Consider the following 70,597-nt stretch of genomic DNA (forward strand, 5'->3'; position numbering starts at 1 on the left):
CACAGCTGGGTAACTGGGTGAACACATCTGATAATCTCGAAACAAATGCTTAAGCAAAGTTTCCGCCTGAGGGAAAGCTTAGACTGTGGTCTATTTCAGGCAGGTTTGCTTAAATGATTATCCATCTGCGGCTGTCCACTAAAAGTTCAGGGCACATCTTCTTTTCCCCGTTGAATAAAGGAGATTATGTTGTGGGTTTATCGTTAGAGTGATTCACAATTGATAGCAGAATGCCTTTCATTAAATAAAAGTCAAGACCCACAAAACGGGTTGAGAAAACGCGTAGAGTAATTAGGCATTAGCAGAACCTGATCCGCATCGAAATGAGGTTCCATAAATCGTGTAATCGTCCACTTTATTACAATTCTTAAGTCTAGAGGTAGAAGAGTTCTATTTTTAAAATTTCTATGTATAAACTCAGATGCTTTTATTAGCAATGAATTGGGGTAATGATACACAATGCAGAACCTGCAGGGCTTTGCGACTGTCCAAGGCCCAGAGATGTTAAAGCATCCCCTGACGAGACAACTGCTCCTTCTCATAAGGGAAGTTGTCTTGTTCCTGTAGGGAGCGCCGAATTGGGGTACAAAAGACTTAAGCTTTTGGCTCACATCTTTGCAGTGATCTGCGCGCTCAGCTGGAGGTGGACATCCAGGAGGTAGCCGCACTGGCAGCTACGCTCAGCTGCGATCGCGAAAAGCTGGCCAACATCAAACGAGCTCTGCGTCAGCACCAAGCTTCCAATGCCACCGACAGTTCGGGCACGATAACTGCCCAGAATGGAGCTCTGACTACAGTGCCGCCTCGTTGTCGTCGTGCCGGCTCTGGCTCCGGCGCTGGCCACGAGCTGACGCCCTATGCCACCGCTCAGTCGTCGGACGAGTCCGATGAGGACGCCTATGAGCGCTACGACTGGGATAAATCGTTGGGTCGTCGCATTGTGCACATGCGTGGCGACTCAATAGCCACCATCAGTCGAGAGCTAACCACAGTGGTGCGCAAGAATTTTGCGCGCACCCTGCAGCAGCTGATACAGCACGGTCTGCGCATACCCGCCGAGTCGGCCACATCCAGTCTAATGGTGCCCTTCCTGCGCTGCCTAAATCCGGGCATGATCGGGGCACAGCGCATGGCGGCACACGACGAGCTGCAGGAAACCGACGGCAGATTTGGCAGCGGAGATGGTGGCCTGCGCGCTCAACTCTTTGGCAGCGGACGGGCGATGCACGCCTGGGAACTAGTCCTGGAGTACTACTATCTGAAGCATGGCGAGGAGTACAACAATACGCCAGCCCGCAAATTGTCTCAGAGCTTTCAGCTGGACATTGTGGACGCCCAGGTGGTGACGGCCAAGCAAAGCCTGCTCACTTCCGTCGGCATGATTGTGGCCATGCACAGACCTTACAAGCGCAGCTACAATGCACACTTCAAGGCCTTCGTCTGTGCCGGTCTCAAGTACGTAGTCCCGTAGTCCCGTAGTCCGGTACTCGCTCTCTATACCCGACATCATTTAACCTCAATCTTCTCTTGCAGTGCCCACTTACTGGTGGAATGGCTTAATCTGATACTTAGCTGCAATGAGCTCATCGACACCTACTATGCGACCAACAGCTACGTGGCACGAACAGGATTTCGGGACTCGCTGCGATCCATTGATGCGCTATCGAAATTTGATTTCGATCTGCCCATAGATCTGGCCGTAAGGCACTTCCGAAACATATAGAGGGATACGCCTCTCCTACTAGCGAGGGGGAAGTTCGCAAACCAAACGAGTTAACGATATCGGTGGCCTCATCAATTATAGAAAAATTCGCCATTGCCTTCGTCCCGTGGCCAACCCCAGCACATCCTTGTTCGTATGCATTATGAATGTTTGTATGTATGTATGTACTATATGCGTGTAAATTTCCAGTTATTAATCGTATTCGAATATCAGGCAGAGCAAAGGGCTCTGCTCAACCTCCAGGTAGACATGAACATTAGACCGAACGCATTGTTTCCAAATTCGAAAACCTATTGGAATTTCAATGTCTTCTTATACCCTGTCCCCGAGTTTGTTAGCCCATTTGATGAGATCCGAAACTTTTGAACCATAGCAGCTGGGAATAACAAACTTTTTCAAACTTAGAATCAAGCTTATTTCTAACCACAAATAGCCAATTTTTTTGTGTGTAGCTGCCATAATACCGATCAAATGGAAGATAGTGGTTTGTGGAATCACTTTTTTATTAAAACCTGTTTTATAATACACCGCCACAAGCTAAAGTTGAATCAAAATCGGTTAATTTTAGCATAAAGATAGTTGCAGGACTGTGTTGAAGGGAGTTGCGGGTGTTGGGTATCCTTTTCTTGTCATCATAATATTCTCAATATTAGAAGAATCAATATCAAAACCTTTCCTAATAGGTCTGTAGTGGGTGGGATGTCCAATTGGGGTTACTAAACAACACAGCTAGTATATAACTTTTATATTTCCTTATGAATATCAATCGGTGGTTCAATAGATTTTGTAGCTATTGAAATGTTGGAATCCTAATGTTGCTCTGGCTGTGGGTCTGTCAGAATTTCGGAGAGTATTAGAGCACTACTGTAAATAACAATTGTCTGATTGTATCTTACAATGTCTTTATTAGATATTGTACTTGTTAGGATTATTCCAAACATTTATGCCACACAATGCGTCAGCTTCAGGCTAATGGTCATGTTTTCCAAAAAATGTTTTCCCTATTACTAGTCCAATATATGTACAATATATAGCTTATGTATAATCGATGAATATATTCAATTTAAGCTGAATTTAAGCTCTTTATGTATAATTACATGTATATAATATTACAAGTAGATATGTCCTATTAACTGATACTTAAATAAAATTGCTAACACAAATTGAAAGCCACTCCACCAATAAGAAACTAGTAATACATCTAGTTGAACTCATTGGTGTAGAACTCGTAGATGCACTGACTCAGTTGTTCGCCCAAGGGACGTTGCAGAGGTCCGCAGGGAATGGATGCAAGCAAGCGCCGCCCTTCAGCCGCAGTCTCGCAGACGGCATAGGCATCGAGGAGGAGGCGGGGCGTGGGATAGCGCTCCACAATGGCCAGAGCACGCTCCAACGAAAGCGAATGAATCTGCAGCAGCTGCTGGACAAAAACCTCGCGCACTGTGAGTTGCGCATTGCGGGCCGAATCCTCGTAGAGGGCACGAAACTTGAGCAGCCCGACGCGTGCGTCGCTGGGGCAGATGGGATGCAGCGACTGCTTATCTACACTGTGCAGGAATTTGGCGCCGTAGAGCAGCACCAATGTACGCGTAACACCAGCCAGATAGCTCATAGAGCGGTAGTGGTTGTCAGTGCGCACCACATGGAAGCCGCAGTGGATACGCGTATTGACCAGCGCCTGCTCCAGTGAGTCCAGCGGCAGGCCCACATGCTGATTGTCGCCATAGTCCTCGATCAGGTAGATGACATGCGGGATACCGCATTGGCGGAGTCGGTGCTTCTGCTCGTGAAAACGGCCGTCGCGTATGCTGGAGGCGAGATCGTCCATGCGCTTGCGCTCGACAATGTAGGGCAGGACCAGCTCGTTGCCAGCCGCGTCGCGTGCTATCCATAGGAAATCGCCCACGGTTAGGCGACGCACCTCGTGCTGCACCACAAGCGACTGCAGATAGCTGCGGGTTTGGTCCAGCACGCGTTTGTTCTTGCCGCTCGTCTCCTGCGTGTCCACCAGCAGAAAAATCTCAAAGCTGCCGGCGTCCATGTGAACAAAGCGTTCCCGTTCCTCGGCAGCCGCCATTTCCTGCTGTGCCTTTTTGGTTAGCTTTTTGGGTTTTTTATTGATGCTGGCCGCTTCCGTTGCTTGTTGTTGCTGCACCGCCTCGACCACTTGTTGCACTTGCTGCTGATACCGCTCGGTAGTGTCACTGGCCATGACATGGCTGGCCATCATTTTGTGCTGACGCAGCTCATCGTCGATCAGTTGGCACAGCGTGCTGCCAAAGCCGCGCAGCACGGCGCATTCGCGGCCAGAGTACAGCGGCAACGGATAACTGTGCAGAGCTTGCAGAGCCTGCTTAAGCTTGTGCTGTGATTTGTGATTGCGCTGCTCGGCCTCCCGCAGCCAACGCTCCAGCCAGCGCGTAAACAACGGATTGGGCTCCTGCAGCTGAATTTTTAGACGTGTAACGGAGTTGTTCGGCATTTTGAACTTCTGGGCCAATCTGCGCGCTACAGCTGTCTCAGCTGACCATACTCTCAAAAGACTGCTGTTTTGCAGCACTGGCCAGCAAACAGTAATTGGTGGTGGACTGTGACTGCTTTTCACTGTGACTGGCAAACTCAGCTGTAAAACAAATTGAAAATTTGCACGCAATTTGCGCGTTTCTTAAACGCAGAGTAATTATAGTGTTTTAGGATTAAAATGGCCAGCGCTGCTCCAGAAGGTGGTGCTCAAAGCATCGATAACATTAAATTGGAGTCGCTGTCGCTAAGCGAGGGCATCCGCGATGCACCGGTCTGTATTATTGTGCTCGGCATGGCCGGCTCCGGCAAAACTACATTCACGCGCAGCCTCATCGAGCACGCGCAAACACAATTCAATCCGTATGTGGTTAATCTGGATCCGGCCTGTCGTGAGGTGCCGTATGCGGCGCACATTGACATCCGCGACACGGTCAACTACAAGGAGGTGATGAAGCAATACCAGCTTGGACCAAATGGGGGCATTGTGACAGCCCTGAATATGTTCACCACGAAGATGCCAAAATTTGTGGAGCTGATCAGACGCGCCGGCGAGCGTGGGCACAAATGGTGCATCATCGATACACCCGGCCAAATTGAGGTCTTCACTTGGTCGGCGTCGGGCAACATCATCACCGAGGGCTTGGCCACCATGTTTCCCACCATAATTGTCTATGTGATGGATGTGGTGCGCTCTGCTTGCCCCACAACCTTCATGTCGAACATGCTCTATGCCTGCTCCATATTGTACAAGACACGCTTACCCTTTCTGGTGGCGCTCAACAAGGTTGGCCATCTGCTATTATTTTCAAGAAGCTTAATGTCTCTATTTTCTTGGTGTGCTAGATTGATTTGAAGGACTGCAGCTTTGTGCAGGAGTGGATGACTGATTTCGAGGCGTATCAGGAAGCCTTGGAGAGTGAGACCAGTTTCGTAAACAACTTGACGCGCACCATGTCCCTCACTCTGGACACGTTCTATGAGAACCTCACCACTTGCGGCGTTTCGTCCACAACTGGCGTGGGTTTCTCCCAGCTGCTGAAGCACTTGCTCGATTCTGTGAATGAATATGAGCGGTAAGTCCCCACTGCATTGTCACATATATCTAATGATTTTAATATGCAATTGATTCGTATTTTATATTAGCGACTACAAGCCCGTATACGAGAAAATGCGTCTGCAACGTCTGGCTCAGGAGCAGGAAGCAGCTCCAGCCTTGGACCCGAAAATCCAATCTGAGGGTGTGGCATTGCCTCTAGGTCTGGACCTTAGTGTACGTACATAGAAGTACAAACATAGCTAGCTCCCCAATATTAATAAGTATTGTCTAATTTAACGTAGGACGCGCCTCATAATACTGGTAGTAACGTTTTTCTTGTGGGAGCTGACATGAAGCCCGAGCCAATGGAGCCGGATGAGCAGGAGAGTGATGTGAAACGTGATACGGAGGATCAAAATTTTCATCGTTTTGTTCAAAATCATGTGACGGCTACGCAAACGAAACATGTGAAGCTGCAACAGGAGGCGGAAAAGGCAGCCCAGACCTAGTATTAAAGTCTATTAAATTTTATATATACATATGTTATTTAGATGCCAGAATCTATTAATACTAATAATAATATAGTTTTATATGAAGAGAAACGCGTTTCAGTGATTGTAGTTAGTTTTAGGTTTTTCTTTATTATTCACTTTAACAAGCAAAAACATTCAATATAGTGTGTGTTTTTTGTGGGTGTATATTTATAATTATATTAATATATATGTACGTTTATATATGTAAATGTATTTATTTGTGTCTGTACGCTTGTAATTTGTTTCCTGGCATTGTATACGGACTTATTTGTTTTAGCTTTTTGCAAATCAGTTTTAACATATCAATACATACACATATATAGAGTTATATCTTTACCGAGCCCTAACCTTACATAATACATACATACATACAAACGTACAAGGTATACGGCCTTAAATTCAGACCGACTTCAATAGAGCTTTTGATTTTCTTGAATTCTCCCTGTCGATGTATGCAGTGTGTGGCTTATGTTGTTGTTGTTTTGAGCAAATCAATTCTGAGTACATATGTATATAATTATGCATACACGCTTACTTATTAGTACATACATACAAACGTTTAATGAGCATTGATTACATTGTATGGCCTACTTAACTAATCCGCTTCCTCCTGTCTGTCTGTCTTTCGTCCATACACCTCCCTTTCTAAGTATTCTAAGCCTAGCCCTAAGTTCATGAATTCAGACATGTTTGCATTGGAAATGAGATTCAGAATACTATACTCATAATCAATATATAACCAAAATACGCAAACTCCTCAACAAACTCTAGAACTGAAGCGCCTTGGGGGGTTCGTTTTCAACTGATCCAAATAATTAAATACTCTCGAACTTTTCAAATGAGGGCCTTCTGAATGGTATTTTTAAGTTTTGAATTAATTTTTTAATTCTTCTATCTAATCATGATTCATAACGTAATGCAGAAATGTGGTAAAAATCCAATCCAAAACAAATATAGATCTAAGAGTGTTATAAAGTATGTTGTATGTATATTATTTTTGATTTTTTTTTTTTTCAATTAAATTAGAATTTTCAGAAACTGAACAAAATACTTCCACTCATATTTATTTCACGTTTGAATCAGAGATTCCACGTTTACAATCTATAAAGTAACTCCAAAACGACCCAAAAACTGTTTCAAATCGGTCCAAAGGACATACATAATCGTTTATAGTTGGTCTTCAATTTCTTTAAATTGAAAAGAGTGTGAGTTTCAGAAACTAGTTTGAAACAAAGTTGAATATCGTTCATGTAGACATTTCTTGGACAAGGGCATCAAAAAAAGGAAGATCTAAAAAATTCGTTATTTAAAGATCTACTAAAACATAAGAATCGAACTAATATTATCTGACGAGCTTGGAGATCAACTGGTTTTTATTTTGAAGTATATATGAATGTTAAAGAAAGTGGTCACAAAATATCAAAACGGTGGTTCCCTTATATTCGAATTTCAGAAAACTTATATAAAATTTGTTATCATAACGGCAACGGAAATAACGGCGGTAAGTACATCTGAAGCCATTGTATTTCGTCGCTATCTAAAAATCATGAACTTTAAGCTCTGCGTAGGATTCCTATGTGTAGTTGTTGTAGTTCCCATTTAGTATTTAAATACTACGCTTACAAAAATACAGATCATCTCACATTCAATACGATACGAGTACCTCGACACCCACACATATACAGTTAGATATACATTTATAGTGTACTTAAAAGTATTTCCTTCGCTAAACATCCAACCAACTACGTGCCTAAGGCTCTCACTTTCCCTCAATCCCCAGAAATATTCCAGACCCATTACCCCCACATACATACATACATATTTATAATACACATTCGCACAAAACAGCTGCAAAACCGTCGTCTGCCTCTCAACCGCCCGACTCGATTTGTTCCGTTTGTGCTATATATTTAGAGTTCCGTAAACGACTTCATAAATACTATATGCTGGCAAAAAGCTGTGCAAATACGAGTATGGTTCAAATGGCACGAATTTTATGCGTGGCTGGCGCCGATCAAATCACAAATTTCTGGCCCACAAAATTTCAATTCATTTCCCTAAACTGATTATTCTGATAAAATAGAACTTAGCGCCAGATGTAGGGAGTATATTCATAAAAACAGATTGTGTGCAGACATCACAAAAGATGTGGAAGGTGCTATATGCATAGCCACCCCCCAATATTTAAAAACAAGTTCTCTGAGAGAGGATTTAAAATACCTTTTCTTTCTAAATTGGGGCTAAATTTAAAAACCAAAACCTACAATTCACAAACGGTATCAAAGAATATTTAAAGCTGGTATCAAAAATGTATGCAGAGCTTAAAAAGAAATTCTAAATAAAAAGAAGTATCGAACTAATATTGAAAATACATAAGGTATTAAGATAGAATAGGATTGAAAATCAAATTTCATTATATTTATGGAAAAGGTGTCGCAAACATATTTTGCTAACAACCTGTTTTCAACAATTAGACTTTAACTTTTAGTAAAATCAAAAAGATCCCGATCCTATCAATTTAGAAGTCAGAAAAAAACCGATCATTGGAGGATTGCTTAAAGGCAAATAATAAACATTTTCAAATATAGAACTGGATGAAATTCGGTGGACTACTCGTATATCCTGCAGAACAAATACTTGTTCACAAAACTAAAATTCAGAAATAAGTACAAGAAGTACTCGAAATCATGAAATTTTGGTTGAACTGTTTTAGGAGTTTTAGGAGTCGATGGAAACATGGGATGAAGTTTGGGACCACTAATTTAGAGGACAGAATCGGTGGCATATGGCGAATACTTTCAAATTTCCTGATACTTTGCATCCCAAGGTTTTCTGTGACTCTATAAACGCGTTCCACGCATAAGCCCTTCGAGACTGCAATGATCGCCATGATAAATGCATTTTAAGCCTAATATTTTGCTATAAATAGGTTTACGACATACATACAGACGTACCTCTGAAGACATTCCCGCACTTACACACACACAGACACATACACATACACACGCATACGCAAAGTAAGAGTTTGGCCTGAAAAGTACACTGGAAAAAACCAATAGCCATTGCGGCTATGCAATGCAATTTAACGCAAACCAATTACTTTTTTGTTTTTTAATTTAAATTTTTAATTACATTGCATTTAATATTTGTTGTTGTTTTTGTTTTGTTTGTTTGCGTGCGTCAAGAAACAGTCTTTTAAAGGCTTTTTTGTTTGCTTTTAAACATAACAGAGAAATTGCTTTGCTGGTATTTGATTTCAAAATAGGCAATAGCTTTGTTTTCGTTTTGGATTCTTGAAAACATTTCCTGGAATAACACATTTCTGAAATACGTGTTCTCCGAGTTCACAAATGATCGCTTCACGTACTGACAATAAACATCAATTTCTGAATTTAAGAATCTATATGTGAGTATCGAACGCTATATCTTAATTGTAAATACAAGTACATACATGGGTTTCTTTTCCACAGAAGAAACGAAAACTTATATTCGATTCGAGTTATAAGTTGCGCTTTTTGATCAAAAACCGAGGATATAAAATATAGTTTTCAGTTAATTTATTTTGTTTTATTTTTTTATTTTTGACACAGAAGCTGGCTGCAATAATACCATGCAAAGGAATTTTAGAAGCAATTCTGGCCCTTTTTTTTAAAAAAAATATCGCTTTTGATTGAACAGACAAGTTATTTCAATTTCAGATTTTTATTCAAATTTAAAATTTTAAATAAATATGCCTTTAACACTGCTTTAGAAAGGTATTGACTTTGGAAAAATAAAGAGCAAGGGAGCAGCTGTATAATAAAGCAGTATAATAAAGAAATTATCCATCAAGATTTTATCATTGGAAGTACGTAGCAATGTCTTAATACAGGAAGGGCTACAAGTTTCGGGTCTGACAGGCGTGCCACATTGAAATTATTTTATTTTAGGGAGAAAGACTATGGGCAGGATTTCAGCGCTTGATTTAAAGGTTATTCATAATTTGAAGAAGCAGGTGGTAGTATTTTTCAGTTCCTGAAGTTATGTAGCGTATAGACTTGAACAATTTGGTAAGATAATTACCAACTTAAGCGGACATGATTCAGACTCTTGAATTCGTTCAACCATAGTTCGAAACTAGTCGACTGAGAAATTTGTTCTACCGATCTAACAAGCTGTTTAGACGAAGCTGGAATTCCGTATTGTTCTCGATTGCTGCAGCCAGTTTCTTTGTTTAGGTGTCTCTTAAGAATACGTCTATAAGTGTATATATAATTTGTAAACTATGGCAACAACAAAAAAAATTCGAGCATATACATACATACATACATACATTCATTCGAGATTCATCAAAAAGCACGCGCGATAAAAAAAGAAAGAAAGAAGGAAAACAACAGACATGTATATAAACATTTTATAATAAAGTTTAATCATCATCGGACAGATTTGTAGTGGTCAGCAGTGTGGCATTATCCTCGGCGCCTTGCTCCTCAATGTCCTGCGGAAGTGCGAAGAGAGAAAGAGAGAGCGTTATATGTTAGATAGTTAGTTGTATTGTGTTATCTATGATGGTACCACCCGTTCAATGAAGGACTCCAGTTTGCAAATACGATTTTATACAAAATATATATTTTGCGATTCTTTTGTTACAGTTTTTGCACATTTTTCATTTTTCTTTGTATAAAAAATAGTTTTACATGCAAATAGGACGTAAAAATGTTCTTAAGTGTTATGCAAAATGTTCTGAGAGAGTTGACGACTAAGAAAAAAATTAAAAATAATAATAACACATGCTATTAAATTATGTGTATGTGTAAACAAACATTAAGCTTAAACAAATTTCTTGCCACGCACATGGAAAACGGAGAACAAACGACGCTTTCAGTTAAGTTTTTCTCTTTTTGTATTTATGTATAAAAATAAAAAATGTTCTTTATCAAAACAAAAATGATAAAATTAATAATAAAAAAAAAACTTAAAAAGAAACAAACACTTTTTAACTCGCAGTGTGTACTAAAAATTCTTTCTAAAATGATATTGGAATGCGGCGCATTTTTTGATTGCACTCAGAGAAAAAGTGGTTTAAATGCAGCGACGTTTTTCGTTCGATTTCGTGTTTTGTTTCTGTTTCTTCCAGCTTCATGTTTTCTGTTGTGCAGTATAGCGTCTGTTCCTGTTGTTGCTGTTTTTTTCTTTTCTTTGTAATGTTTTGCTGCTACCGGAGCTCGAGAGATAATGTCAATTGTGCGGCTCGTCGCATGTGGAAGTGTGCGGAAAATGTGGTCTTGTGTCTGCCACTTGAATTAGTGAACGGCTGGCTCACTTCACCTTCTGCTTAACGGGACTGGGCGTCGTCTGGTCGGCCTCGGGCAGGTCGCTCTCCTTCTTGCGCTTCACCTTGTCCTTGGGTGCTTTCACCTTTTTGGATTGCGACGCCTGCAGCTTGGCCTCGCGTTTGGCCTCGCGTTTAGCGCGCAGCTCCTCGGTGATGAAAGAGAAGACCAGATAGCCCTGCAGCGCAACCAGTCCAGCGAGGGCGAGGAGGGCGCGCAGTTTGTAGGAGCCACCAGCACCACCGATGCCATAGTAGAGCGTCAGCACGCCAATCACCGAGGTGGCGAAGCGCACCAGCACGAAACTCACGCTGTTGACGATGCGGGCGCGCGCCAAACGCTCCTCACGATCAAACACGCCGATCAGCTGGAAGACATGAGCGAGCAGCTCGCTAAAGTAGTGCAGGGTGAGCAGCACCAGCGCCAAACGTTGGAAGCTGAACGTGTAGGCAAGCACGATGAGTGTGAAGCCGCTAATGGAATGAATAATCTTGGGCTGTTGCTCCTCCTTGGCGCGCACCTTCTGGAAGTATAGCTCCGGCAACATGTGCAGGTAATAGGCCAACTGGATGATGAAGTAGAACTTGTGCAGGAAGGTCATCGGATGATCTGGGAAGCCCTCCCACAGGAGCGCCACCTGACCCAGATAGCCCTCGCGCAAGGCCACATGAGCGCCCCACAGAAAAGAGAACAGATAGAAGGCCACCAGCTGGCCGGACTCATTGAAGCGGGTGAGTTTGAATTTGGAGAGATGTAGCTTCTTGCTGATCTTGTCCAGCACAAACTCCTGGATTATCGCATGCATAATGATGCAGGTCAGCGTATAGAAGAAGATCGCGCAGTAATCCTTAATGCCGGCCACGTAGGTATAAGGCTTGCCAGCAGGAAGCTCGCGACTGGGATTCTCGCCACTCACATTGTGATGAAGCGATATAAAGGCGCTCGCAAACGATGCCGTCGACTCGTTCATCAGGCCCACCACAAATACCATCGCAATGCAGGAGATGATGTCCGCATGATTCTGTATAACGAACTCATGGCTGAGTATGGGTGGATTCTTGTTGCTTGTCTTGCGACCCAGACCGGGTTTGATGGCCATGTTACTTTTTGTTGTTGTTGTTGCTGTTGCTAAAAGTTAATCTTCTGATTAGTTGTGGTATTTTTAGCAAAGGGTATAGCGGCACTTTATATACGCGTGGGAATGCGTGCCTGTATATAAATTTATGTATGTATATGTATACACACATATGCATATTTAATATATACACATGTGTGTGTGTGTGTGTGTGATAGCTTGTTGCAACGTCAGCAGCTGGCAACAATAACAACACGCGTGCTGCGCTACCAGCACTGGTCCAGAGCAGCCACCAACATGTGCATGATTTGTTTCGCAGCCTCGCACTATAATTTGCCTTGTTGGCACAAACTCACACACACATTTACATACATACACAACAACTGCACGCACACACACACACTCATATACACATACATACATGTATATATAAAAAGACAGTGCCGCAATATGAAAGCAATTTCTTTTTGGCTTTTCTCTAGACGAATTTCATTGTCGTCAACAGTTATGTTGTTGTAGTTAATGTGTTTAATGCTTACAGGATTTGAATGCGTTTTGATGACGTATTTCCTCAGCGAACGCTTTTCACTGAATGCTCCACAGTTACAGTTTTTATGTTTTTATGTGTTATAGATACGCGATTTTGATGGTTTCTGATTTTCTCAGCCTGCCTTTTCCTAGCCAATAAAACCCGCTGCCAACAACACCACGTAGCGTTGCGCTCTGCTCCAGCCGCCTGCTGCTGCTGCCTTTTACTTTTACTGCTCACCTGTGAGTGACTGACTGGCCAACTAACGGACTGACTGACACAGCGCGTACAAGTGAGTGAACGAGTAACTGTATGTGTGTTCGTATGTATGGAAGTGTGTATGTAAATGTTTTGTGTTTCTTCAACAAGAAGAACAACAAAAAACACGTTAATATGGTCTGCGTATGAATGCCAAGGCAGCTCAGCTCAGCTTAGCCAGCGGCCAACAGCAACAGCACACATACATAGCAATAACAACAACAAAAAATTGCCACGCAACAACTCTCTACGATGTTGGAATACTCTCGGCTCCAACCACAACAACAACATAGCTAAACAACAGAAATAGTGGCATGTATTAATGTTGTTGTTGTTGCGGTAATGCTCACTACCACTTGTTCACTTTGTTGTTTATATTGTCTTCTCGCTTACACTTGCACACATAGCCCCCAACTTACAGCCGGCGTAAGTCATGCGCGTTCGCTCCAACACACACACACGCAGACGTATTCGAGCGCCACAATATTATGTTGATTGTAGGCGCCTACTCGTCGTCGTTGCCTTCGTCGTGTCGTTCACGATGCTTCGTATGACGTGTAATGTGTTGGTGGTGGCGTTTCGTTATTCGCGGCAACCGCCTGTCACACTCACACTATCTGCAAATACATATATTAACCAACAACGGTACCCATACACAAAACACATATACATTAAAAAACGGTGGTTAGAACAGCTGCATTGTAGATAACACGCAGGTTTTACAGAAAATTATGCTTCTTCTTCAACATCGTTAATATTCACAGTATTCACAATGCCAGCAACATTACACTTTTGTTCACAGCACTGCTCTATCGATAGCATGTGGGTCGATAGCAATCGCGATAGATAGATGTTACGATAGCGTAAATACCGTTACTTCACTTAAAAGAGGTTTATTAGGGGTATTCCTGATTACTGATTTTATGTAAACTAAAACTTAAATTGTAGACAGTTGACTTGTGCATAAGTCCGATTTTGACTGGTGGTAGCTGGCCTAATTTTAAATTTTATAAAAATGAGCTGCAAAAATACATACATATGCATACATACACATGTAAAAAGCCCAGAAAGCGATTTATGATACTATATATGACCTAAATATGTATTGCATATAAAAAATTGCAATTCAGCAATTCAGACAAAATAAATTTCATAGTACTATATGTACATACATATGTGTGTGCGGTTGCAGGTTTTATATGGAATAGCTGTGAAGTGCTGATCAAAACTTAAACAGTAATCAGGAATACATGCTCTTTTAATATAAAAGCAATTGGAGCAAGGTCCATTTACATGCATGCATACATAAGTACAAGTAGATACACACATACATACACGTTTGGATGTATGTATGTACAAGTATATGCAATTCAATTAAAATGCACTTCTTACTCACATTACGATTTCGCTTGCGCACAGAGGACACAATTGTGCGCTTGTTGCGTGCCACCAGGCAAACCGTTATAATTAAAATCATGCCAATCAGCGCAAAGCCGAGCAGTGCGGGCAACAGCACGCTATCCTCAGCCTTGTAGCCCTGCAAGGAAGCAAAATAGCAAAAGAATGTGTTTCTTTAATTGGCGTTACGACATGCGAGCTATGCACGCAGACGATTGGTTGGGCAATAGTACTTACGGTCCATTGGATGTATGTCGACGGATCAATGTAGGGCCAATGCGTATTGATCCAATCGTTGCTCTTGTTCTGAGCAGCCACCACTGTCTCCGGCGGTTGTGCGGGCACGCTAGCCGAGTTCGGCTGCATCTGGGTGCTTTGCGTCTTGGCCAGAACGGGCGGCATTATAGGCTTCTTGGCGGCCGATTTCAGCAGCGGCACTTGTATAATGCGTGTGGTAATTGTCGAAGTGGGCGGCAAGCGATTTAGCGAGTTTAACGGTGGGGCAGCTGGTGCCACCGGCTGTGGTGGCTTTGTGGGCGGCAGAGCGGTGCTGGCCAAATATATAGGCAAGGGCAGGATAGTTGGCTGCATTTTGCGCATTTGTTGCTGATCCTGCAGATAAATAGCTGTTTTTGTTGTTGTCATAATGGGTGCTGCTGTGGTTGTTGTTGACGTTGTGGTTGTGGCTGATGTTGTGGCTACTGCCAGCGGAGCTGTTGCAGTTTTATTTAGTTTCAACACAAACTGCTCAACCCCATTCCGATTGACAATCTGCACCGTTTTGCCAATGCTAGCTTCAATCCCAGCTGGTGGCGCTGTGGCAGCCGTTAAAGCAGCGGCCGATCCCACAGTGTGGGCCGCTCCGCCGTTGCGTGTGAGCGCTGCCTTCGTCTTGAGGAACCATTCCGAGGGACTGGGCAAGCATTCGACAGACACTAGAAACGGTATGAGCACGGCCCCAATGATGACGGTGCAGACAAAGATTAGCCCCAAATAGGCGAAAAACGTCCGACGTCTGCGAGGCGCACCATTCCGCTTATGAGCGATGCCACCGCTGGCGCCACTTCCAACGCCACTTCCAACGCCAATTCCGACGCTGACGCTGCTGCCATTGGACGAGGAGGCGGCAGCGGCGGCGCTGGATGAAGTGGACACACCAGCTCGGGCGCCCCGACTGGCATTTGTTAATTTGCCTTCGATGCGAAAATCATCGTTTTGGGGTAATATCGTGTATTGCAAACTATTCTCGCCGTGACGTATCGTTTTGTACATTTTCGCCAGTTTTCTTCCTTCTTATTTATGCTCTTTTGTTAGGCTGCCCTTTTCAGCACCAACAATATTGTGCACAATCTGCAATGATTGATTTGTACGCTCGCGTCGATTTCTGCTCCCTATATCTATTCCGATTGGATTAAGTTAACTCGAGATTGCTGCTTATACCAATGCTGGCTCTGTTGCCAATAGCTTTTGTTGCTGTTGCTGTTGTTGTTGTTGCTGCTGTTATTCCTACTACTGCTGCTGTTTTTGTTTTTGTTGTTACCCTATGCCTATGCATGCTCCTTGCGCACTAATTTTATGTTTTTATTGATTAAACGCTTTTGGCGTTGCCACCTGATTTTTGCCAGGACATCATCTTCATACAGGATGCCATACTGAATAAGTTTAGACTGTGATGTGGTAGCACTGCCGCTAAGCTTGCGATAACGGTATACGGGTAGATGGAGACGCCATCTTTGGCATCGCTCTCCACACACGAGTACCTTTCCTGTTCCGCTTCAAGAGAGGCAGATCGTTCGACAACATCTATAAGATTAGCTTTAAGATTTATAACCTTTCGAGATATTTTCAAAACACACAAAAATGATTGCATTCCGTCATTTTTTTTCTTCTACTTTTGTTATACGAGTATATTTAAAAAATTGTATTCTTCGTTGGAAAAAATATGTTTTTTTAAATTGATGGCAGGAAATGAATGAAAAATGAATTGTTACCAATCAAATAACAGGATTTAATGACGTCAAAAGTAAATACCAGTCATAGAGTCATGATGAAGGGAAGCCCTTAATTGCACTTCCCACCAATTCACCATTCCTCTACTACATATTTATCTATTCAGTGAAGAGTAACCCTGTATGTATAACCGAAATCAGAGGCCATGCCACAATCTATTCATAGGTGGTTTAGGTATTTTTTTCATTGTCCGATAACTCCACGGTACATAGTTCAAAAATGAACTAAAAATAAAAAGCCAATTGCAAATTAAAGTATGCAAGATGTTCGAATCCGAGACCATCACTGCCCTAAGAAAACGATTTTGTTGGCAACAAATCGTTTATGAACTACAACCAGAAAGCACAGAGATTTATGGGCGCCGTAATTAAGGCTGAAAAAAAGCCGCAATGACGAGCCATTGGTTCCACCCGATAATATTTGTTTTTACTGATAAGCGGGCGGGACGATAAGCCCCATGGAGTGCCACGGCCAAGTGGCTTGTGGTGCGAACGGGCTATCAAAATTTTAAAAGCTGTCGAAACACCAATCGGCCAATAGTTATAAATAATATCTATGGCCAAGCTCAACTGCTCGGGCAGCTTAGGCGCTTACGCAGTTTAGTCACGTCGAGGCTCTTGAACCAAAATGTTTATATTGGCGACCATTTTTCTGACTCTGGGCGTCTTTGTGGCGCTCCTTAGTCTCTTCATATTGATATTGGGACGCAAGTCGCCGTTGATTTTTGGCAAATACCCGTGCAAGGGACTCTTCTATCAACTCAAATATTGGATTGCTTTGGCAGTGCTGCGGCGATTACGCTACCGGATCTATCAGCGGAACGAGGAGCTGCTTAGCTCGGCACCTCACTTGGCAACACTAGATCGTCCGCAAGCGTTAAGCAGCGATCCGAAGAGCTACGATGTGGTTAGCTTTCTGGCTGCCAACCGTGAGGGTCAGAAGCTGTTGGTGACGCTGGAGAGGCGCCGACGAGGGGTTCTGAAGGCGGCGCTGTACTTGTGGCTACCCGGAGAGGGACTGCTCTGCTCATCCCGCCTACCAGACATGGCCCACTTCACCACAGATGGCAACACGGAGAGCAGCGAGTTCCGCGGCAGTGGCTTCTACATATATCCCGAGCAATCGATGCGCGTCTGGCGGCTGCAGTACGAGGGGGAATTGCGCCGGGTGCAGACAAAGGAGCTACTATCGGTGAAGCTGGACTTGCAGTTCAGCTCGTCTGCCGCCCACTTTAACTACAACCGCGATCTCAGCTCGGCGCTCATTGCGGACTCTATAGCGCGCGAGGCCTGGAACGATCGCTTCTACAACATGCTGAAGAACGTCGGCCACATTGTGGAGAAACGCACCCACTATGAGCAGAATGGAACTCTGGCGGGATCGGTGCGTTTAGGTGAGAGAGAGCTAAAGCTCGAGCTGCGCGGATTGAGGGATCACAGCTTTGGCACCGAGCGTTGTCTCTCGTCCATAAATCGCTATGTTTACTTCGCCCTGTTTCTGGATGACGGCAGCAGCATGGTCTTGGGAAATCTCAGCCAGCCCTCGTTCTTTCTGTCCTCCTTGAAGGTGGGCTATGTGTGCTCCCCCCAGGGCCTCTACCAGCCCATCACCCGCTGTAACTTCGAGCTCTACTCATATGGGGAGAAGGGCACTCCACCTCGACACCAGAATTTCATTGTACACACGTCCGAGAGGGCGTACTTCGTCCAGATCAGGGTGGAGGATAGTGCTTTGCGTTATGTAGGCGGCGACTGGGAGTCGAAGGTATACAATCAGTTTGTCGCCTGCACCGTGAATGGTGTGAGCGGTCAGGGATTGGCGGAGTACCTGTACAGACACAAAGGAGGCAGACCCGAGGCTGTTAGCGCACAAGATCCCGAATGGTATCAGCGGATCAAGCGCTTCGAACGTAGTCTTAGTAATATGGAGCATACGCCAGAAGATGACGAGGAGTTTGTGTTTTAGAAATGTCTATATTCCCACCGATTTGGGTAGCTGTACGAATGTGATAGAAGATTTTACTATGGCTAAGAAAATTGCATAAAACAGGTTAAATATTTATTTAACTAAATAATTGGAACAAAATTATTAGAATTCCAAAAATAAATTATTATAATCTAATCTTTTTTTTACGAAAATAAATAAATAATACGAAGAATTGTGTAGTTTCAATTAAATAAATTATTAATGCTTCAAAGAGAGAGAGAGAGAGAGAGAGAGAGAGGAGTTTGAAAGAATAATCCAGATTTTACAGTTTTTCATTATAGGAAGGCCTCTGCAAGATTAATAACGTCATTGGGATATGTTCTAAATCGTAAATCTTTGATATCCAACAATCTACAACTAACCTACGTATACAATTGTTTTGATTGTTATTGTTGCTTCATTTGTTTTCATATGGAATCGGTTTATGAATAAGCCATTCTCCATTAAGTAGAGCCAGAACTTAATCGTTGAAACTGAAATTAAAAACTATAGCGACCTTTTTTAAGATTTCAATTAATAGTCACATTATTACATTCCTAAATTGTCAACGACAACGTAAAGCCTCTTCAGGTGGAACCTCTTCAGGGGTGAGATAGAACAATTGCTTCAGCTATGCAATCGCAATAATTTGCAGGGCAACAATAGTGGATAAGATTAATGCCGCACAGTTGGATTTTTGTATCAATAAATAAAATGCCAGTCTATTGATTGCTTATTCATATTTATATAATTTATGAAGCCAAAGACAACAAGAAACACATTTTGCATGTCTCGAAGGCAGACCCACAATTTCCACTCAGTAGAGGCTTAGCAAGGGATTCTAGTAAGATATGATAAGAAATTGAGAATTTTCCGATAGCGTGTCAGTCAATTATGTATATTCGCAAAGATTGTGGTTCACTAAAGAGTTTGTCGGAAATCCCTAATTTGCGGGCAGTTTTTTTAGGCATATGAATGAAACATTATTATGGACGTTATGGCACTAGCACTGACCTGCGACAAAGTTAATGTATAGCTGCGATAAGATTTTTCGGCGATGGAATTTATGATAGATGTACAAGAAATCATAAACAACACACAAAATATTTCCAAGCAAAACAAAAATCTGTCCAAATAGGGTCCGTTGCAAAGGCGCCATCTATCGATAACACGAATTCGATATATTTGTTGGGCCATCGCGCGCTCATATCGATTTTTATTTCGTTCAAATCTTAGCAGGCAAGGACTTTCCTTGGTCTACAAATCATCTTTCGTTAAATCAGGAAAGCATACAAAATTTTCATTTAGTTTTGAAAACACCCCATTCTTTCTTACACATTGTTAATTTAAAAAAAAATCAAAATTCTTAAAAATCGCAGCATGTACGCCGTCGGGTCCAACAGCAATATGACGAACGCTGCCTTCAACAGCAGCGCTGCCGACGCAGATGCCGTTGTGCACGCCAACAAGAAGGGCAATGGGGAACAGAATGACGAGAGCAATGACAACATCAACGGCGTTGACAACGAATCGATGTGCAACGAATTGGGCGATCTAATCATGTGTCCAGCGGACATGCCGGCAAACAGTCGTAAGGCGTTTCTTCAGCACATGGTCGAGAATTTGCCGCCGACGGTGCAGAATCGTGTGCTCGCCTTGAAGCACAATCAAATGCAACAGATAAAAATATCAGAGGAGTTCTTTCGAGAGGTCTACGCGCTGGAACAGCGTTTCTACCATAAGAGCTGCGAACTGTTCGACGAGCGTCGCGATATAATCGGTGGTGTTGCAGAGCCGCAGCCTCAGGAACGCTACTGGAACGAGGAGCACGACCCGATGCTAGAGGAGATTAGAAGTTCAGAGGAGTTCAAGCAACTGACCTCTCAACTGCAACGCATGCCCGATACAGTGCAGGGTGTGCCCAAATTCTGGCTAACTGTCTTCCGAAATGTGGCGCTGATTTCAGATATGGTCCAGGAGCACGATGAGCCATTGCTCGAGTATCTTCAGGACATACGCATTAGCTACGAACCGGATTCCTACACTATCGAGTTTCACTTCGAACCCAACGATTACCTGCACACATCATCTCTGGTGCTGACCAAACGCTACATTTTGCGCCACGAAGCCGACAAGATGTATCCATTCATGTTCGAGGGTCCCGAAATTGTCAGCTGCGAAGGATGTAAAATACACTGGCGTGATGGTGCCAATCTAACACTGCAGACTGTTGAATGTAGACGTCTCCGCAAAGGCGGCCGCTGCATACCGAAAGTAATGCCGCGCGACTCCTTCTTCCGCTTCTTCTCGCCGCCACCGTCCGTTGATCTGTCGATGGCCGATGAAAAGACCAAAATGGTGCTGGGCACAGACTTTGAGGTTGGCTACTTACTGCGTACGCAAATCGTGCCAAAAGCAATACTCTTCTACACCGGCGACATTGTGGACAGTATCAATGACGATTTGGGCGTTGATGTCACATCCGTGTCGTCGGACTCGCAGGATTTGGTGGCGGATCGGCCTAGCACAAGCAGCTCTATACGGAAGTAGAGTCGCAAGGGAGTCAGTCATATATAGTATCCATCAATTGCAGTTCATAATATTTGCGCGCTTTATAAATTAAATATGTTCTAAAATTAAGCTACATAAATTAGCACGTACTACTATTTAAATATGCTTGTATAATACTCCTCTTCTAGATCATACAAATCCATGGCCATTTCATCGCGCAACTTCATCAACTTCTTGTCGCATTCGATTTGTGTGGCGCGGAAGAGTTGCGAGTTGTTCGTAATCGCCTCGTTCACCGAATGGAAATCATTTAGAATGAGGTACTGCTTCAGATCGGCCACCAGTTTCATCAAGGACTCGCCGGCGCGTACTGAAAGTGTAAGCACTTGTTGATTTTAAATTGGTAACTAGCTATGGCTCAAGATCTTACCCATATTAGCGGCTCGAACCTGCATTTCTAGTGCATCCTGTTCACATTGTGTTGTCTTTGAGATCTGACTGTGACTCTCGCGTCGTGCCAGTTTGAGGATCTCTGCAATTTTTGCAATTATTCAGAAGTAACGATATAAAAACCGCACGGGTTGTCTACCTTCAAAGTTCTCTAGCATGCTGCGCACATCGTCCTTGAGGCGCGCATTGTAGGACTTCAGCAACGCCTCCTTGGACTGGGGCAAAATAGTGGAACGCGACCCGCTGGCCATTGTATCACTCAGTTGGTGTTGCGACTACAGAATGGATTAGCAATTTTGCCAATTTTTTGCAATTGTTGATTGCATCGACTACTTAATGACTGAGCATTGTGCGGTCAGTTTTTAATATTTAACTAGAACAAACATAAACTGGCGTGCGAAAAAAAATTCTTTGCGTAGAGACATCGATGGCCAGTCGATACATGTGTTATCGAAACTTGTTTCGCCAAGTAAAGGAAAAAAAATCACAATAGTGACTTCGTCACGTTATTTTTTACAACATATGTATGGTTAGTGGCAGTACTTAATGTGGTATTTCGCTAAAGTGTAATTTGTATTGCAAATTAAAATAGAATACATTTTTTATTTATCAACGAACTCTTTTCAATGTTTGTATTATGTATGTATATGTGCACAAACATGCGAATAATAAAAAATGACACAAAAAAAAGTAACAGATATATTGGTGTTTTCCATCACAGATAGGCGGGTAAGCTATAATCGATAGGAAATAGATGACAACTCCGATAGGTTGTTAATAAAGCAGCTAAAATGCATTTTGCGATGGAAAACACTAATTAAATGTGTCGGTGTGTGTGTGCGTGCATGCAAAATTAGTAAACACAAAGTGGCAGTCACATCCAACGCCTCTGTGCCTGTGGAAGGCACAAACACAGCACTTCAGTTACCTCCCCTTCCGTTTCTGTGGTGCACATTGCCGCGAATACACCTTCACCTATACACTTTTCGCTCGCCCTCAACGTAAACGGAAAAGGCTATCAAAATAAGCCAACGAAGGAGATTCTACACCTGTAATGCTTTAATGCTAAAATCCATACTCGGCGCGGATACGAATGATTCTACGGAAGATTTACCAAGCGGAGGCGGTGGTGGTACGTATTTATTATTTAAATGTGTACATAATTGAAAAATCAAGTAAGAATGCAAGTGCCATTGTGTATGTACATACACATGTACATACATATGTAATAAGCGAATAATGTGCGCACATTATAATATTTTGTTGAAATTATGACTTTGTTTAGACGTTCTAATATGAAGGCATAGTGAACCTTTTTTGTTTGTTTATACGTCCAAAGCTTTCCTCAATTATCATTTTACAGCTCTATGCTATAAACCGGCGGGGTGACTGAAAACAGCCTTTTATTTTAATAAGTTGAATTACAAAAAAACATATTCTGTACAACAAGCATCATTATTTAGGTAACATTTTAGCTATGATGATATTTAACAAATATTTAATTTATATATTAAGCATAATAAAAACGAAGGATCCTTAGAGACTTTATTTTATACATAAGAGCTTCCCCCGATAAAAGCTGTATCCGGATACCTTTTCTTTATGCAAAATTACAATAAAAAGAATTTCTTGTAGATTAAAAAATTAAAATGATTAAGCAATTAACATAAAAGAAGCTAAGCTCGCAACACAGTTTAAATTACAATTCATTTTTTTTGTTTATATCGAAAGTACATATGTATGTTTAGTAAGTGTATGTTCATGGCACATAAGTTAAATTTTAAATCTTCCTCTTTGCAGGTGCTGAGGAGTTGCTCTTCCGTGAGGGCAGAGCCGGAAAACGGCAGAGGGCTCGAAAAAGTGTCTCCTCAGCGGGTTGTCTGGACGCGCAGCATATACGAAACAATCTGAGAATGTCCACCTCTAGCTCTATGCGCAGCACACGTGGTGCCAGCGCCACCTCCACGGCCGCCGTGGCCGCCAGCGCACAGTCGAGCGGCAGCAGCAGTCTCGCCTACGACAGCAGCAGTAATGGGAGCTGTGGCAGCGGCAAAGTCGTCTCACCCGGCAGCTATAGCTGCAATGCGTTAAACGTGGACTTCACCTCATTTACGGCCACGCATCAGTGGACTCGCATGCTGGAGTGTGCGGAGTTCGTTGGCGCCAAGTAAGTATTTGAGCGGGTCGTCTAGACATATTTTTCATTTTTGCGGTTGTCCAACAGACGCAGCAAGCACACAGTGGTCGCTTACAAGGATGCCATGTTCGTATTTGGTGGCGACAATGGCAAGAATATGCTCAACGATCTAATTAGGTTTGGCGTCAAGGATAAGTCTTGGGGAAGAGCGTGTGCCACTGGAACGCCACCGGCACCTCGTTATCACCACTCGGCTGTCGTCTCGGGCAGCTCAATGTTTATTTTTGGCGGCTACACCGGCGACATACACTCCAATTCAAATTTAACAAACAAGAACGATCTGTTCGAATATAAATTCCTGAGCGCCATGTGGGTGGAGTGGAGATTTTCGGGCAGGTAAGCAATTTAGAGCTTTTGTGATGCTCTGCGGCTGCTAATTGCCTTTATTTTGTCCTGTTAGGCAACCCGTGCCACGCTCGGCTCATGGTGCTGCCGTATACGACAACAAGATGTGGATCTATGCGGGATACGATGGCAATGCGCGGCTGAATGATATGTGGACACTGAACCTCACCGGTGAGAATCATCAGTGGGAAGAGGTGGAACAGCAGGGCGATCGTCCGCCCACCTGCTGCAACTTTCCTGTTGCCGTTGCACGTGATGCCATGTATGTGTTCTCGGGCCAGAGCGGACTGCAGATCACCAATTCGCTATTTGAATTTCACTTCAAGACACGCACGTAAGCTCAATGAAAAATATATGCTTTTGGGTGTTGCCTGTTCACTTAACTGAGTATTTGTGTGCTTTTAATTTAAATTAAAGGTGGCGGCGCATATCGAACGAGCCGGTGTTGCGTGGAGCTACTTCAGCACCACCTTCGCGTCGCTATGGTCATACAATGGTGCATCATGATCGTTTCTTGTATGTGTTTGGCGGCTCTGCGGACTCGACGCTGCCCAATGACCTGCACTGCTATGATTTGGACTCGCAGGTGTGGTCTGTGATACAGCCTGAGCAGAACTCTGATGTGCCATCGGGCCGAGTGTTTCATGCGTCGGCAGTTATTGGCGATGCGATGTACATATTTGGCGGCACTGTCGACAATAGCGTGCGACGTGGCGATACCTATCGCTTCCAGTTCTCCAGCTATCCAAAGTGCACGCTGCGCGATGACTTCGGCAAGTTCTTCCACGAGAAGCAGTTCTGCGACATTCAGTTTGTGGTGGGTGCTGAGGAGGTGCGCATCCTTGCACACATTGCCTTTGTGGCGGCTCGCTCCAAGTATTTACGGAATAAGATTCTAGCAGCACGTGAGGCGCGCCAGCAACAAATGGAAAAGGTCTATGGGGTGGGTAAGGTGGATGCGTTGGCGCTGAATACGGGCGTGGGTGCAGATCGTGGTCCCATGTTGGAGGTGCGGCTGGCACACGCTTCTCCCGAGGCCTTTGACATTATACTGAACTATATTTACACGGATCGCATTGATCTGAAGGACTCGTACAGCAAGAACATTATTATACTAATTACGGATATCTATCAGCTGGCGGGGCTTTTCATTATGCCGCGCCTGGCGCATGGCTGTATACAGTACCTCGACTACAAGATCAACAAAGTTAATGTCCTGGAGGCACTCTACAATGCGGATAAGTTCAAGTGAGTGGACCCACAAATTCCAAGAAAGTATATTTCCATTGATGATGGTGTAATATAACATTTACAGCATCAAAATTATCAAGGACCATTGCATGCAGTTCATCATTAAGGATGAGAACTACACCGAGGTGGTCATGTCGACCGAGTTTACTGACCTGGATAAGCCATTGTTGGTCGAGATCATACGAAAGCGCCTGCATCCCAGCAAATTTGTGATGGATACCAGCTATGAGTCGAATATAGGTAAGTTTACAAAATGGCCGTGTGAATCAATATAATTTGTTTGTTTTATAATAGGAACAACCCTGGAGCAGGATATGTTAACTTTTTTGGAAGCAACCGGCAGGGATTTCTGCGACATAAGCCTCATATTGGAAGACCATGTGATATTGGCACATAAATCTGTGTTATCTGCACGTTGTACCTATTTCCAGGGCATGTTTCGTTCCTTCATGCCTCCGGATAATACCGTTAATGTAAGTAGATCATTTCATGTCCAAAAAGGAGCACCTCCTTTTATAGAGTAGTGGAAAATAAAAGTTCAATGGTATAGTTTTTTCGACACTCGACTGATTTCCGAAATTTGCCGCCAAATTGTTTTCTACTTTGAAACAAAAATACTTTAAATTGATTGTTATTCGATAAAGTTCCGATTTTCTAAAATGTAATACATGCTTATCTAATTTCTAACAAATGACACACATAATATTCGATAAGTATAATAATAACGAGAAACAGTATTTCCTTCTCGTACCTGAGAATGTCCCTAAATAATAAAAAACCTTCTTCATTATACTACGAATGGGTTGACTGAACATTCTTTAAAAGTAATACTTGTGTATTGATCGTAAAAAAACCAATCTTTTATTGCAGTTTACTTGAAAGATATTTAATTTGTAGTTAATTCATGCTTCATCGGTAAATACTCATAATAAATAATATCATATTCCTCCTCATAGCCTCTGTAATTTTAGGCAATATTAAAGAACAAATATATGATTGCTGCTATGCACATGGAATTGAAACAATATATTACAAATTTGTTATAATATACAATTTAGAAAATAAAATTTAGCCAGCATGTGTAGTGTTGCTTTATCTCCCAGAATTAAGTGATGTATTAAAAAAGTTACAATGCCTCGTTATTGTGCTATGTTTAAATTGTAGAAAAGAAACATTATTTTATGCTTTATTCTAGGCTACTTACTGCTTGGGGTCAGTCTAGATTCTTTTAGATACTATGCAATTACTATTTACAGAGGTGCTCAAGGGCTTAAAAGCTATACTAGAAAGTCCAAACGCAAAATTTGTTTAACTGCCAGAAGGATATAATCAGCATGACGAAATCGATTTTTCGTTCGTCAGTATGAACACCGAGAACTTTTGCACCATTACAGCTAGGGAAACCAAACTTGGTATGAAAACTTAGCTCATGTATATGCACAGCAAGTTTATTACAAACCTTATATAGACGCATTTTATTGCTGCCATTGGAAAAATCGGTGCAAAAACGCTTTTAGTAGAATAACTTTCTCCTTCATAAAGATGTCTCAAGCAATGTTGGTATTTATGAGTTTTGCGTAGTGTCTTAAATTCATTTGAAGTATTATCAAAATCGGTGCACTATATTATGTAGCTGTCATAGAAATGATCGGGGAAAAAATCCATCTTAGTACGAGATATTGTTCCATCTTAGCGTATTTATAAGTGTTTCATAATGTCTCTCCGTATTTTATTGTTTTACCCAAATCGGCGGACCATACCTAAAAGGTGTCATAGAAAAGAGTTTTACAAGCAGAAGCTCTTTTGTTTATCAGAAAACAGTTAAGAAACTTGTACATTTGTAGTTTTTTTTATTGATACCTCCACATTTTGGTGGCTAGTATACAATTTGTTACACTTTGGGGAACTTCAAGAAGAATTCTACATTAGAACTCAGGTCACTTATGTATCTGTTGGTATAGGAGATACATAATCGTTCTATGTTTCACTACACATGGCGGCTCACATAGACTGAAAGCGGCTGTATGGCCTGCCTCTCTTTTTCTTTCATGTGCTCACTCTCTCTCTTTCTCTCTCACACACAATCTTTTCGTACACAGATACAAATTGGAGAAATCTCGCCATCATTGGAGGCATTCCATTCGTTGTTGCGTTACATTTATTATGGGGAGACAAAAATGCCACCACAGGATGCGTTGTACCTGTTCCAGGCGCCGTGCTTTTATGGCTTGGCCAACAATCGGTTGCATGCCTTCTGCAAGTATTCCCTGGAGCATAACATTACGTATGAGAATGTGCTGCAGACATTGGAGGCGTCGGACATTACAAAAATCTATGACATCAAGGATTATGCATTGAAATTGATTGTGAAAGATTTTGCGAAGGTAGCACGCCTGCCCAAAATCTCTGGTTTGTCGCGCGAACTGTTGCTGGAGATAATACGCGCTGTGGCCGATTCGCAAGGCGAGTTTCTAACGCGCATCAATATCAATGCCGATATCTGAAAACTGGTGCTGCTACAGCCGGCTTTGCAGTTGTTGCTCGCCTGGTTGCAAATCGGACGTAGCACGTAGAGCAGCAGTAGCGGTTGGTAGCGCCTTAATCCACAGCAACGAATAAGCTAACAACAACCACAACAACAACAAGTAGAACGCCACCACAACCACCACCAACAACAACAATTACTACAAATTATCCAAAGAAATTGCTAGAAAAGTACTCTTCAATTGGAGCTGGAAAGGCAAATTTAAATGTAAACAGAAATAAAAACAATGACGGTTTATGACATACGTATGTCAACATATATACACTATGTATGTATGTAGAGAGTATATAAGTATGCTGATGTCAAGTCGAAGGACGTAGGCGTTAGTCACGATTAACTTTAGTAGGCGGTATGGTTAGTGGTTAGTAGGCATACATATGAACATGTGAGAATATGTGTGTGCGTATACGCAATCGTATGTAGCTGGTAACGATGTGTAGGGCATGCGAATGTACGTTATAAACTATATTATATAACCCCCATTTATGTGCTACGTATATATATAATATTTATATATGTATATCATATGTATGTACAAATTTATATTTTGCCGCACTATAATGTGTTAGCCACATGAGCTATGTCCATACATGCTACAATGTGGCGGCTCGTTATTACAACAAACAGCAAATCCCAAACAATTCGAACCTAATCTCCATATACAAATATATGTATGTATTAATATATATATATATATATATATATATATATATATATATTTACTAACATTTATATGCATATACATAATTAGTAAAATGTCCAAGCTCAAAGCTAAAAAAGAAACAGGAAACGAAAAGAGAAAAGGATAAGAGCCAAATTTTTAAATGCTTCTATCTTAGATGTATGTTAAGTAAATGTTTAAGTTCAGAACTTGTTTGTTTGTTACAATTGAAGTGTTTGATTTGTTTGTGCTGCTCTTTTATATTATTATCGAAGCTTGCCAATTATTTTCGCGCCTTCTCAAAATATCAAGCAATATCAGAAATAGTAAAACTTGCGTGCCTATGCACATAGGATATACATACATATGTACATATGTATTAGCAATTGAAGACGGCCGGTTCCGTGTTGTTCTCGCGTATTTGTATGTATGTAGTCGCATAGTAGTACAAGTAATAATAGAATGGACAGCAGTATGCCCAATAATTTGAATTAGTGTTGAGCTGAGTATTTCGTTTTCGATTGAATTCTCATGCCAATTAAATCTCTTAGAACTCGATTGATACTGATGGTGGGCAGTGGCTGGGCATCTAGTGCCCTTATAATTCTGGATGCCCTCCTCCAGTGCATTCATATATAGCTTAGGGAGCCAGTTCTTTGCCATGAGCGTATAATATAAAGTTAACATTATTTAGGATTTATTGAAATGAATCTTTTATTCACGAATGCCAAAATGCTTTTTCAATTTTTCACAAGAATTCCGTTTTTTCCATCATTATTTCGCACATCACACACACATTCCCAATCAAAATCAGCATATATATTACGCATAGGTATTGTACAAGTACATCGAATTGCAGCTAACGTAACTGTCAACATTTTCATTTACATTTTATAGACTTAGACGATAATTAATTACCTTAATGTGTTTATCTGTTTATCTGTATATCTGTCTTCCTTGTTAATTGTGTCGCAGCGTATCCTCACTGTTGATTGATTTGTTTTGTTTTCCTTCAATACTCTCTTTAGCTACGCTTTACAATATTCCTATTAAAGCAAAATAAATGCAAATATACAAGTATATGAGAAATGAGAAAACACAATATTATTATATACATTCAATAAACATACTATGAAATAAATACGTTTCACATGCTTCCTTCATTTATTGCGGCCATCATCTGAAAGGATAACTCAAGAGCATGCCGCAACCTTTGCCATTTGCAGAATTTAAATTGTTTGTCAAAGAGGAGTCCCCCCAAACCCGGCTGGCCGGATAGGCCAATAGAATGAGCCAAGCTAACATACGCCATGGCCCGAGGAGGAAAAGTTTAAGCACAACGAGTAGAAATAATAAAATTTCAGGCAAACAAACAGTTACACACAGATAGGAACGAGTACGGTCCTAGATGGATGAAGAGATAGTCGCATAGACAAGCGGCACACAACTCAATGGAATTAAAACAAAACAAAGGACGACAACGGCCCAGGCAACGTACATTGCAACAAAAACGATATTTCCAGCGTGAACACAATTTCCCATCTAATAATTGGGCCATAGAGGCTCGTTGGGGTATTCAGTTGTTCATTAGGGGAATGAATGGTGGAGGAACAAACTCTTGGATTTGAATTCGAAACGCCTTGGGTAGAGAAATTATTTAGAATTTCCTTTAGAGATATCTATTTTTTTGCTCGAAGCGGTATCTGATAAGTACATGCCCTGAAAGTACTTGCTTAATGGTTGCCTTCAGCTATATATAAACTTGATATCAAAATAAATATAGGAGCCTTAGGGAAACGGTTATAGCTCTTATGCTTTCGGAGTTACTTGTGTTCATACAGACAGACGAACGGACAGATGGACGAACAAGCATGCAAAATGACTCGAATGCTGTTATGCTGATATATTATGCAAAATACATACATATGTACTTTGCGGGGCCTGACACGAATCCTGCTGGGTGTTACAAGCTTTCGAATAGAGTGTATCGAAAATATAGAATAGACATATTTTTAAACTTTCAAAAATATATGAAAAATACAATTAGGGAATACAATATCTTGCCACGAACTTGGCTATTCCTTTTTATACTTAACGTGTGATTTGCAAACATATGTTGACAATATAAATTCGATTTCGGGCCAGTGTGCGATTGGCAAAATAATGTTGGGCACTGTCACTGCCACTGCTGTCGCCTTCGCTGCTGTTGCTTATCAAATGCAAATTACAAAATCAAATATGCCATGAGCTCAGGCAAAGGGGGGAGTGGTGGGGCTGTTGCCGGGGCTGGTGCTGGTTCTGCCTTATGCTGATCCTGGACAGCAGTCAAGGCCAATGCTATTCGGCCGGGGGTTGAGGTTTGAAAATCAAATGAAGTTGTGGCAACAGTTAAGGACATGCATATGCATGCACGAGCATGTCCATCCGAGCACTGCTCATATTTATGGGAGTATGTCGGAGACTTGTAGCCCCGGAGTTGGAAACGCTTGTCCATAATGACAATTGAATTTATTGGCAAGGAAACATGTTAAATTATTTGAAAACTAGCATATAAAATGGCCCCAGGACACTGATGCTCATATGGTATGAGATATGATAGATGGAGGTATGTCAAAAGCAAAATCAGAAATGTAGAAGCCACTTCTCCAGCTGTGGGCTACACATTATAAAATATATAAAGGGATATGATGGCTGACGGGTGGCATGATTGACCACTTGACCAACTGACACTAAGTGACTGCTTGTCAGACGTGACAAGGATTCGGATTTGGATTCAGCTGAAAGATGAATCTTGTACTGAAAAGGTGCCAAAAAAAGCCTCTTATGGCCCTTCTGTTATAAGTATGCTAAGTTGAGAATTATTCGAAGAATATCATTTAAAATGTATTGCTGTATGTACAATATTATTGATTTCTGAGAGGATATATGTATTCGTATGTATAAAGCATTCTATCAGTGCTTTGATATATAATATAATACGGTCACTAGTCCTTTTCAATTGCCAGTTGCTGATATCTTAAATATAGACACAGGGCGTCCGATTTCAAGTTGATTTCAGACCAAAATATTTCGGCTTTTAAAGTTTTGCTTCCATTAGCTTATTGTAAAACCGAATAACTCCATCTGTTTTCAGATATGGGAACTATTACCTTAAGCTGAAATGGAACATTTATGGCTTTCTTGGAATGCGCTATGAACTTTTAAATTGTTTCGGTTCAACAAACAATATTCTTACTTATATGATGTGATGAGTATGAGCATAATGTTTAGGACTAATAATTTAGTAGTAATTTAGTAGTCCTAATGTTTAATAAATACTACAAGAATAAATACTATTTATTTTATTTTAGTCTTTGTTAAACATTTAGGAACATTTTTTGTTTTTATTTTTATTTTTTATTTTTATTTTTTATTTGCGTTGTAATGTTTGTTTCTCATTTTGTTTTTATTTCATTACCAAGCATTTTTTATTAATTGAGTGGAAGTTGTTTTCCAGTCTGCCAACTAAAAGTGGTTTTATTTTACAAAAAGATATATAATATAGTCCACCGATTTTGATGAAAACTTTAGCTTATGGTGGAACGCCGAAATATCATTTAAATCTCAAATTTGATTGTGACATTTCAAAAAACAAGGAAATCTTTTTAGTGCTAGCATGCAACGATCGTTTCTATAGAGAGCTTATGATATATTTAACCAATTTTGATGAAACTAAACTAATATATAATATTATGAAGCACTTTACATAACACTTAAATACCAAATTTTATCAAGATATCTTCATAAACTAAAAGGTTATCATACTGGGTTTTTTTGCACCGATCACGGTCTGTTTTATGGCAGCTACAGTGGGCGCCAAAAGTCTACATACGACCCACCTATGCTACCTGGCAGAACCACAGATATTTATTAAAAAACAAATGCTGCAGTTTCGTTTTTTTTATAGAAGAAAACAAAAAATAGTAAACTTTAGATGTATCCTTATAAAGATATACACGAAAAACCATATTTATTCCTTGTGAAAAGTGTACGTTCGATTTCATTTGACACTTTATTCCTGCAGCTGTGCATCGCCAATAAAACGGTATGCCCTCGGTTATCAAAGCTCTTGATTTTGCTTGGTTTTAGAAATTATTCTCATATCATTTTGAAGCTTTATATGAAACATCGAGGCTATGTATATATGATTTGTGCTACACCTGCTGTGCGTATGGACAGGGGTTTTCTACATACCAAGTTTATTGTGCCTAGCTGTTGTGGTTCAAAAGTTCTTGGGGCAGATCTCTATATCGGTAAGTGTGTACACTGATAAAAAAGTTGCATAGTACAGATGAATATATTCATATTAAATTTAATGTTCTACTCATATTCAAATCAACTACTACTAAAAATATTTTAATATGAATAATATTCAAAACAAAGTGTTAAAATTTGTTATTAAACTGTGTCACATTCAATTTAATGTTAAAACCATATTAAATATTAATATGCACACACTTCAAATGACAAATAGTTAAATTTACTATATTCCATACTAAATTTTAATATTTTTCTCAACTTTTTTGTAGTCTATTTAAATATATTAGAAATTTATTACATACTTGTGCCGTTTTCGCACTTGGTTGGTTGGTCTAGTCGCGTTTTAACCTTCTAATCAGAAATCGCAAGCAACACCTTAGTTCTGATGGCAGCCTATTTAATAAGTTTGATTAAAGATTGGTTCAACAAATCTGTTTTATGTCTATGTTGGCTCTCTTCGAAGGCATGCGTTAGTGGAAGAAAGGAAGAGCATGGACTCGTCTCCGTCTCCCTTACACTCCGTCTACTTCACAATTCGTTTCCTTTCGAGTAAGACATTTTCTATTCGCTCACTTGACATCTTGGATATGGCAGCAGTAGTAATTGGCAATGCGTCCAATAATCCTTTCTTCTTTTTTGGACAACAACAAAGCAACAACAACCCGTCACCAGCACACTACCACATCCACCAAATACACCAAACAACTCACAAGCTACTGTCAATTTATTTTCATATTTTAAGCCCACAAAGCCAAACCGATCGAAGTCAATCAGCTATATAATTCACTATGTAGGTATGGGCCTCTACAAACATTTCTGTGTATATACTTGTACATGTATGTGTGTGTGTGTGTTGGTGTGTCGGCTCGTTTCTTGCTTTTTAATATCCGTTTCATGTGGATTTATTCGCATCAACTTCACGCTGAGCGGCAGAACATAAATTTCATGGCAATTGGAGCACGCAAAGAATTACAACAACAATAACAACAACGGCAGCGTAATCGAAACCCGAAAAATCAAAAGTGGCAAGGGTTAAGGCAGCAATAGTAGTTGTGCCGATTGTTGTTGTTGTTGCTGCTGCCAATACTGGGAGAGGGGGTTGGCTTAAATTGACTTGCGGTATTTTTCAAACTTTTTCGCTACCCTTTTCCTTTTTGCTTTTCAGCTTTTCTTTTTGCTGCGTATGGGCCCCCAAGTTCGATTAATTTATAGCGATAAGCATTTGAGGCTGTGGCAAAGTTAACCCAACGAATTCAACCCCAACCCCGCAATCGCCCCATCGCCATCGCCATAGCCATAGCCACCACCACGGCTACTTGCGTTGGCCATGGAGCCAATAATGTGTTGGCCATAAAGTGTCATTAAATTGGCCACGTCCCTCCGACTGTGCCCGTGCTTAATTAAAGGCATCAATTTGGCCATTTGCAGGCCGAGCATACGCTCCCTATCCCCTCCCCATTGAACATGCAACACGCAACATGGACCATGAAGCATGGCCAACCGTGTAGGCCTGCAGTCCCAAAAAAGTTAAATTAAAAAACTGCGCCCCAAGGTAAGCAACAGTGGAGGGTAAAAAGCGCACCTGGCGATTGAAGTTTAATTGGCATGCTCGTATCTACTCATGTATATGTATATATTTACAAACGATATATACATATATGCTGTATGAGCTATATCTGTACAGTTGTAAATCCATAATAGAGAACTGCCATCTATTCCGATTTCAGTCTAAAAGAAAGAGCTTATAGATAGGGTAGATTTTACTGTTTGTTTATAATGTTAAATACTAATCGGTTGTGGTGCAGACAGCTCGTTAAACAACAATTTAATCAAGAATTATAAGTCGATAGTATGAAGAACTCTCTAACGAACTCTCTAAGGGCTCTTTACACTGATAAAAAAACCACGTAAATTTCAATATTTACACGTAGATTTAAATATTTTTTACCATCGATTTTGCACCATCGTGTGTTTTAGTTGATTTAAAGTGTTCACACTTCAATTTCAAGTCGATCATTAAAATAAAAAATTTAAAGTGTTCACACTTCAATTTCAAGTCGAATACTAAAATATTGAATTTAAAGTGTTACGATATTAAATCACAAATGATGATGTGGAGACGTGGATTTGATTCACGCCAAAGGCTTATTTTTTGTAATAATAAAAATATTTCTCCCACTTTTTTGTCTACTCTAATTGTTTTTAACTCTTTTCAATAACAACATTTCCATAATGCATTTTTTACATACACATATATATTTTGTATGGAACCATTTTTAGCGGAAAGTAATTTCCAAATTCTTTTGAATTATTAATTCTTATAAATTATTAATGTTTATAAATTATTAATTATCTTGCCTTTTATATAGTTTAGATGAATATTAAAATATAAAAAATAAATAAAAGTTAAGAAAAGCTGATTGAATAACACTTACTTGACACATACCTAAAGACCATATCTGTATGTCAAGCGATTACACTTTGTATTTATACCACACAACCGCTGAAAACCGACTTAAGAATTCTAGTCAATTGAAATTTAATATATTGCTAGTATATTTAAATCGACTAAATTTATAGTAGTAGTATATAGTAAATAGTAAATTTAACTATGTGTTATTTTAAGTGTGTGCATATTAATATTTAATATGGTTTAACATTAAATTGAGCATGACACACTTAATAACGAAGTTCTACACATTGTTTTGACTATTATTCATATTTAAATCAGTAATTGAATATGTTCTTATTTAAATTTACGGTGTTTTTATTTGATTTGAATATAAAATAGTAGAAAATTAAATTTAATATAAATCATTTTTAAAAACATTCATCTGTACTATGCATCTTTTTTATCAGTGTAACGGATCCTTAATGTTCGCTGTTCTCGGTTTGCTCTCAGGTGTCGTTCACAGGTATCTGAACCTCTATACCATTTCACATACTCATATAGATAGATATTACGAGCTAGCTTAGTTTATTATTTGAGATATCGCTTAAGTTCGTTTTTTAAGGGGACTGCCTTCAGGATGGCCATGCAGATGTTATCCGAGGATTAGATAAAGGGTTTGCATGTGTGTGGAGAGGATTACATTGACGGCCATCAAATATATAGTAATAATGAATGAATAATAAAAGATTTAAATACACATTAAGAGTATTAAACATTTGTTTGCCACAGTCTCAGTGCGTTCGTTCGAATTGAATTCCATGCTCCCAGCTTTTTTTCGATATAACGATGCTATCCTATAGTATGTTAACAGATATGCAGATCCGCATATGTACTCGTATGTATGCATATATATACATAGTACATGAATAAATGTACATACATGAATGTATGTACATATATGGCACCAAATATTGCAATATGAAATAATTAAATTTCTTACGTGCTCTGTTTTTTCTTCTGTCTCTTCTCATTTTTGCATTCACGCGGCAATCACAAAGCATTTAAAATCTCATTTACAAGCTGAAGCTGTTGGGGCGACACCGACATTCCCATTCCCCCTCCCATTCCCATTCCCATTCCCACTCCCATTTCGCATCTACTCGTATACGTCCATCTGCAATTTAAAGCGCATTGTGCTTCATTTGCTCTGTCATCAGTTAGTCAATGTTTAGGTCCCCCTCTGCCTTGGCCCTGGCAGCCACATTTGGGGCCCTTTGTGACATTCGCTGAAGGACGTTTGACGTGGGGCATGGATAGCTAGTTGATGCCAAAGGGGGGAGGGGCGATACTGTGAGGAAGATCATGGATATACTAGTCACCTTATCTTCCTTTATGGCTACAGAAAAACTAAAATTATATGAAAATGCCAACAATGTAATGATAAAGACAGCGCGAAATACTTAAGTGCCACAACATATGTATCAGCATATTTTCCAAATTAGGTATTTAAAAAACTACAACTTATTCCTATCAGTTATTTAATACCCCGTCCCCGACGTCGAACAATTCAGATTCTAAGCTATACTCGTAGGTACATAGCCTGAGACGCGTTAATCTGTCTGTCCGTCTGTATGAACACTGAGAACTTTTGAATCATAACAGCTAGGCACAACAAACTTGGTATGCAGACTTGTCTTATCCATACGTGGATCAAGTTTATTATAAATTTTAAAAATTACCATTATTTTATATAGCTCCTATATAACTGATCGTTTGTCCGTCTGTATGAACACTGAGAACTTTTGAATCATAACAGCTAGGCACAACAAACTTGGTATGCAGACTTGTCTTATCCATACGTGGATCAAGTTTATTATAAATTCTAAAAAATTACCATTATATAACTGATATAACTGATCGTCTGTATGAACACTGAGAACTTTTGAACCATAACAGCTAGGCGCAACAAACTTGGTATGCAGACAAATCATTCATAGAACTATTATTTTATATAGCTGATATAGAACTGATCACGATCGGTGCAAAATCGCTCTTAGCTTGATCATTTTTTAGTTTGATGAAATTTGTAAAATAATTAAATATATTCTGAAGTTTGATCAAAATAAGAGAATTTTTTGTTTATTACGATATGGGAACCAATTTTGAAATGCCCGAGTTTTGTAAATTGCCTCGCCAATGTGTTGTTTCTTCAAAATAGCCTATAAGTTTAATTTAAGTTATCGAAATAAAATTAATTAATTAATTAAATTATAATTACAGTATAATTAAAGAGTATATATCAGGAAAAAAAGTGGGCGATCAACAGCAAGCAGCTTTTTATTTTATCTTTTTAGTCCCGCATTTGTAAGCTTTCTCCGCTCAATTGAAAGTATTAAAGGACACATGTATTGGAGAATTATTTTTAATATACTTGTATATATGTATATATATTTCTTTTGCGTTTCATGCTACAAAATTAAATTTGGTTTAGCTCTGGTTGCCAGCGAAATCTATAATGTGTAACGGTTACAGAAGGAATTTGGGACTAGGTGGTCGACATGAGTAGGAGCGGCACGCTTAGAGTTCCGGCTCTGGCTCGTCGGCAATTGGGTGGTGTTCTTTACCTCCTACGTCATGTATGTCCCATGCTTATTATTTATTTTAAAAAAGCGTGCATAAGACGAGAAAACAAAACCGGAAGAGAAACACTTAAACTGACTTCGGACGGACTTGCACCTACACTAAACTGCACACACATGATCAGAACTCAGATGTTGGCGAGTCTGAATACGCCCTCCCTACCTTGGTCATTACTAAAAGCCACATACAGAACAAAAAAAAAGAATATTAACAATGACCCCTTTGCTGGAAACAAAAACTTACGAAGGCATTGGGTTTGGCGTGAAATCAAAAAAAATGATAAATTAGTAACACATTATAATTTATTTAAATGGGAATAAAAATGAGAGTGTTAAAGGAAAACATAAAACAAATTGCTGAACATACTATTACTAACAAATTCAATAAATCGAAAAATAATAAAAGAGAAAAAAAAATTACAATATCTAAAAATTTACCCTTTTAAAATATAAATAAATATTGCTCGAAAAAAAAAAATCATTAAACAGCCGTTCAGTGGCGTAGAGAATAAAAATAAATATAAACTTTCTTTAGTGAGTATTGCGCTTCCAATGACCCATTTTTTTAAATCAAATGCAAATAAAAGAATAAATAAACAGCTGTCTACTTACGGCTGGGCTGCTGATCCCACGCAGAAAGCGCTTTCCGTCTGGAACGAGCGTAGCTGTAAAAAAAGACACCGCGCTGGAATAAGAGCGCGCAAACAAAAAAAAAACCGCGGGAAGCAAAGTAAAGCGCACAAGCGCGAGAGAGAACCATTAATCGCTCTCACGTTCTCACTAAAAAAAATTGGTGCCTTCCGAATTACGGAATAAGGCAACACGAAAAAAAAAAAATGCAAAAATAAAACAGTGGCTTAACAATTAAAACCATACATATCACGAGCACTTCAAATAAAATTTTGCCACTGATTTGGACAAATTAACATATATAAAAAAACTAGCCTAACCTTATAAATACTAATACGCCGGCATACGGCTTCTTCGGCGCTTGCGCGCCACTACACTCTTACCCGAATTTACTCGGGATTTTTACTTTTTTTCGGGCACTAAACCGACACCAACAATAAAAAAATTAAGGAAAAAAATGGGTAACACCTCCGGGCGAGTTCCGATACTTATTTTAACGTTTGGTCGCCGATTTAAAAAGGGTCGCGCCCCCGCCGACGTTTGGTCGCTATAGCCGCCTTTTCTACACTCCCAAATTAAAGTAGAAGCTGCCGGGTGTTGAGTGGACGGGAAAGCTAGCCTGGAAGTTGCTCTCTTCTTTTTTTCCTGCCGTTTATTCTCCCTCTAGGCACTGCGGCCGACCGAGTGGAAGTCCCAGGCAAGGTTTGTTGTTGCAGACAGCTGATCAAGGCCCTGCAAATCAATTTAATGCCTATCAGACTGCCTTGCCTAAACACTTGTTGCAAAAAAAAAAAATCACGCAATCTGCAACTTACCGAGGTCTGATACTTCTTCCGCAAATATTTTAGCGGCTTTGATGGTTGTACCCTTCAAAGCGGTTAAACAGAACAATTACACTCTTTTGAATTTAATTTGTGAACTTTATTTTTTTTCCCACAAAAGGCACAAGCATTTGCTTTCTTGCCAGCGGAAGAAAATTTGACTTTTTTTTTTTTTTATTTCGACAAGTTGAACTTAACACTTCATACACTTCTGGCTTGATCGACGTTCGGAATAAAAAAGAGCGAACGTACTACCGCTGGCGCGAACGAAAGCTTTTAACATAGCGTCAGTGAAAGGCGCCAATTTCTTCCTTTTGTTGACGTTTGCTGCTGCTATTTCACTTTCACCTTGTACCTGTTAAAGGCTACTGTTTAGCTTGACCAACAGATGGCGAGTCGTTAAATTTTAAAAATAATTAAATTTAACGTACAGGCTACAAGTCACGCTACAAATGCCATCGATTATTGCAGGAGCTTGGGTTAAATATGTAGTTAGTGCCTGCGAGTATTTGTTTGTTTGCTTGTATTTGCTTTTTGAATTAGGAGTAGTGGGCGCAAAAACTAATGGACCTTGTCAGATTGACAACAAAGCAAATCCTTTTGAATGCATGTGTGCAGGTGTAGGTGCAGCCACTTATGCATAGTAGTGTGCGTGTGTGTGTGTGTGTGTGTATGTGTGTGTGCATGACAATGCATGACATGCCTAAGTAGCATAAATATTTACTTAAGCTCCTTATGTTTGTTGATTGATTTGAAATTAATTTTGCAATCAAAACAATGTGGTTGTTGTTGCAGCTTTAATTTGTGGCGCCAGGGGTTAGGCACATGCTTTTTGTTTATACAGCGAAAATGCAATTTAGCGCAGGCACAAAGCCAAAATTAAACCGTAATTTTCAATACATGTAATTATATGTGTGAGTGTGTATGAGTGAGTGTGTTGCACACAAAATTGCTGCAAGTAACATTTGATAGACATTTAATCTTATACATGCATGTGTGTACATGTGTGTGGGTGTGTGTATGTGTGTGTGTGCATATGGAGGGTAATAAGATTTCACATTATTTTGGTTAATTGCCACTGACATAACTAATAACAACTGCACAGGCAGTAAGATGCACACACACACACAAACACACACGCACAGCTGCTGCTGCGGCTTATTAGGCTCAAGCACATTGCAGACAGACACACACACACACACCACCACAGGCAGAGCCACAGACACGCTTGGCTACGTGGCTTAAAGCATTTCCGCTTGCACCTAATTGTATGCTATAAAATAATAATTACATGCCATGCATATGCAAAGTGAGAAGGGAGGTGGGCGGTGGGCGTGGTCGTTGGCTTGGTGGTTGGACGTGGTGGCTGACAAGATTTCCGTTTCACTAACTTCTCCAGCAACTTGCAAGCAATGATCCTCTGCATGGAAACGGCAGCGTTACGTTGCAAGTGCGGCTGCGAGTGTGTGTGTGTGTGTGTGTGTGTGTGCGTGTGTGCATGTGAAGAAACAATATTTAAATAGCCTGCAGTTCCATGTGATAAACAAATAAAGTTTTAATAACTGCCAAATAAACATATGAACGTTATAATTCCCTTTTTACTTGGGAAAGTTTTACTAAATCCAAGATTCTTAAATTTCAGTGCGAAATCAACAAGTTATTAAAAATTCCGTTTCCAAATTTAACGGAAGATTTCCTTTCAAAAACTCGATGTATTTTTGTTATTAACAAACAAGTTTTCTTGACAAAAATAAATAAAAAATTGGAGAAGAATAATATCTCGAATAATTTGATAATAAAGGATAAGTTTGTTCCTTTGTAAATAATTTGAATGAAAAATGTTTGGTTTCGCGAAAAAAAAAGAATCTTTTGAGTGATTATCTCAACTTAAGTAATCTTAGCTTACTACCCTCTAACTAGGACCTGGCACAACAAAGTTAAACGCCATATTTAATGCAAAAAAATCTATTTACAAATAGTACTTGTTTTATATAGAATTGTAATATTAATGATATATTTGAAGTTTATTATAAATTATTTGTGTATTAGTACTAATAATGCTTCTTAACATTATTAGAGCGTAAGATTTTAGGATATATTCAAATTCGTAAGGGACCCAATAAAGTTGGTTTATTAGGAATTCTTCCACCTTTTTGTGATGCAATTAAATTATTTACAAAGGAAAAAACTAGTGCTGACTAGTTAACATATAAGTAACTCCACTTGTTGCACTAGGAATAATTAACAATAAATAAATAAACTTATCCTTTATTATCAAATTATTTGAGATATTATTTTTCTCCTATTTTTTCATTAATTTTGTCTTCATTAGTTTGAATATGTATACCTTCTTCATTCATTTTACAGCTTATAGATTCTAGGACTGGAAAATTAAAATTAAATTTCCGCGTGAGAAAACTCTAACAAGCATGCATTTCTGCGAAATTAAAGGATCAAGAAAAAAGCTCTTCGATGCACCCAGAATACTTATTGATTGTAGATTTGTTTCTATTTATTTTTAATTGTATTTTAAATTTTATTTTATTATTATTACTATGCATGTTGCGAATCGGCCTGCAGCTTAGGCCAGTTAGGACAGCTTAGAACAGTTTGATATTTTTTATATATAAGACCACTCTTATAGAATTTTAAGACTTTAAGTAATTTGTAAAATATCGTTTTTAGCGATGATCCGAACCAAGTTCCTACTTAGGAACGAACTCACATCGTGGGATTCTTGTTACCTCCTGTAGATTTGTGAAAACATAATTAAATCCACGAAATTCCTTAGAAGCGTACTAATGAGCCAAATATACCTAATTCTGTTTTTTACACGGTTTTGATTTAACACGGTTTGCAAATTAATAATTATTATATGGCTGCACGACTTTATTCCATTTAGCACGATTCAAAATAACATATGATCAATGTCTTTTTTACACGGGTTTCTTACACGACTTTTTCTGTAACCAATGTACCGTGCAAAAACAGAATTAGGTGTATGTCCAAATATGTTTCCAACCAAATTTCGAATGCATTTTCGCCGAACATGTTTGAGGAAATTAATAAACATGTTCGTTTTCACGCTATATTTGTTCTGTCAGTGTAGGAGTGGAAGGTTTGTAATGGCCCTGCATTTGGCCACTTAACGTCCTTGTAGCTTATGTGCAGGCCACTCCTTCACGGCACATTGGAGCAGTTGCTCATGAGAAGCTGCAAGCCACATACTCGTACGAGCAGACAGTGTCGAATGCAGGGAAGGCAAATGGGACGCATTCGGGCGTCTAGATCGATGCATGTAGCATTTAATTTATGTTAAAATCATGCACACAAACGCACACGCACACACACACACACATAGGCACACACATGGAGGCACGCACGAGCGCATAAGCTCACGAGATGACAGGAGCGCGTGGTGTGCACGTCGAACGGTAAATGTTTATGACGCACTCGAAATTGTCTATCAAGTTAAGCTGACGCTGCCGTCGTTGATGTTGTCGACGTTTCAGCCCCCTCCCCCCTTCCGCCCTACCTACTTATCGTCTCTACTGCTGCCTACTTGTCTGCCATAAAATGTCACTTGAGGCATCAGGAACCGCTCCACCCCCCACCCCCCCCTGTCCTAGTCGGCTCGTAGGTGCCTAGTCTCTCACATCGAATGGCAACGAAATTTTCACGTCTCAACTTTTTGCTTTTTGTCTTTATGATTGAATATTTAATTCAATATGTTGCGCAAATCCATTTGGTGACGCTTTTCCTTTTCCTTTTCCTTCATTTGGCAAAATGAATTTTCAAGCATCGTTGCATACTTTACGGCTCCTTACCGCTTACCATGGCCAATATTGAAAAGTTGACAAGCCCGCTGTTGTTGTTGGTGTTGTTGTTGTTGTAGTTATTGTTGTTGGAGTTTGTTTAATGAGGCTGCTTCAGGTGCAGCGTAATAGGATCTTTTACATTTTTCAAATCACAAATTTATTATTTAATTGTAGAATAACATAAATAAACTAATAGGATAGCACAAATATAATTTTATTTATTATAATTTATAATTTAGGAAATTGGATTGGCAAGGTCGACCGGATGTGATCTCTTCAGCCTCTTTCTCACGCTCGATTCTAATTTCTTGCGGGTTCGTAGCAGTCTACTCCTTTATCCAAGGGCGTAGCCAGCTTTTACCAAAGGGGGGCCAAAAAATTAAAATTTTGATTAAATAATGCCCGATGCATTTAAAAAATAATTTATGCATATGATCGATGAAAAAACTTCAACAAATCCAACGCAGATCCATCTTAAGGCGAAATAGTGCGTCATAATAATGAACGTGTGGTCGACTTTATATGGAAAATTTTTTTCTAGGGGGGGCAACGGCTCCCCCCTGCCCCCCCCCCCCCTGCGTCCGCCCTTGCCTATATCCTTTTCGTTGTTTGCAGCAAAAACTATTTATACCCTACCTTTTGATCTTCATATAAGTTGTTTAATTTTCATTTTATTTTAATAAATCAAGAAATTGTGCTGTCGGTACAGATTACAATGAAAATGTTTTATATTATAAAAGGATGTAAGATACTGGCTTATAATGATGATATAGAATAATATTACGTTTTAATTATTTTTGCCATTTAGCCAGCTATGCTCCGATTCACAGCGATATGTGGCCATAAAGTATAGTATAGTAAGTACAGGAGAAAACTTAATTCTACTTAAGAGCTAATCTCCAATCTGGTGGGAGAAAATTAGATTGTCAGTCCGGCAAGCTATGTCCCGACTCAGTCAGTAAGTGGTCAGAAATTTTCTCAGATATCAATGTGAAGGACAGGATTTATAGAATAGAGAGAGAGAGAGAGGCAGAGAGAGAGAGATGCTGAGCATCATCAAAAAAACCAGCTTGTGCACTACGGTTTTTATCCCCGTTTTTTTGGCAGAAAGTCCAAAAAAATGTTGTCCAAATATAAAAAATTTTATTTTTATTGTATTATAAATTGTTTAATTAAGCGAAAATTAAATTAATTCCTGCTGATATGGCAACACCATTTTCTTGGCGCGCAGTCAAAGTTACCTGATTGTGTGAAACACATGTATTTGTGATTGTGGCAGCAATTTTTGGTAAACTTTCAGAGCTTACAGAATTAAGAAAATAACCCACAAAAGTTAAGCTATATAATGGAAAACGTTAATCAAGGTATGTGAAATTATAATCCAAAACTGTTTTTAAGCGATGAAGTGTGTTCGCGTAATTGTGCCATGTGTTGTTCATGTGCTTTTTTTAAATTAACCTTTATAAGTTGCGCTGTGTTTCGTGGAATAGTACTTTTGAATGGTAAAGAGTTGCAAAAAGTTATAAATGTGGAAATACTAACTAATATATGTTTATTATGGAATTACTAAAAAACTTCGTCCCAATTAACACGTTTTCTGTAAAATTGCGTTTGTTGCAGCAAAACTATTGTTTGGGCATGCAAACATTGTTGACATCTGTAGCAGCAACAAAGACTCAGAATACGCATTTAAGCAGAACATATTACAGAAAATTAACGTAAGCATCTTAGATGAATACAATACTATGTTAATATCGGTAAAAGTAAAATCCTTCTCCAATTATATTAAAAAACACATGCCAAGTTGTTATCAAACTTTAAAGCCATTCAAAAAAGACACAAAATGTTTTGCTTTTAACATGATTGTTGATGTTGATGGCGATTTTGAGCCGTGATAGAAAACGATATAGTCGAGCAATGCCGACAGTGAAATACCCTGTACCCAGACAAACTCCAAGCACTGAGTTATATACGCCCATAGTGGAAGCAAAAAGAAGAAGATGAGGTAGTTTGACGCTGTGCTTGTGGGCGTAGTACTAGAGTGAAATGTTTTCGCTAATAACTTTTCCAAAAATTTACCGATTTGATTGAAATTTAAAACAAAGATAGATGAATCTATATAAATTACGTGTGCAAAGTTTTGTTTATGTAGCTTTTGAAATGTGGACAGTATTAACGAAACTCTGTAGCCTTGAAGAGGGGGGAGGGGGGAAATCAAAAAAAAAAAATAAACTCATATTAAATTATTTATATTTTGTGAACTAAAATATATTGCATGTGAGCAATATATAGGCCAGTTTCTGGTTCGATACAGTTAAAAATACTGAAGTTAGTGAAAGTCGGCCATATCGGTTATATGACAGCTATATGAAATAGTGGCCCAAACTGAACCAAACTTGGTATGTCGTCTTGAGGTACCAAAATATGCGTACAAACTAAATTTGGGGTAAATATCTTAATATTAAAATATTTTCTGCCAAAAAAACGGGCAAAAAAACCATAGTGTTGTGGAGAAAAGCTACTCCAAGAACAGGGAATGTTATGTTATTCCGCTCAAAAGATTTCCATTTACAGCTCGTTTGCGGTTCAAATTCCATATGTTTTCAAACTATAGTTTCTCCAGTGTGTATTTTTGAGAGAAGATGCACTTTTAACAACAAATTCATGCAAATAAACGATCATGTTCTTCAACTAGTACTATATTTCTATATTGCCACTTAGCATGCCATCAAGCTTTATTGGGCAGCTAGTCTAGAGCATTGAATGCTCAGAATGTGCAGATAAACAAAAACAAAAACAACAAAACAATATCTGATGTTTCTATTCTTCCGGTTTGGCTGCCTTCTACGTATTTGGACAGCACCAGCTGCAATAATAAAATAGCGGCGAACTGAATGGAAAGAACATCATTGTTGTTGTTGTTGTTCGTAATTTATGGACCAACAAACAACATTGTTGACATTATTGACAAGCAGCAGCGCGTCAGAGCTCACGCCCACGCCCCCGCCCCCGCCCACGTCCACTTCCACAGCTCCGTCTCGGTCCACATCGTTCCGCTGGCGCTTTTGGCCCAAAACAATATGATTTTTATGGTTTTCTTATGCTCGGAGCCATAATTTGCCAGGGCCATGGCCAGGACCCTGTGGCCATTGCAGCTGCTCACTTTTGAACATTGTCGTCGGCCACTTGGTGTTCGCCATTTAACGTTTGCTGTTTGCTTGCCATTGTGTTGTTGGTTGCTTGCTGCACATAAAATATTGTATTTGCCAATTTTAATGAAACATTTACCAAGTTGAGCGAGTGGTGTGGGGGGAATGGACGCCCATATTTTACTCAGCAAATTATACTTAAATGTACATACTATTGCCGTTAACAAAATCAGCCAAGAATACACTGATTTTTGTATTTATTGATATTGATATTTCTTGTCGCTCAGGCGACTACATCGTTTATGCAATTCTAAAAAAAATAAACCATTTCTCATTCAATTCCCAAAAGGCGAATACAAAGGATTCTCTCAATCGTTCTGTACTAAACCAATACTAAACCATCTCCAATCTATTCCACCAAGTGCGACAACAGCTTCTACTCCTTTTCTGCTGCCGCCCATCGTTCATCCTCATGAGAATGCTGGCTAATACGAATACAGTAATCGTCAAAGATCTCTCAAAATACTTTCCTGTTAAGCCCCACAAGGACATTAAGGTAGGATGCGTGTTTTGTTGGAAAAGTGATTTCAATTCATTGAGACAATTCAATAATTCTTCGAATATCCAGTCCGACTTAATTGTTGTTGTTAATGTCAGCGCCTGGATACATGAAATCCTTGACAGCCAGCAACTAATTGGAAGGAGCGTACAAGAGAATAGAAACAGCTCTTGTTCGATTACATTTGCGCCAAAATGAAATGAAATCGGAAACGGAAGCAGTTTCGATATTGTAGTTCCTCAATTTGTTACTCTGAGGCATTCTCAAAGGCTGCTACTGCCGCTAAGCTGCATCCTGATCTTCTCTAGACCGGAGAGCAAAGGAGACGAACAAACAAAGCTTCACAATGTCAAATATTGCTTTTCGCCATTTTAAGCCAATAAAAATCATATTACGCATACGCAGCCTTGAGCCAGCTGCATGCCAGCAGCGGGACACACACACACACACACTCGTGCATGGCTTTAGTGAAGGCAGTACGACAGACAGACAGACAGACAGACAGGCAGGCAGGCAGGCAGGCAGAGGAGAGGCAGGCAGCTGCATGCATCAAAATGTTGCGCTAAACTTTATGCACAGCGGCGACCGCAGGCAATGAAATACAAGTATGAAATAAAATGCATTTCAAAAGCGCAAAAATGTGAATAACAAGTGAGGGGGGGTGGTGTAGCGGAAAGGAGTGTTCTAGAGTTCGAGGATATAGCATGTAGAAAGAAATAGAGCATGAGCCCTGCCCGTATTTGTGGCGCAAACAATTTTATGCAGTAGGAAAACGAAATATGATAATCAAAGCAGGCATGTGCACACATACACACACACACACACACACACACACACAAACACACATACAGGCACATACACTGTTGCAGGCAATGCAAAAAGTTTTAAAAGGCGGACGCAAAAACATTTGGCGTTGGCATTGACGGCCACGTTGCAGTCGTTACGTAGAAAATGTTATTGTTAAATGTTAGTTTTGTTATGCAAACAAAGACAAACACACACGCACGCACACACACACGCACACACACACATACGCAGGTACACACACACGCACGCACTCACACTTGCATGCAAATATGAATAGTCAAAGTCGCAGCAATGGCCATATGTTCGCCTCGAACTTTATCCCATACACAAATGTGCACAAAGCAGTTTAAGGCATTTGGAGCAACGGGCTTACACTGAAAGAAAAAATATACATAGGCTAGAATTTGCAGAGATACATGCCTCACTGCAACTAAATCAAATAAAAACCGTCCCACCATACTCGTAAATATTATAAAGAGTCAATCATTGATTTGAACAAATTTCTTTTAAGACGTATAATTTTATTTATTTATTTCTTATTAATTAATTAATTAATTTGTTATTTATTTATTTACTTTCTTTGTTGCCTTCATGATTCTTTTATAAAAAAAAACGTTATATAAGTATGTAAACCACTTATATTTTGTAAGCTTTAATCGCTACGGTTTGCTTTATTTAAACGCGATTTTAAATTGTTTTCTTTTACACTTTGCTTATATTCTCTGCTTCTTCTTATATCAATGTAACCCTACACCCAATACAATATTATCGATACATATCGGTATACGTAAGACGTTTACATCTACTTGTATATATATAAAACAGTTTGTCCTGACTGACTGATTGGTGATCAACGCACAGTCCAAACGCTAAAAGCTAGGAAGCTGAAATTTGGACTCTAGTATCCTTTCAAAGCGTTGGAAAATTTGAGCTCCAAAGGGGTGAAAACAGACTCCAACATTTGTATAAAAAATCTACAATTTTCATCTGATTAACTTCAAACCTAGTATACAATAAAATTATGCTCGCATAGAAACTGAATTATTGGCAAACATTTATTTTGAAAGCAGTTTATATAAGAGGAAGGATTGAATTAACCAATTGGTATCTAAACGCGTTAGATAAAAAGAGTTGACAGAAATTTGCATATTGGTGGGATTTATTTTATTTTCTCGGTGCACTTCGAGACGCACAGGCAGAGGTGCAGACAGACAAATCTACGGTCGTTCAGTTGCATATGTTCTGTCTACTTTGTTGCCTCAGCATCGCTGACGTTATCGTTAATGTTGACGTCGACGTTGGCGTCAGCGTAGACTTGGAGGTTCGTGTTGGCGACGGCCGCAGTGCTAATGGGAATTTGTGTTGCCTGGTTTTTGGTGCCGTGCACGTCCTGCGCCTTAGTTGCAATAAGCACTAAAGCAAGCCAACAGCATTACTGGCAGCAGGAGCAAAAATAGCAACAACCACAACGGCAACAACATCTAAATGCAGTTTAGTTGCGTAGACGGACAAACTTTGATACGAGTATGACTGCGAAATAAGCAACGTTGAAATTTTTATGCACGAAATCGTGTTGCTCGGATAGAAAATGCGAAATAGTAAAAGGAAACGGCGGCAACTTTGCCCCAAACGTATGCTCATATGCGGGTGTGTATATATGTGTGGGTGTGTGGGTGTAGGTGTGTGAGAGTGCGGACGGCCTGTGGCAGCCAAGTGTAGCATAGTTTGCAGGGCCGGGCTAAAAATTACGCATACGCTCAGTTAACCCACGCACAAGCAAACCCTAAGCAAAAACACACAAATTTCATTTGTTTATTTGTTTGGCCAAAAGGCACCTCTCATACGAGTACATATATGCCATAGTAAGCATGTATGTATGTTTATATACATTAGACTGCTGCAAGAAGTATTTGGAAGCGTAAGCAAACATTTACACAAGTTTTCCCAATTTTAGTGGCAAAGAGTATAACATAAATACACTTTTTGAAGAATACTAGAATATAGAATGTAGGTAAGTTAAAAATAAAAGCAAATTTAAATAAAATCAACTATTTCCTGCTAAAATAAAAGAGTTGTTAATAGTTGGGTACGGTCGCAATCTGTAACTATCGCCTGCAGTGCCAATTGTTGCAATTTTGTAATTAGTTGCTCTAATTATCTTAATAGAAGACTAAAAACGAAAACCAACTTTCGTTTAAATTTTATTATTTTGAAAATTTTGTGGTTCTTTTCTTATTATAAAAACAATGTTTTGATATTTAATTTGCTGTTCTAATTTTCTTAAGTGTTTTTCCAGAATATGATTAATAATGAAACCATCCTTAAACGCCCTATCTTGAGTATATTTGTTGCTATGTGTTGGTACTACTCTTGCACTTGCTAGTGTTTTATTCAAAGTTTGGTTTTGGATTCCTTGTGTTTTGAATTCCTTAGGCTATGCGTTTTATTAGTTTTTCTCATTTCTGTGATCACTTCTTAAAAATAAACTGTTTTATGTAGTGCTGTTTGTAGTCGGTTCGATTAACACAAGACATTGTTTTGATTTGTATTAAAATGTATTTCCAAATAAGTTTAAACTAATGAAGTTTCTCCACAGTAATTTTTTTTTTATATCTGTTTCATTTTAGTTTTCTTCTTTCTTTTTTAAATATTTGAATCACTAATTTAATAGACATGCAGTGACTGCTCTATCCACTTGATTTATACTATACAAGTAGGCCAGCAAAGCTACAGCTTACAATGTGTGTTTACCACTAAAAACCTATCTGAGAACTCTATTCAATTGTATTTTGCCTTTGAATTTGTAAATGATTTATACTTGGTACAATTATTTTGAAGCACGACAAATACTTTGATATCCTAAAATTACAAGTATGTACAAGAAGGGTGGAACTCAAGACTAATCGTTCCTAAATTCCTCCCCTAAAGTTTCAATAAATGATAGATGCAAAAAAGTGCAGCGACATCAAAATAATCAATGAGAAGTAAAAAGGTTATATGAAAATTCTAAGTATGTTCCAGGAACTTGTAATTTTTCAGTTGCAACATCACAAACTCAAGCAATCTGAATCAGTTGATTCAAGCGATTTACATGTTGGAGGGCATTAGAAAGCCGTTAAGCGTGAAACTATTTGCAGCTTGTGATGCATCAGAATATACAAGAGGTGTTCACTATCGTATCGTGTGTTGTACGAGAATTTTTCAAGATATTGTATGAGCTATAGAACATCTCAATCCATCTCTAAATAAAAAGATTTCATTTTTGCTAAGAAAAAAATTGAAGCGAGAATCGATGCGTGAGCTCGCAACTGATCCTTGATTATCCAACAATGAATTGTTGAATTATTGCTGTGAATTGTTGTTGCAGGACTCTTTTATATGCAAATTGAAGAGTGTGCTTGCCTGCTAGCTGCGGGCTACTTGCCGCACAAATAATGTTGCATACTTTTTAGCGCAAAATTGAACAATACAAACATGGCGTTGACAGCGGAACAGCAACAAAAGCTACAGCAACAACAATAACAACAACAACGACAGCAAATATCATATGAATATGCAATGCGCATTGAAGGCACAGCAACAAGAATAACAACACGAACAAAAGGAAATATCCACAGGACACTAGAAGGAGCATTCAATGCATTTTGTATTTACTTTGGTGCAGTCAACAACAACAACAACAACAACAACAACAACAACAAGCTGACTCATGTTTATAATCAAACTATTTGACAGTGATGGAATTGAATGTGCGCCAAGAGTCTTAGGGCTTGCACTTTTTATACCTTGTATACGAAGGGCTTAAGGATATGCTGCAAAGTCTAAAGTCTAAAGTTTAAAGCAATCTAGCAGGCAGAAGGAGACTTTGCGGAAGCCATAACGAAACGAATCAATATAAATATATCCAACAGTCGATTGTTTATCAATTTTATTGCAATAGCGATGGATTTAAACAACGTTTGATTGTATGATGAATGCATGTTATTTTTATTGGAATAATGAATCAATGTCATAAACCTTTTTTATTAGGATTTTTTAAAAGTGTTGCCAGGCGATAGCCCGGAATTCCGCTCTTTATTAGATGTGCAATCGACGGTGGTTTATTGGCATAGACAAATGCTTTGACGCATTCTCACACAAAAAAGGGCCGAAGGCACTGCTTCAGTCTTCTCTTCCTGGGCCTGAAAGTAGACAATACATGGGTCCCTTTTGACATCTCTAGTGCGCTTGTACCAGAGTGCATTGCAGATCTTCCTGAGGTTTTTCGATTCAGCAACTCTTGAATAAATTCAGTGGGCCGTAGATTTGTAGCGCATATGACCAGAATCGGCTGTGAGACGGGGCATAGCTTGCCGGACTGGCTAAAAAATTTTCCCCCACTGGGTCTGAGATTCCAATTTTTTTTCTCTCACTTTTTTCTTTTTAAAATTAGCTTTTAATTATTTCTAAGCTTCTTTCTTCTGTTAATTTTTTCTTTTTTTTTATCGCCTCTGACCACACTTGGCTGTGAGACGGGGCACGGCTAGCCGAAGGGGACATAATATACCCCCACCGGGTTAATTAATTTGTAATTTGATTAGATTTCTCCTTCTTAGGGTTTTCTAGTTTATAAGATGCTTTTTATAATTTTTGTATACTATTTCCTATGTCGACAGTCAATGTTTGTTGACATAAATAAATAAAAATAAATAAATAAAAAATATTTCCATGTTGGGATCAATAAAGACTTTTAGATAGGCATCTTGTTGCCATTTTCCCAGCTTTTTTGACAACAAATCCGTACTTCATGGATTTTAAATTCCAGATACTTTCGTCAGGGAAATAGAAATCATCACCGAAATGAATCGGGAGTGGCTTGCTTTGCAATAAGATTAAACTCCTAGCTTAAGCTGCGTTTGTATTTTTCTATAAGTTTAATTTAAGTTGCAAATAATAACAGTATAATTAAAGTTTTACATTTACAAAAAATGGGTTGCTTTGTACGCAGTCAGCGGAGAAACTACTTCATGTTACATTGTTTACACGATTAATGACAACAGCTTTGACAAATGTCGGCTGCAACAACAACAACAGCAACTGCAAAAACAACAACAATAACAATTGTGCGAGTACTTTTAGATGTGCCAGTGTCGTTTTAATCATATTTCTGCTTGATTGCCAGCAAATTGAAAATGTCAAGTGCACACTCGTGCACAAAAGCGCACACACACACGCACATGCACACATTTTATGTGTTGCCTCTGCTTTATGGCTGCCTGACGGATGGACAGACTGACATACTGACAGTCTGGCTAACTATTTATATGCTTTTTATATGCGCATACATAGCTCTCGTATCGCTTTTGTCATTTTTAATGTATTGCGCTTAAAAAGTCACATAAAAAAGGAAAAGCCAAAAACCAACATATATGAAAAAAAACAAAAAAAAAAAAAATGAAACATAACAAATAAACATACGAGTGCTCGTATGGCCTGCCTTATCAAATATTTAACGCGCTTTTCATTGTCTGCGTTTTGTGTTTTGTGTTTTGTTTGTTTATGTGCATAAATTTTATTACACATATGCTTTGTTTTGTTGTGAGCGCACTGAGAAGTTAATACAGCATAAAATTTGCGCTTTTTTATACTCGCATGCACATCATATACAGGATCGTACTATATACAAACATACACTGGTCGGCACAATTATTTTGACGAACTGTACTCACGACTATCGGTGCTGGTTGCTTTTAGTTTCAAGGAATAACGGTACAATTTTCATACGGGATATAGAGTTCATAGCAACAACAATATGTAGGCAAAATATTTTGCCTATTACTCTTCACACCTTCTTTCTACAAATGACAATGTGAGTTGACTGCGGATTCAGGCACGGCATAAGTATTTTGACCAAATCTTTGTCGCCGTTTTCGCGTACGTTTTATCAAGTGATACTAAAATAACTTTGGTGTAACAATTTTTGTTGACCTTTTTACATTATTTTCATTAAAATTTGATTCAAAAGTAATCGATACAATGGTAAAAAAGACAGAATTAAGTTATGTTGTTAGAGCCTCAATAGTGGCGAAGTTTAATGCCGGCGTAGCACCAAAAGACATTGCAAATGAATATAATTTGTCGCGGCAAACAGTCCACTATCAAATTAACAAATATAAGACCCACAATCACGTCAAAAACTTGCCTAGATCAGGTGCTAACCGCAAAACAACACCCATTGAAGATCGAGTCCTATTGCGGGAATTTAAAAAAAATATTCATTTAAAGCCGCAAGCTGCTGCAGATCAATGGAATAAGTCGACCAAGACTCCAATCAGTGAGCGTACTGTTCGGCGACGCCTAAAAGAAGTAGATTTTAAGACATACAAAGCGAAGGACATACCTTACATATCAAAGGTGAACAAGCTCAAAAGATTGGCTTTTGCAAAGGAGCATCTGCATAAGCCAAAAGAGTTTTGGAGAAGCGTTCTATGGACAGATGAAAGCTCCTTTGAATACAATTCATCAAAAACAAAGATTTTTGTAAGGCTCCCACAGTTTCAAAGACAAAAAAATATCCCCGTATGTCAAAAAGTGAGCCATGGCGGAGGCTCAGTCATGTTCTGGGGATGCATTGCGTACAATGGGTTAGGTGATTTCGTTCCCATCACCGGCTCAATGAACCAGCAACAATATTTGAGTACCCTTAACGAAAACGCATTCCCTTCCGGTGACAGGCTGATTGGAGAATCATTTATCCTGCAACAGGATAACGCCCCATGCCACAAAAGCAAAATGATAAGAGCATTTTTAACCGATGTTGGTGTTACTACTCTGGATTGGCCACCACAAAGTCCGGACTTAAACGTTATTGAGAATGTGTGGTCTCTTGTAAAACGTAAAAGAAATGCGTCTTTGCATAAAACCGAAGAAGAAACTATTTCCGAGGTCACTTCTCTTTGGAAAGAGATACCATTAGAGGTCCTTCAAAATTTAGTGGACTCAGTTCCAAGACGTCTTCAAAAAGTTATCGAAGCCAAAGGCGGGTATACATTTTATTAATCTACCATCAATTTCTTATGTTTTGTTTAGTATTAAGCTTTGTTTTTTTTGTTAATATCCATTGTCAAAATACTTATGCCAACCCATGAAAATTACCTTGATTTATAATTTTAAAAGTCCTTATAAAAATATATCCTTTGAATTATTTTTAAGTTTGTAATACCAATATGGAATTGAGAAAAAAAATTTCCTTTGATATCTTAAACCAATAACCAGTTATTGACAAAAATGTATGATTTTCTTCTCGTCAAAATAATTGTGCCGACCAGTGTATATGGTATGAGTATATGTATCGCAAACAAGTTTTGTGGCAACAACAACAACAACAACAGCAACTCAAGTCCCGTGGGCTACAAAATAAATAAAATGAAATAAAATATAAAACCAAAGACCAAAAACAAAGGCGCAGGCACAGCAATAAAACTGCCACACACACACACACACCCGCACACTCGCACACTCATGGCATAAACCACAGACGAGCACAACGCCCACACACACACACATACACACACACACACACACACACACATCTATACGAGCGCGCTCGTACATTTATCACAAATATGCTAAATCAGCATATTTCGAGTTTATTTACAAGGACATTTATAAAAATTTACGGCCGCCATGCCAAAACAGCAGGCAGCGCAAATTGCAGCCGCCGGCTATAGAAAAGTCGGTCTACTGTTCCGTTCAGTTCAGTTCAGTACTGTTTGTTGAGATTTATGCGCTGTTCGCCATTTCGCACATGTTTCAAAAATCGTTGCAGAGAACAAGGGGTTAAGCAATAACATGCCCGACTTGCTGTTAACGATGCCTCTGCGCCAGTATCTTGAACTAAACGATGGCTCCCATCTATAGCCGCAGGCTGGACTTTTTCCTCATTAAAGACCAGCATCTACATGCAGTTTCAAGCTGGTATCTGAACAAAACATTCTCCCAGAATAATGCTAATTAAAGCAAATATATTTAAGCAAACATTTAATTCCATATTGCATTTAAACGGCTCTTTGTCGCAAGAATCTAGACACAATCCTATTCCTATGCTATTCTTATTATGGACAATATTTTAAGAACTTTAAAACGTAATGCTCAAGAATACTAGATGGCCGGGCGAGCCTAAGATCCGTCTCAAATAAAACTTACTTTTGAATACAGCTGATCGCTTTTTCTGGTAAAAAGGAAAAAAAACAATCATTAAAATAAATATTAAACTAAATAAAACTATGAAAAAAGCTTATAGAAATAACAAAAATATCTAATAACGAATCCGACTTGGTGGATGAATTTTATTTGCCTAACGGCCAGCTATGCCCCGATTCAGAGCAGAGGGTAGCCAGAAACGTTATTAGACATGACAAAAAAGAAATTAAGATTAAGGAATATCAATGAATCAAAAATAAAGAAGAATTAAGATTACATTAAATTTACATTAAAACCTAAACAATTACATAGCAGAATAATCAGTAATTCTGCCGGATAAATTAATAAATTAATTGAATAAAATACATTTGTGAAAAACCTAACAAAAAAGAAATGAAGATGAAGGAATATTAATAAAGAAGAAGTAGATTACATTAAATAAGAAATTAAAACTGAAAAATTTACACAGCAGTGGTGATCAGTGATTCTGCCGGATAAATTAATAAATTAATTGAATAAAATACATTTGTGAAAAACCTAACAAAAAGGAAATGAAGATGAAGGAATAGCAATAAAAATAAAGAAGAAGTAGATTGCATTAAATAAGAAATTAAACCTTAAATAATTACTGGACAAATTAATAAATTAATTAAATAAAATACATTTGTGTAACACCCACCCTTTTTCAATATCAGTGCTTCAAGCAGCAGACTCGATAGATTTTATTCATTGTCTAATTATTTAATTAACTAATTGAAGCGTTCGATAAAGTGTTTAGCGTCCGACCATTTCCTTCAGTGACTTTTTGTTGGAACTACTGTAGAGTAGTAATTCTCGAATGGTCCATGGTCCTTGATCGTTAAACTAGATTTTGTCATATTGGGGGCATTGATGGCCCACTTGAAAATTGCTTGTCAAAGCGGCAGTTGGTGCTAAGCTCTATGACGAATTCTCTTTATGCGCGCCTGTCGATGGCTTTTGGGAAACAATGTGAAGTGTTGGAGTCGTGTAGCGCCGAAAACGGCGCACAATGGGCTTAAATGGTCGACAATTGTTTGTGTGTGTCTGTGTGTGTGTGTGTGTGTGTGTGAGAACTAACATTAGTTTGTCTGTGCATCATTGGTCCTGTGGTGCTCGAACTGTGCAGCATTGTGCGGAGTTGCAGTCGGCTTTGGTAGCTGTTGGCAGTTTGTGGTCAGTTTGTGGCAACGAAATGCATTTAGGCCCATTTTAAATCATTTTAGTAGAGCTTTGCAAACGATTTGTGCCTTGTTTGCAATTTGTGGCCAAGTGGATAGCAGCTGGATGGGCACAGTTTTGCTATTTCTGCAATGGTTCACAAATATTCCGCCTCCCGCCCATCCCAGCTAACGAGAAACAAAATTTCTATTACTTTTGCACGCAATTTAGTAAATTGTTTAGAAATATTTATTGTGAACAGCTGCATTGCGTGCATTTATTTGAAATGCATTTGTGGCTTTCAGCCTCAAAAGGTGTCCAAACAATATACTCATGTATCGACAAACGATCACATCAAACCAGAGAAGGATAAGAAAAATATGTACATCTCAGCTCGCCTCAAGAGATGTCTGATGCAGAGATACTTGAATAGTCTGCTGTCAACTTGGAAAGCTATTATTTTATTTCTATTTTGTGCCATTTCTTTCATCGAAATGGAAAATACAAAAAAATAGTTTTTCAATCTACGATTTCTTTCATTTCAAAAAGGCATTCGAAAATCCTTCCGCAGTAGCATAGAAGCAACAAATTTAAAACATACGCATCAATAATGATACGCGGGAGAGTCAGGGAGCTTTAGCCTGCCATTACATAATTTTCTTGTTGACAAAACAAGCACCAGAGAGTTTAAAAGGGAGGAGTTCTTCAGCTATCTAAGGGACAAATCTGACCGAAATCGGAGAGTGCAATCATAACTAAAGAACATTTGAATAAAGGGTAAAAAATTGATGTCCTTTAAACATACTTGTATATTGAAAAACTGACCAGTCGAAATATTTGTTATTTTATTTTACCGATACTAATATTATAAAGAACAAAGACTTGATTGTTTGTTTGTTTGTTTTTTGAATTGAAAAGGCTCCGAAACTACTGGACCGATTTAAAGGATTTTTTCACTGTTTGGAAGCTACACTGTCCCCGGTTAACATAGGGTATATTATATTTGTAAAAAACATAGGGATGCTTACCAAAACGCCAATAGTTCAGAATTATCCTCGAATCATTATGCCCCTTTAAATATTAAGGGAATATTATACAAAACTCCTCAGCCAAATAAAAAATTACAAATCGATCGACACCGTAAATAATACCGAAGACACAGCCCATTACCCAAGGGAATTTTTAAATTCACTAAACCCAATAAAGAAAGAACAAAATATCATTTAAAGAATGCTATCCAAACCTTAACTTTACTCTTTTTTAGTAACTCATAGCGAAAAGGAGGGCGTATGTGAGTGAGTGAGTGTGTGTTATACAATTTATAATTTTTGTAAGCTTTTTGTTTATTATAAATTTACATAATTACTAAAAAAAAACGAGGGCGCATTAGAGTAGTTGAAAGTGTGGATAATCAAAATTGCCTTTAAACACCAGGTAGTATTCAGTTGAAAGATTTAATGTTTTTTGAAAAAAGGATATTAAATTGATTTCCTTTATATATTGAAAAACTGACCAGTCGATATATTTGTTATTTTATTTTCTTTATTATAAATTTACATAATTATAAATTAAAAATTGAACAGTGCATTAGAGTAGTTGAAAGTATGGAGAGTTTGGTAAACGAAATTGCCTTTAAATAGCAAGAAGTGTTCAGTGGAAGGATTTAATATTCTTTGTTAAAGAACATTTGAAAAAAGGATATTAAATTAATTTATATATTGAAAAACGGACTAGTCGAAATATTTGTTATTTTATTTCTCATAAATTTACACAATTATAAATTAAAAATTGAACAGCGCATTAGAGTAGTTGAAAGTGTGGAGATTTGGTAAACGAAATTGCCTTTAAATAGCAAGAAGTGTTCAGTGGAAGGATTGTTTATGAAATGAGTTGGTTATGCTTTAAATGTGGATGCGTGGCTTTTGCTCATGGTTGAGGGCACTTCTTGGCATGACCTCGCAACGGGAGCAACCAACTGCGATATTTTCCCATGCGATGCTAAAACAAACTTTTCAATCACCGTCAGTGTTAGCGTCATTGCCAAAGCATTAAATGAAATGTACTAGCAAAGCAAACATGCAGCAGCAGCGAATGCACAACGACCGGCACCGTTGATGGCGTTGACTGCCAGCCACTCCGACACGAGCTAAGAGAGTTGGTGGCGCTCATGCAATGGCAGTCAATCAGCAAGCAGCAGCAACCAAATGAACGCCAGCAAAATAAAAAATAAAAAAAACACACAACAACAACAACAAAAGAGAAGGAAAAATTGCAAAGAAAAACGTTTAAAAGCAGACGAAGCGTTAAGCGGCGGCAGAGAGGGGGAAAGTTGCAGACATGTTGCCAGCGCTTGGCGCCAAGGGGTATGCAACGCCAATGCAATAGCGGCAGGAAAATGAAGAAAAGAAAAAAACAGCTAAACACAAACGCGTCTCTCTGTCTACTCGTATGAATGCCGCTGTGCCTCTGTGTCTGTGTCTGTGTGTGTGTGTGTGTGAGGAGCAGTTGAAAACTGTGTGACAAATACAAATCACTTTAGATTTATTTGATGAAATTGTTTGATGATGTAGAAAAGGATTAACGCCAATGATATTTGTGTAACGTTCCTGTCGCTGTCGTTGTCGTTGGCGCTGTAGGTGTTGCTGTTGTTGGTTTTGGTGTCGCTGTCGTTGCCGCAAGGTGCAAACATTGGCAGCGCAACTTTGAGCGAAATTGCAATTGATTTCAGTCAAAGATGCGAATGAAGATGAACACGAAGACGAAGACGAAGATGGAGCATGACAGCAGATTTGGGGGCCGGTAGCGTAAAATGGCAAAGTCAACCAAATGATGGATGCTTGCATACAGAATGACAGGCAGGCTGCGTGAAAAAGAACCAAGTCTGCCCCCAACTGCCATGTGCGAGCAACTTAAATGAACCCATATATACTATATAGTATAGTGTAAGATTCAATAAGATTCAATTCATTTGCTACAATTCTATCAAAGCAAATTTTTAGAAGCACAATATCGAAGACGGAGATATGTGCTTGGCTTGAAATCCTTGTTAAGAGATTCAATTATTTTAGCAAATGTTGTAAAACATAAATTGGTAAGAGAGGGAAGTTTCAAAGTCGTGTCACGCTCAAGTGTCTGTGTAAACAAACCAGTTTTTCAATACAATATTAAGCTTGTTTTCTGCATCCATTGTTGCTTTCGGTTTGAAAGTGATTTAATTTCTTTTGATTACCTACAAAGCGAAAATTAATAAATTAAATAATTAATTAATTATTTCTCGAATTGCTTCCTCTTCGCCAGATTGAGGACTACAAGTAGTTCCGAACCAGAAGAAATGACATGGTGGTAAAAAGGATTTGACAACAACGAAGTAATTGGCGTCTGTAGTGGAGAGCTATTTTGGGAAGCTCGACAATTCTCACATAAACAGGCTATCGAAGCTATTAAACTACACTGGAAAAACAGTAGCGAGACTGTGTAGAGACAACAAGATCGTTTATTTGTTTTCTTGGAATTTGCAGAAAGCAGAAAAATGTCCCCCAACTTCGTTAGCCTAAAGAGCATGCACTAGTTGTTAAGTGGAAAGTAATAAGTGGAAAATAATAATTAGAAGTTGTTAGAATATCTTTTTGCTATGTTTTAAAAAATCCTTTTATTGATAGCTACTTAAAGTTGAGTACATTTTCTTGGAACTTTAAGTATTTTCCACATATGAGGCTGAAGGAAACTCATGGTAGGTTGGGTAACGAAGCATATTTAGCTACAATAACATCTGGTAGCTCCTACACTGATAAAAAAGTTGCATAGTACAGATGAATATTTTCATATTAAATTTTATGTTATACTACTATTTCATATTCAAATCAAATATAAACAGTGCAGGTGTAATAATGGCCTTTTCTTTCCTTTTTGTTTTCGTTCTGCGTGTGTGTCTTAATCAGTTTAGTTAGTTTACACAAAATTCAAGGCATTGTGAAATTAATTATTTTATATACTATACTGCGGAATCAAATGAATCAATGAACCAATACAGATGTAGTTACGGATGGAAAATGTTTTACCAAAATCTTATAGAATTAGACAAAAATATAAAATTCATTCTCACAGTAGAAGGAGAATGGGCTGAAAAGTATTGTTTGTGTTGGAGTCATCGCAGAAATGGACGGTTACAGCATCTTTCCGTCCACTTAAAGAGAGTATGAGTTTAGAAATTTCCAATTTCTCGGAGCACTCAACACATTTTGTTTGCTTTGTGGCAGGAAATGCTCGTTTTCCGCCAGAAACTGTCGCCTCGTGTGCGCTCCTAATCAAACATAATGCTAAAAAGTGTGATCTCTGTAATATTTCAAGCATCGAACGATGCCAAGGATAGGGGTTAGTCCTGCAAAAAATCATGACCAAGCACGTTCACTCAGCTGCTCACATTTGTCTATCGATTACAAGCAGCTCGTAATTCACACCCAGACACAAACACAGTCACAGACACAGCCACACAGATTCGTACAGGGACTAAATTTGTCGCCAGGGCAAGCGTTAAAAATGTAAAATTTATGGCCATTCAATATACAATTGCCCCAAAACAGTCCCATCCCCTACCAACCCATGCCATCCCGTCCAACTTTCCACATTTCCACACAGCCTTCCACTCAACCAGCTGGCCTTTCGTGTACAATTGTAATTTTTGCACACTTACAAAGGTAATTCGTGTTAACTTTTCGTGTAATGTGCAAATTTATGGCGCGGGTCGCACACACACACCTACACACTCCGGTGTCTGGAGAGTGTGCGTATGTGTGAGTGAGTGTGAGTGTGTGTGTGCAATAAAATAAACGTCGACATGTGTGTTGAGACAAGCAGTTTGAAGGCCACAGAGAGTGGCACTCAGAGTGTTGAAGTCGGACTAACCCGTTGTGAAAAGCGCTTGCTATTGTGATTGCTTGCTTATTTCTTACTTACTGGATAATTAGCTGATAAATAAGATGCTATACTCGTTATTGTATTAGCGCTTAGTTTTGAAAACTGTGCTATTTTCAATTTTTACCAATGATCGTTAAAGCTAGGTATAGTTTCTAGAAGAACCTAAGTTTATGATTACACTTATATTCTGAGGTAAAAGACAAGATATTGATATTATTGGAATAACTAACTAAAATAAAACTATAGCTAGCCGAAAGGCAAATTAAATTACATTAATTAATTAAATATTATTGTAATTTGATCAGATTTCTCCTACATGGGATTTTCTTGCTTATAAGATGCTTTTTGTAATTTTTGTATATTGTCCTCCTAAGTCGACAGTCAATATTGATTGACATAAATATATAAATAAAAAAAAAACAAATAAATATTAATTATATAAAGCTTAAAAGAATTTTAATTTTGATTGAAATGTTAATAAATGTGGCGTAAATATTAGTTAATGGCTTCTTAAGATTTAACAGCATATCAATGGCAAGTCTTTAATTATCTCATCCATTATGTAAAACGATGACCACTGGCCTCGGAAATGATTTGGCTCGCTTGCTCACAAATATTTGCCTTTTTGTTTCGCTTTTTTCTCTGTTGTTTGTTCATTTTTGCATAAGGTATAAGCAAAAGTTCGCTTTAGCTGCTTGTTGTTTGCTTTTAGGCGTTTCAAAATTAAATTTCCAGCCAGCTGACAAACAGCGTTAAGTCGCAGTCGCTGGTCCTGACTGTGGTTGGGGCTGTGGCTCGTGTTTGGACTGGGGCCATCCATTGTCTTGCCACGTCCGTTTTTATGTTGACTGACTTTAATGAAATTAGATTGATTTTTACGCTGGTGCTGACACCGGCCCCTCCATGCCCCTTATGCCCCATCTTCAGCCCCTCATTCAATGTCCAGACCCCCCCTCCCCCTTCCCACTCTTTATTAAAGCTGGAGCGCTCTTCAGATTTTTTACAGCTATGTATTCATCAAGTTGAGCGACTATATAATTTAATTTTTGTGTGTAGTAAAAATAAATTTTTGATAGATGCCCAGTCAGTGGTGATGGCGGCGGCAGCTGCTTTGCTTTTTCGACTCAGAACAGAAGGTGGTCCACGGGCCGACTTTTCCTTTTACGACACATTTCTGTTTGGCATTGCGTACTTTGAGGCATACGTAGTGCAGTTTAAATTTCAATTGGCCGCCTTAAACGGGCGTATAGAGCGCCCATAGCTATTGTTGATTTTTATAGTGGCGCGGCGCTCAAAAGTATGCTACAAATTGAAGCACTGCCTGTAAATGATTGTTTGCGCTGCTGTGTGTGTATTTGTTGTGTATGTGTGTGTGGAGAGGTGCTATGCTTTTTCACTTTACAGCTTTATTTTTTGAATATGTTTGCAGGCCGACTTTTTTCAGTTAAAAATTTATTATTTATTTTAAAAAATGTATGCCCATCTCATGCTATACCTTAACAAGGAAAAAAAGGGCTCACCCGATTTGTAAGTAAGTGGCACTTATCTCTAAAGTTGGCTGCAGATTTTGATAAGTCTGCCTGACTTCAACAACAAACAAATTAAGCAGTTTTTGATAATACTTCTCAAATATTGAAAATCTAGTCATTTGATGGAAGAATGCATAAATTTCAAGCAAACTAATTAAGGCGATTAAAGGGCTGTCAATTTCTCCATCTTGAGTGAGTTTTGAGTTTGACTTTTCGATTTATCGGAGGTGCTCTTTTCTACAAAGGAAAGGGAATATTTGTGTGTCTGTGTGCTGACAGAAGTCTTGCCCGCTCTTCAACTAATTTCTCAGCCAAGACAGACATATAAATTTCGTGTTAGAGTCGCGACATAACTCACGCTACTGCAGAAGCATGGGATAAAACAATTTTTTGTGTTGCTAATGACGCGCCCAGGACTCACACACGTACGCATGGTAGGAGGGAACTCAAATGGCCATAAATTCAATTCAATTCGACCAGCTGCAGCATCAGAGTGATGGCGGGAAGCGGTGGCAGCCTCAGCAGCAGCAGCAGCAACAGCAGCTGCTATTCAGTTCAGTTTCAAGTTATTTCCTTAATGTAGTTCAAAGGCAAGCACAACTCCACGTGCAAGTGATGGAAGCGAGTTTTAGGGTTGGGGGGCCAAAGGGTTTTTTCACATTTCTTAAGTGCTTTCAGTGCTTTCGGGAAGTGGAAGTCTCGCCTTTTCTTACGCGCCATCTAATAAATTTCCACTTCGTATTGTGATGCTGTACGTGGCGGCAGTGGGTGGTGCGCTGCTTGGGTGGTTGGGTGGTTGAGGGTGCGTAACAGATTTTTGAATAATATTTCACCTGATGGTGAAATGAATCATGTGTGTGTGTGCGTGTATGTTTTCCTCTACCTTTGTGATTTACATGTGAGACATGTGAGTCGTCATTGGGTGTTGGTTAGGTGTTGGTTGGCTGCTTGGCTTGTGGTAATTGCCTGAAAAATTACCATGTCTACATGACGCGCCCACACACTCACACACGCGCTGGCATTAAATCAAATTTGAAAGCTACATAATTGTGGGGGAACGAATACGAAATACAAAGAAAGACAAAGCTTTCATTATTTCGCCCATACACGTACTTTAAGAAATGAAAGAAGAAACTAATTTTTGTAATGCTGCAGTGGCTATTATGGCTTGAGAAGTTAGTTTATCGTTGCATTATCCCTCAATTATTATTTCGTTGATATTATTTCTCTCATTCCGCAAAATATCCTTTTCCCGAAATATTCAAAACTGTTAACGCTTTACGGCTTTCGTATACCATAACATTTGACGAACGCCATTTTATATAATACCTTTTATGTAATAAATTTTTTGTTTATTAATTGACGTCTATTTTATCGCCTTCAAAGTAGTTCTCTCCGCTCCAATCCTCGAAGCAGTCAAATAAATGCTTTTCTGGAACGGCCTTCTCTACCTTTTTAAATTCCACTTAAACCTCCACAATAGCGTTAAGCCGATGTCCCTAGATGGGTCTTTTGAGTTTACTAAATAGCCATAGTTATGGGATAGTCCGGTTATGGATCAATATTCGTCTTTTTTTTTTAGTGAAAGGCTCACGAAGATTGACGCAGTTGAGCAGTATTATTGAAATCAAACGAGATTTTACTTTTATGAGGCAGTAAAGTTATCTTAAAATGGTGTTGACTGATCCATTAGAGTGCCAACAGCATCAACAATGCCTCTAGTTGTTAATCTATAATTTAGGAGCACCCTTGCTTGGATTTGCTTAACGTATTGTGCCTCAGTTCTGGGTCATCTTCAACTTACAGTACGCAAGCAATTATGAGAAGCGCCTCTAGCAAGACGGCTGCTCTCCAGACCTAGGGAGAAAAGCGTGAAGAAATGCCATCCCTTGTGTAAATTACATGATTTTCATACAATATATTTCATATATCATATCTAATTTAAAAATATTGTAAATACTGCATTGCATATTTATTTATTTAGATTTAAGTGTTTCCTATAGATATATACTGTGGACAATTTTTGTATTCCCTTTAATTTTTAACTAACTTAAGCTGCCATATTGGTAGCAGAATACAAGTTTAATAAATTGTAAATAATTTATAAAAAAAAAAAAACTTTATGACTAGTATACAAGTAACATAACTTTATCTTCCTCTGCTTAAAGATCGTTACAGAGCATTCTGATATTTAAGAGTGTTTAATTAATTTAAGTTAAAAATTGCTTTAATTTCCACCAACAAAATGAATGTATAGTACAATATTTGATCAATTTAATCGACTCCTATCTGTATTTACAGATTGCTAATGAAAATTTGGAATCCTTCAATATTATTTTTCAGATCTGAAATGAACTTTGTGTATTATTTATTAATATTTGTTTATTTTTGTTAATATTTATATTTTGTTAACATTTAGAGAAAGCATATATAATGTAGAGCAACGAAACGGCAATCACATAGACTGTAGGAAAGGGCAGCGAAATGGGCAAACATCGTATTTGAAGGACATTTTAAGCACGCACACACACATACACACACATATACACACACACAGTCACATTCATGTCACATTCAACATTTCCCTTTTCATTTCCATTTGCTTTTGCGACACTCACAGAACAGCTAGCTCTGCTTCATTGCAAATCTCAGCGTTTATTTTGTGTTTGATTGAATCTCTGATTAATTTCTGTCCGCTTGCCGACAACATCCCCGTCACCAACAGCATCCCCAACACCTGCAGCCTCGCTCTCAACCTGATCCTGGCCAGAACACGTTTAGTCTCACGTCCGTCCCATTGCCCAATTCTCGCGTGCGCTCGGCGCTCAGCGTTCAGTGTTGTGCTTTATGTGTTGTCGGCTGACAAAAGTTCCACTAATGGCAGCACGATACATCCTTCTGCTTCTGCTTAGGTCTCAGACTCGTCCTCGTCCTCATCCTCATCATCAGCTGCTGTCTTGTCTTTACTTGTAAGTCTGTGAAGCAGTTGGCACAGTGTGGCATTCTCACAAGCTGCTGACTGAATCAAGCTTGTCACTTTTTAAATGAATCCAACACGTGCAATGAATATATGCCAGAAAGTAAAGAAGTGTATTAATTAATTATTAATAATTAATCATGCAATACGTCTATTTTGTTTTGAAAGGTAATTACAAGTATAATATACTCATTCCTTTATCAAAGCATACTTGAAGTAATGTTTAAAGTACTTAAAAAAAAAGCTAAAGCAATGACTTTCATATTTTAATAATTATTTGTTAATCAATTTCCATGTGATTTTATAATTAATATTAATAGAATGATGTTGATTTAGCGTAGAAGCTTAAATTTTGTGTGTCCATTTGCCTTATAGATAATAACTAATGCGATTAATTAATTAATAACTAATGCGATTTCTAACAGCTCTTAACACATACTTCGACATACATTTAAAAGTATTGATTTATAATTGATTTAAAATGGAAAATGTGGATAATGGGTTCAAAGCGATTTGAATTCAAACCCCAGCTGTCCAGAAAGGTGGCATTTATTTTTCTCCTAATTGGATAACTAAATAAATTATTTGAATTGAATTATTTGAAGATGAAATCAAATCAGGCTACCTGTTTGCTATTAGCCTAATTCCCTGAGTGGATTCCACTCCTTCTTGAGTTCTATAATTGCTTAGTGGTATGAATACTATGCTTTAATTTTGCCAGCTTTGTGACTATATATTCCTTAGGTTATATACCTATGTTCTACTTATAGCTAATTTAAAATGAAAAATGTTGGGTTCAAAGCGATTGGAATTCAAACCTAAGCTGACCAAAACTTTCTTGAATTTACAAGTTCTCTTCTCTGTTAAGTCGCTTATTTATTTATTATGTTTACGTCAACAGAAAAATAGAAAACTATACAAGTATATAAAGATTATAAAAGTGCCTTATAAACGAGGAAAGCCTAAGGAGAAATCTAAGCAAATTAATATAGTATCTAATAAACGGCTTAGTATAGGATTAATGGATGACTAAATAAATTAGAAAGTGCTTAATAGATTATTTGAAGATGAAATCAGATCAGGCTATCTGTTTTCATAGCGATTATAAAAGAGCCTTATAAACGAGAAAAGCCTAAGGGGAAATCTAAGCAAATTAATATAGTATCTAATAAACGGCTTAGTATAGGATTAATGGATGACTAAATAAATTAGAAAGTGCTTAATAGATTATTTGAAGATGAAATCAGATTAGGCTATCTGTTTTCATAGCGTTTATAAAAGAGCCTTGTAAACGAGAAAAGCCTAAGGGGAAATCTAAGCAACTCAAAATACAAGTAGTATCTAATAATAGATAGCTTAGCTTCCTATAGCTTTAATGGATAAGTGCAAAAATTATCAATATACCTTTAGAAAGTTTATAACAGATTATTTGAAGATGAAACCACAGCAGCCTTTCTGTGTTCTATTGACTTATTTTCCTTCTACTTTACTCTAATTTTTGCCAAATTTGTGGGTAAAGATGGTGCAAATGTGCCACTGTGCAGGGCATTTGCTGTTGTCATTGTTGTTATTGTTGCCGTTGTTGTCAACGCCTGGCCCAGGTGTTTTATTTGTCTTTGGTTTTCATTTGTAATGAGTGCCAGCGCTTACACGTAACGCGCATTGGTTACACGTACACACACAAACACACATGAGTGGAGAGAGCAATGGGGTGTATCCTTACAGATGTGAGGGCTCCGTTTTCACATTCACATTCACATCCGCATCCACAACTATATCTATGTCTCAGACAATCTGTCATAGCTGCACCCGCTTGTCGCATGAAGGTGGCCGAAGCCAACTCGACGCCTCGACTCATTGCCCTCAACATATGTGCACAGAGGCTCCCATCCCGCCCCATCCCGCCCCTTATGTCCTCCAGCGCTTGAGGATTTCGTTGTGGGCGCAGCGCTCGGTCTTGCCCATTTTTATTATTATCACTTGGCACGTCTTATTCTTATGCTTTATAGTTCAGTTGCGCCATTGCGGCAGAAACGGAAACAGCGCGACTCCCCAACCAGTAGCCGGAAACAGCAACACCTTCATGGTGTTGTTTTTATAACTTTTACGCGCCCTTCCTTGTTTATGCGCGCTGCGTGATCACATTTAGCATCAAGGTGTTGCCAGCACCTCGTGGTTGGGGCGTGGAGCTGCTGCTCTGGATGGGGATATGCCTCTTCACATGGCGTACATCACATGCTCGTAACTCTCATGGACTTAATAGCTACTCGCTCTTGCTACTCATTGCTCTTCTGTTGCTACAACAGTCAGTCCTTTACCTAAACAACAACATTTACAGAAACTACAAAAAATTAGCAACTAACTAAAAAATCCTGGAAAATCAAAACAGTTTTCAGAATTTTTAATTTGATTCTTCCAATTTTTGATTTCTTTTTTGTCGACAAATAAACATAGTTTCTTTCAGACAAATACATTTTGTATGAACTTTTGAGAAAATTAAAAAAAAAATCTTCCGAAGCTCTGTCTTAATCTCGAACTGATTACAATTTTTCCTTTTAAATATTTGTTGGTGGGAGAAACACAAAGTCACCTGTGAATCTGTCCATGAGCTAGACTGTGATGATCTATCTATGATTGCCTGCTGGCTGTGTTCTCACTAGCCTTATCATAGGTCTGTTTTTTCTACATTCTTTCTTCTGGGTGTTACACAGATTAAAACCTATATACCTTTACACTGTTCAGTGAAGGTTAGAAAAGGCTGAGCTATTGGCGATTAGGTAAAAATACTTATATAATATAGGGATTGGAAATGCAACATAAGTAAAAGCTTACCCATCCATCGTCTGATTTTAAAAGTTATGAGAAAGTTTATTAAATATTTGTTTTTTTTTTTTTGTTTTAATAAATATGGTATTGCGTTTGAAAGGGATTTTAGAAATTAGAAACAATGTTCTATATAGCAGTGAAGCGGAAGAAATATTTCTATAATAGACAGCTTTTTATTTTGTTATCAGTGAGACGTTTAAAGCAAGTCTAAGGCCATCGCATAGAGTGTATTATATATGTTCGCATTATATACACGTGTACAAGTATATATCATCATTGTAAAACTGCCCATGTGGAGTTGTAAAAAGCGCATTATGCGAGGAGGCCAAGTGCTAAAGAGCTCCGATTGTACTTAGTATTGTTGCGACTATTGTCATTGCCTCGGCTGTGCAGAGCTGTTCTAAAAAGTAACATCAACACTCATCAGCTAATGTGGAACTTTTTGGGGAAACTCTTCAAAATCACAACCACAATTTTAAGGTACGGCCATTAACTGACCGCAGAGCCACAATCCTTTCATCGTCATACACATTATGCTTAAAAGCTTGTAAGAAGTCCTGGCAGTAACAAAGTTAAAAGCAACTAAAATAGACACCTGGGATTTCAAGCCAGCAGCCAACAGAAAACAGGCAAGCAGGCAAGCCAGCAGGTGAAGTGACTCTGGCGCCTTGGAGTAGTTGGCTAAGTAAGTGCTGGAGTGCTGGAGCATTGCTGGAGCAGCTCCGCTCCGCTCAACTCGGCCCAGCTCAGCTCAGCTCAGCTCGTTGGGCAATCCACTGCCGCAAAATTTATTGACTTTGTCGTGCTTGGTCTTGGTCTTGGGCTCCGTGCCCTCGTCTGCCTCGTCGCTGCTGCTTTGTTCCCTCTCTGACATGGCACAGTTGTGACATGACACACACACACACACCAACATATGTGTGTGTAAGTAATTGCATGCACTTGCAGGCGCTTTAAAGGCTCTGCTGGATAGCCATCCCCCAGAGCTGTCTTAATAATTTGGCGCCGGGCTAAATTAAAACTGAAGCTGTCTGATGTTACACCTGTATATAAATCGGCATGTGTGGGGCTCTTTATGGCCCAATGAAGGCTCATGCTCATTGCCAACGGACAACGTGAATGATGATGATGATTAGTAATGATGATGTTACTTCGGTCCATTCCTCATGTCGCTCCTCCAGACACATACTATATGTATGTGCTCTAATCGTGAGTATCGGCAGATCGTGATTGGCCGCCCCCTCCAAAAAAAAGTACAACAGATTCTTTGCACAATAAAATTAAATTCAAACTAAACAGACCCATCAGAAAGAGAGTCTATTGTAAATTTTTACGACCAACTGCCTGGCAACATTCGAGAACAGTGCTCGATAAAAAGGCCATTTCCAGTTTGCAAAATCGTAGTCTAATCAAGAATAATATATATTAAATGAGACATTAGATATTGATGAGAGAAGTCGATTTTGATAGATTATTTTTGAACCTGAACATGATTCGCGGTTGAATCTATCTAAGTACTTTATGGTGTTTAATTCTCTTATAACTAGACAAATGGCTA

General features: G+C 38.9%; 9 protein-coding genes and 1 long non-coding RNA gene across 10 annotated transcripts in view; 5 read left to right on the top strand and 5 right to left on the bottom strand.

Moving 5' to 3' along the window:
• The window catches only part of LOC115627016 (RUN domain-containing protein 1), a 3,486-nt gene extending 1,738 nt beyond the window's left edge, over positions 1-1,748 (top strand). Inside the window, exons 2-3 of the mRNA XM_030522541.1 lie at positions 622-1,455; positions 1,534-1,748. Of these exons, the coding sequence (XP_030378401.1) occupies positions 622-1,455; positions 1,534-1,723 (1,024 nt within the window). The 3' untranslated portion in view covers positions 1,724-1,748. The remainder of the gene's footprint in view (positions 1-621; positions 1,456-1,533) is intronic.
• Positions 1,749-2,768: 1,020 nt separating this feature from the next.
• LOC115627017 (crossover junction endonuclease MUS81) lies at positions 2,769-4,211 on the bottom strand. Its single transcript, XM_030522542.1, has one exon. It carries the CDS (start codon positions 4,203-4,205, stop codon positions 2,925-2,927), a length of 1,281 nt encoding a protein of 426 aa, XP_030378402.1. The 5' UTR covers positions 4,206-4,211; the 3' UTR covers positions 2,769-2,924.
• A 148-nt stretch (positions 4,212-4,359) lies between these two features.
• On the top strand, positions 4,360-5,878 carry LOC115627018 (GPN-loop GTPase 1). The gene is made up of 4 exons (XM_030522543.1): positions 4,360-5,030; positions 5,090-5,319; positions 5,390-5,516; positions 5,585-5,878. Exons 1-4 carry the CDS (start codon positions 4,425-4,427, stop codon positions 5,789-5,791), a joined length of 1,170 nt encoding a protein of 389 aa, XP_030378403.1. The 5' UTR covers positions 4,360-4,424; the 3' UTR covers positions 5,792-5,878.
• Positions 5,879-9,485: 3,607 nt separating this feature from the next.
• Positions 9,486-15,961, bottom strand: LOC115627021. The gene is made up of 4 exons (XM_030522546.1): positions 15,541-15,961; positions 14,625-15,450; positions 14,386-14,526; positions 9,486-10,292 (listed from the first exon to the last, which is right to left on the bottom strand). The coding sequence occupies exons 1-4, from the start codon at positions 15,657-15,659 to the stop codon at positions 10,221-10,223; spliced, it is 1,158 nt and encodes a 385-aa protein (XP_030378406.1). The 5' UTR covers positions 15,660-15,961; the 3' UTR covers positions 9,486-10,220.
• Positions 10,402-13,669, bottom strand: LOC115627020 (translocating chain-associated membrane protein 1-like 1). The gene is made up of 2 exons (XM_030522545.1): positions 12,742-13,669; positions 10,402-12,255 (listed from the first exon to the last, which is right to left on the bottom strand). The coding sequence occupies exon 2, from the start codon at positions 12,224-12,226 to the stop codon at positions 11,114-11,116; it is 1,113 nt and encodes a 370-aa protein (XP_030378405.1). The 5' UTR covers positions 12,227-12,255; positions 12,742-13,669; the 3' UTR covers positions 10,402-11,113.
• Positions 15,962-17,000: 1,039 nt separating the features above from the next.
• LOC115626830 lies at positions 17,001-18,543 on the top strand. Its single transcript, XM_030522311.1, has one exon. The coding sequence runs from the start codon at positions 17,025-17,027 to the stop codon at positions 18,360-18,362; it is 1,338 nt and encodes a 445-aa protein (XP_030378171.1). The 5' UTR covers positions 17,001-17,024; the 3' UTR covers positions 18,363-18,543.
• Positions 18,544-19,742: 1,199 nt separating this feature from the next.
• Positions 19,743-21,034, top strand: LOC115626988 (nucleosome assembly protein 1-like 4). The gene has a single exon (XM_030522504.1). The coding sequence runs from the start codon at positions 19,743-19,745 to the stop codon at positions 20,910-20,912; it is 1,170 nt and encodes a 389-aa protein (XP_030378364.1). The 3' UTR covers positions 20,913-21,034.
• LOC115627023 (mediator of RNA polymerase II transcription subunit 22) lies at positions 20,950-21,726 on the bottom strand. The gene is made up of 3 exons (XM_030522549.1): positions 21,463-21,726; positions 21,304-21,405; positions 20,950-21,243 (listed from the first exon to the last, which is right to left on the bottom strand). The coding sequence occupies exons 1-3, from the start codon at positions 21,572-21,574 to the stop codon at positions 21,026-21,028; spliced, it is 432 nt and encodes a 143-aa protein (XP_030378409.1). The 5' UTR covers positions 21,575-21,726; the 3' UTR covers positions 20,950-21,025.
• A 364-nt stretch (positions 21,727-22,090) lies between these two features.
• Positions 22,091-27,898, top strand: LOC115627022 (leucine-zipper-like transcriptional regulator 1 homolog). Its single transcript, XM_030522547.1, has 8 exons — positions 22,091-22,455; positions 23,124-23,490; positions 23,548-23,856; positions 23,921-24,199; positions 24,283-25,113; positions 25,181-25,356; positions 25,411-25,589; positions 27,216-27,898. Exons 1-8 carry the CDS (start codon positions 22,386-22,388, stop codon positions 27,618-27,620), a joined length of 2,616 nt encoding a protein of 871 aa, XP_030378407.1. The 5' UTR covers positions 22,091-22,385; the 3' UTR covers positions 27,621-27,898.
• LOC115627024 lies at positions 26,153-39,458 on the bottom strand. Its single transcript, XR_003995639.1, has 5 exons — positions 39,098-39,458; positions 38,265-39,014; positions 29,241-29,368; positions 26,576-27,383; positions 26,153-26,510 (listed from the first exon to the last, which is right to left on the bottom strand). It is a non-coding gene; the product is annotated as an uncharacterized LOC115627024 (long non-coding RNA).
• Positions 39,459-70,597: the final 31,139 nt, after the last annotated feature.

Source organism: Scaptodrosophila lebanonensis, unplaced genomic scaffold (genome assembly GCF_003285725.1).
Source record: "Scaptodrosophila lebanonensis strain 11010-0011.00,11010-0021.00 unplaced genomic scaffold, SlebRS2 tig00000089-arrow-pilon, whole genome shotgun sequence".
In the NCBI taxonomy this organism is placed as follows: Eukaryota; Metazoa; Arthropoda; class Insecta; order Diptera; family Drosophilidae; genus Scaptodrosophila; species Scaptodrosophila lebanonensis.

Excerpts from the sequence above, each read along its gene's own strand:
- LOC115627017 (XM_030522542.1), bottom strand. The coding sequence starts at position 4,205 with ATGCCGAACAACTCCGTTACACGTCTAAAAATTCAGCTGCAGGAGCCC.
- LOC115627018 (XM_030522543.1), top strand. The coding sequence starts at position 4,425 with ATGGCCAGCGCTGCTCCAGAAGGTGGTGCTCAAAGCATCGATAACATT. Across the intron at positions 5,031-5,089 it reads TTCTGGTGGCGCTCAACAAG|ATTGATTTGAAGGACTGCAG; the intron begins GTTGGCCATCTG and ends TTGGTGTGCTAG. Across the intron at positions 5,320-5,389 it reads TCTGTGAATGAATATGAGCG|CGACTACAAGCCCGTATACG; the intron begins GTAAGTCCCCAC and ends ATTTTATATTAG.
- LOC115627020 (XM_030522545.1), bottom strand. The coding sequence starts at position 12,226 with ATGGCCATCAAACCCGGTCTGGGTCGCAAGACAAGCAACAAGAATCCA.
- LOC115627021 (XM_030522546.1), bottom strand. The coding sequence starts at position 15,659 with ATGTACAAAACGATACGTCACGGCGAGAATAGTTTGCAATACACGATA. Across the intron at positions 15,451-15,540 it reads CGGGGCGCCCGAGCTGGTGT|TGGCGCCAGCGGTGGCATCG; the intron begins GTCCACTTCATC and ends TGGCGTTGGAAG. Across the intron at positions 10,293-14,385 it reads TGCGCAAGCGAAATCGTAAT|GACATTGAGGAGCAAGGCGC; the intron begins GTGAGTAAGAAG and ends GCACTTCCGCAG.
- LOC115626830 (XM_030522311.1), top strand. The coding sequence starts at position 17,025 with ATGTTTATATTGGCGACCATTTTTCTGACTCTGGGCGTCTTTGTGGCG.
- LOC115626988 (XM_030522504.1), top strand. The coding sequence starts at position 19,743 with ATGTACGCCGTCGGGTCCAACAGCAATATGACGAACGCTGCCTTCAAC.
- LOC115627023 (XM_030522549.1), bottom strand. The coding sequence starts at position 21,574 with ATGGCCAGCGGGTCGCGTTCCACTATTTTGCCCCAGTCCAAGGAGGCG. Across the intron at positions 21,406-21,462 it reads CATGCTAGAGAACTTTGAAG|AGATCCTCAAACTGGCACGA; the intron begins GTAGACAACCCG and ends CAAAAATTGCAG. Across the intron at positions 21,244-21,303 it reads GGTTCGAGCCGCTAATATGG|TACGCGCCGGCGAGTCCTTG; the intron begins GTAAGATCTTGA and ends TTACACTTTCAG.
- LOC115627022 (XM_030522547.1), top strand. The coding sequence starts at position 22,386 with ATGCTAAAATCCATACTCGGCGCGGATACGAATGATTCTACGGAAGAT. Across the intron at positions 25,114-25,180 it reads TACAATGCGGATAAGTTCAA|CATCAAAATTATCAAGGACC; the intron begins GTGAGTGGACCC and ends TAACATTTACAG. Across the intron at positions 25,357-25,410 it reads CAGCTATGAGTCGAATATAG|GAACAACCCTGGAGCAGGAT; the intron begins GTAAGTTTACAA and ends GTTTTATAATAG.